This window comes from Vanellus vanellus (genome assembly GCF_965231255.1).
Source record: "Vanellus vanellus genome assembly, chromosome: 11".
Taxonomy (NCBI): Eukaryota; Metazoa; Chordata; class Aves; order Charadriiformes; family Charadriidae; genus Vanellus; species Vanellus vanellus.
In genome coordinates this window covers 15,244,720-15,316,808 of record NC_138916.1, presented here as the reverse complement: position 1 = coordinate 15,316,808, position 72,089 = coordinate 15,244,720, and the positions used below count along the sequence as shown (strand labels likewise).

At 39.4% G+C, this 72,089-nt stretch overlaps 2 protein-coding genes across 2 annotated transcripts; both read left to right on the top strand.

The window, feature by feature from the left end:
- Positions 1 to 3,155: 3,155 nt before the first annotated feature.
- CFAP161 (cilia and flagella associated protein 161) lies at positions 3,156 to 8,546 on the top strand (the record flags this gene model as incomplete). Its single annotated transcript, XM_082489004.1, has 7 exons — positions 3,156 to 3,218; positions 3,378 to 3,467; positions 3,652 to 3,893; positions 5,140 to 5,224; positions 6,025 to 6,183; positions 7,308 to 7,381; positions 8,360 to 8,546. 7 exons carry the CDS (start codon positions 3,156 to 3,158, stop codon positions 8,544 to 8,546), a joined length of 900 nt encoding a protein of 299 aa, XP_082345130.1.
- A 22,799-nt stretch (positions 8,547 to 31,345) lies between these two features.
- IL16 (interleukin 16) lies at positions 31,346 to 69,431 on the top strand (the record flags this gene model as incomplete). Its single annotated transcript, XM_082489036.1, has 21 exons — positions 31,346 to 31,395; positions 35,933 to 36,344; positions 45,855 to 45,991; positions 46,705 to 46,813; positions 49,476 to 49,569; positions 50,009 to 50,151; positions 52,484 to 52,594; positions 53,984 to 54,098; positions 54,306 to 54,379; positions 54,473 to 54,686; positions 55,780 to 55,897; positions 57,104 to 57,236; positions 58,107 to 58,194; positions 58,918 to 59,393; positions 61,866 to 61,998; positions 63,213 to 64,290; positions 64,802 to 64,985; positions 66,596 to 66,697; positions 67,410 to 67,662; positions 68,555 to 68,680; positions 68,938 to 69,431. The coding sequence occupies 21 exons, from the start codon at positions 31,346 to 31,348 to the stop codon at positions 69,129 to 69,131; spliced, it is 4,344 nt and encodes a 1,447-aa protein (XP_082345162.1). The 3' UTR covers positions 69,132 to 69,431.
- Positions 69,432 to 72,089: the final 2,658 nt, after the last annotated feature.

The window sequence follows — 72,089 nt, the reverse complement described above, 5'->3', positions numbered from 1 at the left end:
CTCAGCAACAAGCATCACAGGAAAACTCCACACTGAAATTCACAGCCAAAACGGGAGACATCAGTACAAGCGTGGGGCAAAACAACAGTCCTTAAATCTTATCGCATAAACTACTTAATTCTTTTTGTGCTGTGAACAGAGGAGTGTTTGGGGAATAGGTTAGAATAAGAAACTTAAGTTATATTATTAACAAGCAGATTAATCATTTTAATAGCCAGAAACCTAATAACAGCAAAGAAAAATGATAGCTATGCTCTGATTCATAGCATGTGTCAGAACAATCCTAGTGTGAAATAATAAAATGAAAGGAGACAAATCGTTCTGAAGAACATATATTTTACTCCTGTCCAGTATTATTTAGTCTTTACTGTTAATCAAATATGACACATTCATAATTTTCAACATGAAAAACAAAGAAAATCAGGAAAAAACCATAAATACTCTCCCAAGGCAGTGAAGGCATGTATATTCACATCCAACCTGCATGTGATTAAACATTGTTCTAGGTTTTTTTCTTCATTATGAACAGAATTTCATAAATTGCCAAACAGCAGATACAAGTAAAATTCATGTTTTCATGTTTTCCACCATGAAATAAGAAGGTATATGAGCGGAAGACCTCACAGGAAAAACTTAATGCTCTGCCACTCCCTCTAAATAAACATAGTGTGCCTCTTGGACTTAATTTATGTTCACGTCCATTCAGACCCATCCCTTTTTGATGGATTTGACTAAACAATATTTTGTACTACTGACACATACTAATACATTTACCTACTAAAGTATTCAAAACACACTCTTATCTCACACATTACTGACAGTCTTGAGGCAAGTAAAAGCCTGACCAGCCCAGCCTTTTATGTAAACTAATGGCTTAGATAGCTCTATATGGTATTTTGGGTCTTCTCAACCATCGAGTTCTCTTTCATTAAAAAAATAAAAAGAGAAAAGAGAAAGGGGAAAGAGCTCTGATTCTAGAACAGTAGGGGAAATATCTCTGAAAGTACACTGGCTATAGTTTTATTTAACAAAGACTTAAAAAAGGAAATACTAATGTTTCAAATAAATCACATATACCTGTAAGTCTGGTCAATTTGTATGCTGGCATAAGTTAACACACAAAACCAATTCTTTCACAAGTACAGCTTTTCTTCACACCATTTAATAATGCAAATAGCCGTTAGGAGTAAACTTAGATTTTATCTGCTCAAAAGGAAACTGAGCTGAGTTGAACAGGCCTGTAACCTTTCCTGCAGGAAAGATGTGCAATACACAAACACGTTTATAGAGAGCTCTTTTTGTTTGTTTTAATGGAATACTATGCAATCAGAAATGAAAGCCATCCAGGTGACACGGATAGCCACAGCATAATCCTACTAAGAAATGCATGGAGACATTTCCGTACACAATTATATTTTGACCTCTTTCTTTGTAATATTTGCATCAGAATCTATAAGTAACTAAGTACAGATGGTGCATCAGGCTACAAAAAGACGGAAGTTTTCTATGGATTCTATACATTACCTATACACACATCAAGACAGAGTGTATGAATTCTTAATAATATGGCTGACTGTAATGCATAGTTTTATAACAATGATTACTAAATACTGATTTTAAAGCAGCTTAATTCTGAAACAAAAATAATCAGAGAATCAAAACTTCTTAGACATTGCACATTGAGATAAGCAAAAGTAAATTGTTTAAGATCAAATATATTACGCAGTTTTGAATACAACTGTGATAAATCCACTTTATCATTTGCATACCAGTATGATTAACCAGTCACCCTAATCAAAACCTTAGCTCTATGAAAAGCATAAGTGTAATTTTAAGCGCCGAGTAGAAATTACTAGCAACACAGGAAATTAATCAAATCTCTTTTTTTTCTGAAAACACGTCGCATTTCAAATCACATCTGATACTTCCAGAATGTGTTTTGCTTTTGATATTCGGCCAAGATGAACAAAGTTTCTTCCCTATTTCAATTAAACAATTTCAGCACTGCTTCTAACACGGCTGGGTGTCTGAAAGCGTCACTTACCAAAACTGACCACAAAGTGGTGCTATTTGAACAAAAATGGATTGTATTTAGTCCTTAAAAAGTTTGGGATGTGCTGAATAACTCTTCGTGTAGTAACTTTTGATTTAAAAACAAAACAAAACAAAACAAAACAAAACAAACAAACAAACAAAAAACAAAACCAAACCAAACAAACAAAAAGCCAAAAAACCCACAAACGGCCAGGTTTCATGTGAATTGTTGTTCATATTGGCTGATAATAACATGTAGCCCAGCTGTCCATACAAAAAAAACCCAAACATTTTATTTTGAGCTTTTTAAGTTGTCCAGCATTGAAACCTTACAATAGTAAGCCTGCAAGCAAACCGTGACAGTTGTAAAGGGATTAAATGTCCTGTGCAAAGATCTACACAATCGTTGAGAATCATTGGCTTACGCTAGCTAGAAAGTAAACGCGTGGCACATTCACTTAGCCTATATTGCCATAGCAGATTTCAAAACTAAAATAAATAAAACCCCAAAACATTTGTAATCAAAACATTCGCCTAATGCATTCGCTCAGACTAGATATACAGAAGAAATCTTTTACAATGAGTTTGGTGAGACACTGGCCCAGGTTGCCGGGAGATGCCCCACCCCTGGAAACATCCAAGGTGAGGTTGGACGGGGGCTCTGAGCAACCTGATCTAGTGGAAGAAGTCCCTGCTCCCTGCTTGGCAGTTGGACTAGATGGCCTTTAAAGGTCCAACCCAACCTATTCTACGATTCACAATATTCACCAACACTGTAGCGTCAGTGTCATGAACTCGTTTGTTGCGTTAAGCTGATGCACCTCCTTGATCAATACAGAGCATACAGCACCACTTGATTGTAAATAAAGCCCCAAGCTAAGACTATAGCTTGGCTCAAACTCTTGAATTTCAGCATCTTCCACTTGTGCAACTATTCCATCACGACTGAACCAGGAACAGAAGTGCTTTGATGTACACACACACACACACACACACGACCGAGCCCCCTCTCTCACGCTCGCTGCCGCCGCTCATTGGCGGGCTCCGCCTCTCCAGCGCCCAATCGCTAGCTAGAGTGGTCGCCATGGCGACGGCGAACGCCGCGCGGCCCAGGCGGCAGCATGGCCGCCTACAGGCCCGGGGTGCTCATCGGCAACTGGGAGGAGGACGCGAGTCTGGAGGAGGTAGCGGGGGAGCCGGGCCCTCCCCCCTCTCTGGCTCCGGGGGGCCTCGCCCGCCGCTTCGCCTCGCGGTGTTTCCCCCTAATTCTTTCAATTCTGTTTAAACCCGGGATTGTGAGTGCTGGCTAACATGTCTGCCCCTTCTCTCTCCTTTGCGAGCAGGACCGCTTGAGGGATTTTATGCATAAAAGAGAACGAGGAGAACTTTTAATACAGAAAATAAACAAACTTCAAGATAATCTTTTCAAGAAGGTAATTTTTTAAGAAGGCCGTGTCGATCCTCTGTGACTCCGCATAGAACGGCATAGCTGTTATTAGCGTTCTTTTTTATTAGTGTTCGTTAAGAATGCGATGGATTTGCATTTGATAGGCTAAAATAATTCTGATATTAGGTCCAGATAATTCTGTAAAAAAAATTATGTGCATTTTAATTTAGATACGGCTGTCTGTGTCGAAGGATGGATTTGTTCATTACGGAGACACCGTGATGCTTCTGAACCCAGAGAACAAATCCTCATCCTCGGTGGAGAATTGCCCCAGGCTGTGCGGCAGACTGACTTTGGCAATTAACCTGGATGAACTATCCGTGCATTCGGCCGAATCACCGCAAGCCCCTCGTGGGGTTAGCGCAGTTGAGAGTGTGGACCCTGTGGGTCGAAATACTTTTTGTATTTTAAGGTTGGGTACTTCATTCTGAGGTTTTTTCAATTATTATGATGGCTTTCAATGCCTTGTTTTGAGACATAGGCAATGAAGTTTGCTAATACACAAATTAATTTGAGTAAGGTTAATTTATTTAAGAAGGACTCTTTAACTTGGGTCATGCATTAAGCTTGATTCTACTCTGCGTATTACTGTGAATAATTCCAAAAAAGCTTAAATCAGCTTAGAACTCATGTGAAAACAGAATCGAGTTCACTGTAACATGTCCAAATATCACTTAGTATTATCGTTCAGTCTCCTGCAAATAAGGTCTCTAAAGCAGAAATTTGTGTCAATGCTTTTGCTGAGCATGAAATGGACAGTGTTTCTGTTGCCCTACAAACCCCCCTAGCGAAACAGCATATTCACTCTCTCGAAGACCTATTTAATTCCAGCTGGTTGTGGGAGAGAAACAGAACAAGGTCCTGCTCAACAGTGGCGGGCTTTGCCTGAGTGCGTGTGTTTAACAATAATAACAGTGCATAAGAATAAAAATTAACCCATATAATCCTGATTGAGCAAAAAACTTTGGGTAAGACCTAAGAAAGATTTTTGATGCTAAGAACGTAATTTAGGCCTTCTAGAACTACAACCAAAATATTTTTGTTGAGCTGCTGGCTATCTTAGTGTCATTGGCACTGAATGCTATCAAGTCCCTCATTAACTAAGTTCATCAGCTACACAAGTTTTTTACTCTGAATACACTTCAAAAGTCTAGCACTTAATTTAGTGATTCTTTAATGTAAAATACAGAAATCATTCTGGAAATAGGGGTATACCAGCATGCATGTTGATGTAATGAACCACATTATTGAATATCAGTTACATATATGATTAGCAACATATGTTGTTACAGACAGAAACACACACTGTCCTGCTTTTAGTCTGTGATTTTTCAAATGCTTCTCTTAAGTATATTTTAAAGGGGGCCTCAGTGCTGAATTCTCGTTGATTTTTCATTGAATGTTATCTTTCCACCCTGCATGTTAATGAATACATCATAAAAAGTAATCAATACAGCCTGTTTCTATTCTGTTAAATATTTTAACCAGTGAGTCAAGTATGAAGTGTCTTTTGAGTTAAGGTATTTTACCTATTTTTAAAAGTAAACTTAATACAAAGTGTTGCCACAAGACCTAGCTAGAGACCAAACCAACCAAACAAAAAGAATAGTAAAGCTGATTATTTGAATGTCTCTTTCTTCTTTTTACAATTTTAACAGTGTTAATGGAGGTGCAGTAGGTGAACCCATTAGATTTGGGCAAACCTTTGGTCTTGGAACAACAGGAGGGTTTTCTGACCAAATGGTAAGGCAATAAAGTTGCAAATGGCAATGGTAGCATATACTAATAGCGCACATTTAATTACTCTCTCTATATATATGTAAAGTTCTACAGTGATTCAACATCTTAGCTTTACAGAGCAGATTCAGAATCAGACATAGTTCAAGATAAGCAATACATATTTAGAAAGTTTATGCGACTTGCCTGACATCAGGTGTGCAGGCCAAGGGGGCTGTCAGCCAGAATGACTGGATCAAGGAGATTTTAGAAAAGAAAAGAAAAAAGGAAATTAAAATTAGCTTGTGAATCATGAAAGAATTCATCATTAGAGGGAGGGTTTTTTTACTTTTTCTTTAAATAAATCCAAAATGATATTATTTCATTTCTTGTGAAGATAAATCTATAGTAGGTATAATAAGTGACATATTATTCTATCATTCTAAGGGAGCAGATTTCTATTAATTGTTAACATTGTCCACCTCTGCAAGTTAGAAGCAAATAAGACATTGTATGTTACATATCCACCCAAAATAAATCACCACAACTTTGAAAAATATTTCCCTCTCAATGACCCCTTTGGTGAGAGAATCTTCAGAATGTAAATTAAATTTTAAATTAGTATTCACCAGTCTATGTATAGAATAGGTCCTTAATGAGTTTACCAACAGTATAGAATCTATGTTATGGGCTTTGTACGTGTAGCTTTAGCTTGGCAGACTGATTTTTCAGGAGCCAAGAGAAATTTTTTTGTGTTGAAAAATATTGTTTTAAAATTACATATCTTGTTTCTTTTATATTAATACTGTCCTTGTTTTTATTTACAGTTATATCTAGCAAGTGACCATAAATCATTTATAAGATTTGCTAAAAAATCTTACCTTCAGCAAGTATTTTTGACAGATGAGCTTTCCTATTTGACTTGCTGGCAAGCTACTTTCTTGGATCCACAGCTGCGTCTTGAATATGAAGGATTTCCAGTTCCTGTAAGACATTAAAACTGTATAAAATGTTATGAAGATTTAATTGAAACAGTAGATGGATTACTTAGAAAAAAGATGTGTCCGTTTTATTTATCTATTTTCCTTATTTAAGTTCTGACCTGTAATTTTAGGAAGGGAGAGAGAGAAGGAATAATCTCTTTAACCAGGGAATCTGCATATACAACTATTAGGTTCTGGCGTTCATTTTCAGGTTGACTTGCTCAGTTTTTCTCAGCAGAACTTTTTAAAGGTTGGCATTATGATGTTGTGAGGATGCAGTACTTGGAATCTGCTTTTCAGGACTTCTGAGCACCAAATTGCATTTCCAATATTAGGAGCTGTGATTAATTCAGAACTCTTGTACATTAAATTATAAAAGCATTAAAAAAAAAAACCCAAGGCATCTGAATAAGTGGATATGCTTTTCCAAATGTGGTTTTTAACCTTTTGTAAATACATTAAGCAGACACAGTATTTTCCTGTTCCACATAAGCGCTAGGCTTCCTGAAGTGCTGGTGTATAGCAAAATATCACAAATGTGCCTGTATAGCCTTGATCTGTGACTAATTTACATGAATCAGCTTACTAGTAAACAGTCAAAATTATGTAATTGTCAGAGACAACATTGTTTATTCACAGTATTGGTAAATGGGGGTGACTAAAAATTAATTCTGTTATACATCAAAAATTGAAAATTGGTAAAATGTAAAGGTCCATATCTAGGCTGTGTCCCCAGACTATCTGGATCTCTCATATGGCAAATGTCAGTCCAAAAGGAATTACCCTGATGGCAAAGGCCACTGGAATGATTCTACTGCTTGCTTCACTTTATTTTATTTTATTTTATTTTTTAAGCATCCAGCACAAGGGAGTGGAATGGAATGTATTGGACAGGAGAATGTGTCTGACCTGAGGGCTAAGCATTTGACTGGTCTGAGCTGTTAAGACAGTCGAGTTGAGAACTGATAGGGTGTAAAATATCTCACTATCAATGTACAGCAGTCTCAGAGTGATACAGAGAATGCAGGCTTACACTAAGCGGTAAATAAAAGCATTTTATTTGAATAAGAATGGTTAAAATTAGTGTAAAAATGTCTCTCAAGTGTCTTCCCTTGTTTTTTTTCCAGGCAAACTCTAAAATGATTATTACTCATTGCCATACTAATCGGAGCTTAGCCGTTCCACGGAACTTTTGGACATGGTAAGAATAATTTAGAACTGGCAGGGATGTAAATAATGATGTGCCAACATCAAGAATTACTGTAAGAAGCAAGACAGTTGCTTTAGGAATGCACTGAGGAAATGGAAAAAAATGTAGAATGCACATTCTCCTTTCCCTTATTTTATTTCTGGGCTGTAACGTGTGCCCACTGTGATGCTGCAGACAATCAGCTCAGTCTTATTTGTGGTTTTTGTTTTTAATTATTTTTAATTCATATCATATCATTCTTCTAGCCTTCTTTAGTTTCTTGGTGGTTCTCCCTTTGAATATCTGGAGCAATTACAGTCGTTTGGGCGTTGGGTTTTTTTTTTGAAGAAAAAAATTATATACTAGGAAATGTAAGGAGTAAAAGAGCTAAATAAAAGCACACTGCATAAAACTGTATATTGCTTATGTCCATATGAATCACTCTCTCAACAAATTGAAGTTAATCCAACAATTCAAGTTAATACGCATGCATTAAGTTAATTTTGATTACGCATTGTTAAGTAGTATACCAATTGTTTCCCATTAAATTCTGAGCAAGATCTGACTGAGGATTTGTATCAGGTTTTTGAGGCTGAAACAAGGTCTGAAAGTTTGAGGCTGAAACAGTTATTAAGTAGCCAGAGTCTTCCTCAGCCAGAGAGAAATGGTGATGTGAATGGTGATGAGACCCTAACCAGCTTGTACATACTGAGTCGGTGTATCAGTGCCTTATACTGATGGGGCTGCTTTAGCTTTGAAGCTAGAAAGGTGGCATTTCCCTTTGATTTCAAATTCCTAAATTACTCATAGGAAACAAAGTGGGCGATTGTGTTTCTTGTAACGGTCTGATATTTGAAGGTGCATGATGATATTTCTGAATAAACCAAGAGAAACATGAGAAAACCTTGAACAATTTGCAAATAATGCAGATTTGATGAACTTGTGTATATATTAATTCTCCCGCCCATCCCCTCTTCTCTGACTTTGCAGGTCTTATTTTGGAAAAGAATATGAAGTAATTTGTCACACTTATCTGGACTCCCATAAAGCTGAAGAAGATAAGAATTACTGGGTAATAGTTACAGGAAATCCCAGCGATGAGGAAGGTACAATGATTGATAGACCCACCCCTCACCCAGGTGGGATCAGAAAGAATGAGTTTTCTGAAGAGACATAGAATATAAAAATCCCAGACTACAGCCGACAGAGGCTGATGAGATTCTGGTTCTTGGTTCTTCTGTTGAGATTTTAGTTTGAGAGATGTTTGTTTTAAAAATGGAAATGAAAGTCTACCATTAGTAATATTGCATAATCTCATTAACTCATTGAGCTTATACAGTGTGCAAAAACTAATAAAATTCAATGGACCATGGACAACACAAAAAATTCTTGAATCGGGAAGAGTTTGTTTTCCCAGTTTCTTGTTCACTGATTGCAAAAGATGTCAGAATCCAGGAAATCTAATATATTTTCGCTATCTTACTGGCCCTCAGAGCGTATTTAACCAATTCTTCCAAACCCAAACCAGTGTCACAATTTTAAAAAGGATGAGTGTACAGTTTCCAAAACACTGAAAACCAGGCTCATGCAAGCTGTCATGGGATACTTTGACATTTAAAGTTCATCTGAAATAAAGTTGGTTGTTGAGCTTGTTCCACACTCTGTCTAGCACAATGTTGCCAATTATTAAAAAAATCACAAGTGAGGTCTCTTTATCTCGAGATTGGCTTCAGAATTAAATAAAAAAAAAAGGTACAAATTGATTCTTTTACCTTTGTCCATGTATTCTAAACATTTAAATGCCGAGTAATCAAGAACTTGAGCACAGTGATACAGACTAGAGACTTCTGACAGCCTTATCCATGCGTCACCATGTTGCATTTGCCTCCCACCCTCCAAATTTTTCAATCCCTAATCATTTCTACCAAATTTGACAGCAAGGTAAAATTGCCAAAGAAAATTAAGCCCCCACAAGTTTCATGAAAATAAATGCCAGAGTAGAAAATGAGTAAGTAACACTGTGAGTTTATCCAGTAAGAAAAAGAGCACAAGTCTATATTCATACCTAATCAGACACCAGAGAATCCACAAGAAAAAAATGGTCCAAGAGCAGTGGAAAATTTCCACTGGAACTCACGTTTTCTTACATAACAAAATCAACAAAGCACGAGATGCAAAGGCATAGAAAACAGATGTCATTACTTCATAGAGTTACCTGTCTTTATACAGAAGCTGAAAGAGCACCACAGAGAATCTTCTCCATGTATGACATTCCACTATATCCATTTAGTAAAGCTACATGTATACATATTCTGTTTCTTACTGTACCACAAAAACAGGCTCTTTCCGCACAAAGTAGGTGAATTTTTGAGTAAAATACTACATAACTTCTCCAAAAGGATTCCAAAGATCTTGGATGTTTATAAAGGCCAAATCAAACTTTTTCGCTTTTACCAGAACAAAACCACTAAACTTTTACAGAAGAAGGGACTGATCCAAACACGTTCTGTCTTCAAGCTGTATCCCAGACAGACTATCTGTTTTAAACCCACTGCCAAGGCATTAAAAGTTCTCGCCTTTATTCAATGTAAATTAAACCAGCAGACTGCAGAATAGGCTAACTAGCACTTGGCATACAGGAGCAGGAGACCGACTACCATTCTGTGACATGCAGGTTTGCTTTGGGGGAGTGTATCGCAGAGGACAGTTTTTGAATCACACTCCTCATGTGCAAACCTTCACAGGGCTGTTACAGAAGGGGTGTTATAGAGCAAATTATCTTCAGGAACTTTTTCTTTCACCTTTTATGTAAAGATATGAAACCTGATGTATGGCAAAGGATGCATGTTTTTATAGAGGCACCGTTATTACTTCAATTTACAGAGATTAAAATTCTGCACATTTTCACCATGGATTGACATAATTCTGCTTTGATTTTGCAGGTATTAAACTAGAAAAACTTAGGCTGTGTGAGCGCACTGTAGTGTTTGCAATTTGACCATTGTGGACATTTATCGGTATTAGGGATAGCTATTTTGAATCTGGCAAGGTCTCTTTCCTCTTGGTTAAATGTAAGAAACAAGAAGAGGCCTTAAACCAAAACCATTGCTGAAACAAAGCTTCGTGTGAACTCATGCAGGAATGAGAACTGTGTGGGCAGAGGGCCTTGGCCGGCTGATGTTATGGATAGGAGTGTTTGTGTGAGTGTGTGAGCATTTGTGTGGGAGAGAAGCAATGCAGGCTGTACAAAACCAAGTTTTGTAAAGTCTTAGAGGAAACCCAAAGAGATAAACAGATGCAGAAATGAGTACAGAAGTAGGTAATGTTGGAATTGCGTGCTGATTAAAAGTGGCTTGGAAACTCTCGTGTGTGTTTTGATCAGTCTGTGCTCATGGGAAAGGACTTCCTGAGTTGTTGGAAAATAAACAGGATTGAATCAACAATTTCTGGTTCCATTACCAATTTTTCTTCTTTCCTAATACAGTTTTAAAACCACAGATTCGTTAGTAGTTTCTCATATCATATAATACGTATAATTTAGTCGATTTGTGATATCGATGCAGATATTTATCTGTTACCTAATTTTTCTTTTAAAAACCGTTTTTTACACTTCTCAATATTGTCCACATGATGGCACCACATTTTTCTAAACAGCACAATTGTTACGTATGTAAACCAACCTGAAATGTTTAAATCCAAATGAGTCTCTGATGCAACGCCACAGAAAATAATAAAGTTAAATCAGGCTTGAATTATGGGTTAGGAGATGTCATTAATGTTTTATCCTGTCTTTGGAAAATAAAGTTAAACAACAAAGGTAAATAGGAGAATGTAGAACATTGTGTATTTCATACAATCGACTTCTTAAAGCTAATTGGACTACTAATTAATTTGTAACCAAAACATACTTAGAGGAAATTGTCTTTAGGAGCATTTTCTTTCATTTTCTGTGTAAAGATATGAAACCTGATGCGTGACAACTGATGTATGTATTTATAGGGGTATTGTTTTGCTTACTCCAACTTACAGAGATTAAAATTCTGCACATTTTCACAACAGATTGACATAATTCTGCTTGGATTTTGTAGGTATTAAACTAGAAAAACTTGGGCTGCATAGAATGCCCTTCAGTGTTTCTAATTTGGCCATTGTGGACATTTATGGATAAACACAAGATTTAATATAAAGACTTATGCGATTGCATATTAGCGCAGAATCTGAACAATCCTGCAGCTGCCAGTTAGAAACTAACAGAAAGGGTGATGGTGATCTGAACCATGCTCCAGAGCTGGCCCATTGCGTAGCTAAGGGCAGGCACTGTATTTTGCTTGTCCTAGTACTGCATATCATGAAATATGGACAGTGATGCTTTGCCTCGTTTGCAAAGCACTTTGACATATCCCAATGAAAAGCAAAATCATGTATTAAGAAGGCTTTTAATGCTTCTTCCAAATTAGACCCAATATGGATAGCTCTACAAAGTACATTGTGGGAAGATAAAACTCACTTTGCCTCCATTCCAGGCAGTTCAAAAGCTGTTAGCGTGAAGCTGATCCTAAGCTATTCGTCCTTGCTGAGGGACAGGGTGCATTAGTTCAGATTTAGTGCTGTGCTAATATAGCTTTTCATAGGCCTAAGGCACAAAGAGAACTCACATCTGCACGTTTTGTTGTGCAGATGTGTTAAGAGCACAATATTGGAGTAAAGAAGAGGTACAGAGAATTCAAAGAATCAGCAAAGAAAAGTGTCTTCCTCCTAGTAAAGTCACACATCGGTAACACAGGAAAATGAAAACCCAGTTTTAAATCTGCCTTTTTACTTGCCCTCTCTTTTGCGCACTTCTCTAACTCATATTTCACATCGCTTCTCCTCTGCCGTGTCATCCAGCCCAAACTTACTGATTTGCCGTGGTTATAACGTGCTCTTCTAGCACTCAGCATAAGTCCCCGGCCCCTCTCCCGAATCACATCAGTATCTTCAGAGGCTGCTTTTCGTTTTGGTGATTGTCATGAAGTATTGTTTTAGCTCAGACAGCTGATCAGAGAAGGAGGCCATATGCAGGTTTAGTAACTGGATAAAACAACCGAGGGAAAAAAAAAAAAGTGGAAAAAAAAAAGCACAGAGAACATTACAATAAGAAATTCCACAGAGCAGTGGAAGAAAATATCCAAGCACTGGAAAATTTGGTGGAGTTGGCAGGTAAGAGGGTGATTTTGATAACATGTGTGCCCACTCACCCTAAATTAATATTACATGTCTGTTGTAATTGGGGGGGGGGGGGGGGGAGGGAGTTCTTTTAAAATCATAGTTGTTGCTTTAGAAACACTTAAGACTATTTAATGCTGTCAGCTACGCCTCCCTTCTAATTCTTTTCTGGTTTAATCTTTGTCCCAGGTCTTGCCTGCACTCTCTACCTGACCTGTCCTCTTTCCCTGACTGTATGGAGAGGGGCAAGCCACAGTTTGCTATCTCCCCTCTTCATGCTGGTTTGACTTCATCCTGGAAGCCATAAAAGGGAATGTAATCTTCAAAACTGCATTCCCCTGGGTAACAGAAGAAGTGGAAAGACCTGTCACCTTGCTGGATGTGTGCTATTTCAGCAGGAATAAGAATGTCAACTACATGATTTGCATGATCGGTTAGCATTACTTATAATGAGAGGGACAACTTGCCAAGTTGCAACCTGCCAAGGGAGACCCACCCATTTTGGTTTCTTTGTTTTTTTTTTTTTGTCAACGCTCTGTATGGAGGTTATATAATGAAACAATTGACACTTCATTTTTTTCACTGGTGGGCTTGTACAAGGCAATGTCTTTTATGCAAGAGAACAGAATCATCAGTACTGCACTAGAAAGCATCGCTACAACAGTCACTTAGCTTTCTCTCGAGAAGTCTATATTTTTTGGTAAGGAGGACTCAAAGGACAGTAGAATAGGCAGAAACATTAAAAAATGCCTGATGCCATTAATACCCACATTCGATGATGAAATTAGTTCATACTCTGCTGTAAGTTTATATGAGCAGCTCATAGAGCTAATTTCCCAACATCTGTTAAATGCTGTTTCATACTATACGTCAAAACAAAACTAAACAGACCATCCAGTTACAGGCCAGCTAGTATATATGTTTCTATAATGCTGGTCTTGTTTTAATTATAGGCTCCTTGGGGCAGGGACCATATCTTCATCTTTTTCCCAAATACGAAGAACTACAGCAGAGAAGTTCAGTAAGTCATAGCATAAAGCTGTTATTAAAAGTGATTGTAAGATGACAAGAAATTGAAGTAGAGCTGGTGCAAATAACCAGAGATACAGGCTTATGAAATCCGCACATAAAACTGCGCCAAACAGTAAACTCTTAGTGTGGGGTACGAAGATGCAGCTGCCCAAGTAATTCTGACGTTAATAGGAGTTGCTAGGAGAAGAGCCCACAAACCACAGTGCTGTCCCTGTGGGTCTGACAAACCCACAGAGGGGCATAAGAATTATACATGGCAGTATTTATTTATATATATATTTAGGTATTTAATTATATGACATAGTAGTTAAAAATACCTAACCAACTGTTAGCTTAAGTCCCATTTGCAAAAGTGACACCGGTCCTGAGAAGCTGAAAAGCTGTTTCTGCAGCTCGTTCACGTTAAAACTGTTAGGAATTAGGTTATACAAACCTTTTGGAGATCTCAATCTCACTAAGAAAATAACGTTCAAGAATGGCATTTAGCTGTTTCTGAAAATGTTACCTGTAGAATTTACAAAAACATTAAATCACTAAGCAAAATGAAAGCAACAAACTAATGAATAAGCAAAGCACTAAGTTAAAGTATGAGTTATATTTCCTTCACGGGCAAAACCTCTTAAAACCCCTACAATGATAATTAGCATGGATTATTGTTATAGGGTTTCTAAAAGATTAAACACAGCAGTTTGAGAAATCCACATCAGACAGCAATTTCTATCCTTCCTCCCTGGTTTCCTACCAGTCCTCTTGTTTAGGTTTACTGCCTCTTCTATATCCTGAAGAAACAACTGAGCAGTTGTTTGGGGAAAAGTTTAAGGTTCATCAGCTTTTCCGGTCTTTTTGCTGACAATTTTGGCAGCATCGGTTTACCCAGAACACCCAAGATGTATTACAGTTTTTCAAATAACCAGTGAATTTAACTGACCATGAAAAGAGGCATATTTTGCCATATAAATACACATATATAGAGAAATAAAAATGAATTTGCACTATATACACATACACACACTGGGTACTTTAATGCTGACGCAGAAATAACGTGTTTAGCATATGCAGGAGAACAATCTCTCCTCATCTAAAAATATTAATGGATTTCTTTTGAAACTACCTGAACTAATCAGTTCTTTCAGTGTAATTTTAGGTCGTCAAGGACATATTTGGGTCTGATTATAAATGGCTGCAAGGTAGCACACAGTAACGCAGAATAACACTCTAGCTACACTTACTGCTTCACCATGCCCCCTTTCTTCTCCTCCATCATTCCCCTTTCTGCTTGTTGCACAATTGCGTCCTCAAATCCAGCTGACCTAAGATTCTACTCAGTCTAATAGAGAAACTAAAACGTTGCCTAGAGATGGGCCAACTTATGAGCTGAACTCTTTTTTCCTCCCAAGCCAGTCAGTGTGCTAATTCTCTCTGGAACGGGTTGAGTAAAGGACCCAGATCACTTTACTGTGTGGTCAGCAATTCATAATTACAACAAAATCGACTTTTAACCTTGGTGGTATAAGTTCTGTGATAAGGTCCTAATTAGGACAAGAGGAAAATTTTTCACAATGAGAACAATCAGGCCTGAGAATAATCTCCCCAGGGAAGTGGTGGATTCCCCAAAATCGGACACTTTCAAGATTCATCTGGGCAGGGGGCGGGGCCGTCTCGTCTAGACCGTGCTTTTGCCAAGAAAGGTTGGACCAGATGATCCTTGAGGTCCCTTCCAACCTGGTATTCCAGCATTCTATTTTACTGTGTTTTCTGAATTTGCTGCCAAAAGGGCAGTTGAAATTTGCTCTTCAAAACTTTCTTATTGAAACACCAGCTTTGGATCAAACCAGGAATTCTGGCAGAAGTCACCACATATTTTACAGAAATATTTATTATATTAATAGAATTATTGTAATATATTGTACAGAAATATTTCTGACCAATAAAACATTTTTAGACCTTAAATTGAACAAATGTTAATAATTTGAGCAGGTTGCTGTGGTATTGGTAAAATGGTTTTTGGGAGTCCTGAGCAGGCGTAGTTGAATCCATCAGCATTCAAACTCTTTAACAGAGTGGGCATCTTGAAAGGTAACTAAAGAGGGCCTCCCACCTTCTTGCCTGGAGAGGGGTAACCAACCAGCATAAAAGGGAAGGTCTGAGCACAAAACTGCAAACCTTATAAACTTAGTGCAGTTAACTCTGGCCTGGCACGTTCTTGAAGAAAGTGGTCAGCTATGGCAATCGCTGAGACGAGCATCAGAGGAAGAGGCAGTCACCCAGTGATTAGGTGGTCACATAGCTGCCTGGCGTTACAAATTCACGCTTAACCCTATTGTGAAGTAAAACGTATACTAGATCATAATTACAAAAATGAGGGGTGGACTAATTTCTTATGTACGTGGTAAACTGATGCAGCTCAGGTGGGGGGCAATAGCTGACTTTGTCTTTTGGTTTTATAGGACTATTTTAAATCGGTGATCATAGTAGATAGAGGTAAAGAGCAAAGAGACTATCCAGCCCAAAAATTCGCTGTGTTTGAGCTTTGTATCTCCATTCACTGTTTCAAAGACAAACCTCCTTCCATTTCCCTGGCTAATACAGATAACGGTAACGATAATTCTGTACTTTGTCGCACATATACCATGTGTCTTTTCATTCCTTGTTTACCATATCTGTGCATCGGCATCCCTCTGTTAAATGGGCATAACTCTTTCTTAAAGGAAGATAGTAAGAAGTATTTTGTGGATATTTGTCAGATGTTTATAAGAACAACACAGAAATATTACAAAGAAAATGTTATCATTGTTCTTAAGTGTCTTGCCATTCTAAAATTTACCATAAAATTTGTCTGCATATACTTGATCTGAAATGGCACCACATTTCACAGGTTGAATTAATAAAGTTATCAATTTTGATTAAGTTATCAATTTATCCAGGCAAAAATTCTCTGGATCTATTCTCTTTTCTCCACATTCCTTTTTCAGACACAAATCACAATTTGTTTAAAAGGGATACATGTAGCTAGCTCAATAATTGCTATGTATGACCTTCGATACAACACAGCTTAGTGTTGTCACTGCTCACTGAAAATTTTGATGCTTCCAGAAGTACTTGTAATTCAAAATCTTCCTCTGCCCCATGCTAATTAATATCTAACTATATACCAACCGATTGTGCCACGTTAGGCGGTTATGGAATTTTGTCCTTAAGTGCTAACTGATTTTAAGCAGTATCCCACTTTGGGACTAGTGAATGGTTTCTACTGAACACTAGGCTTTATACAGCATTCAGAAACACCAACACAAATTCCTGCTTCCTATGAAATTAGCTTAACAAGGATTTGGGGAGTAACCATTTGCACTATATGGTTGATGTGTGCAACCTTTTCATCTAAGCAATTATTTCTGAGAACAGAACATTCATTCATCACAGAAAGAATTGAGGCAAAGTTGATTTATACCACATATTTGGCCTGTTACACGACACAAACATTGGCTGTTTGGGTTTAGAAGTTAAACTTCACATATAAGCCAACAAGCGGTGAGGGTTTTTTGCTCAGCCCACGTAACCTATAGCAATTTTAGGTTTTCTGCAATAATGCAAGGTTCACATTGTAAAGAAAGGTGTTGTCAGAATTGCTATAAACGCACAATAATGACTTTTCAAACATATTTGAAGCTATTCTATGGAAGAGAACTTATTAACGCGCTGGGGCAGGGCAGCAATTTTTCCAAATGAACAGTGCAATTAAGTGAGCACAATCCTCCTGTGTAACTGTCATAAAGAGCGTATTCATCACCTAGAGTTCTTGTGCCTGCAACATAACAGCACCGTCGGCTAAGACGGGCTTCCTGAGTGTGGGACAATGAAGTTGAAACTGAATCGATAGGCAATGAAAGGAGCTCTTAAAGACTTCAGAAAACACATCCATGAAAACAAAATTACAGAGAAAAAGAAGAACACTGAACTAAAGCTGCTCAAAACGGATTTAAAGTTGCAGAGCTATCTGTCCCTGGGGAGAATCCAATATGATATTAAGCTTCTTCAGGTGCACGTAGGTTCTTTTCCCTACAGAAATAAACAATGATCATATTTCCAGTTTAGTAATCAAATATAGCCATAGTTATAGTCTTCAATAACAGTCTATGAAGTTTTGTGTTCTTCTTTTCCTTGTTGATCAAAGTTAAAAAAATTCACTTGAAAAAGTGTTTTAGAGATCAAAAAAAAAAAAATAAAATCTTTGCCATAGTTAAAAACAGTTTGCCTCATATAGTTCCTGTTACTGCAAAAAGACCCTGGTACGGTAAAGCTTACATCTCAAAATTCATTAATCTATGTAACGTTTGCATGTTGAGTACATCAGGGCAACACCTAATAAGTTATAATAATAGCTTCACTTAGGTAAAGAAAACTGTTAATGAGGTGAATCTATTTTACCCGATTTTGCCAATTACTACATTACATTCTTCCAATCCAGAAGAACATTAATGCAAAACATGAACGGCTGGGTGGGCTTTTGAAAAAATAACTAAATAGAAACATAGCTCCCCAAATTGGTTATGAGACTATTAACTGTTGACATGAGATAACCCACTATGCCCAAAACAGTACATCACTGCTGTGGTAAATTGCATAGAGCAGAATAAACATTCCAGGAAGTTCTAATTACCTTAATGATGGACTTTCGTTTAGCCACAACATTAAAAAAAACAACCCTAAAGGAAGGTACTGGACAAGATGGCAGCTGAAATTTAGCGTAGGTAAGTGTGAGGTAATGCGTATTGAAAGGAACAATTGGAACTATTCATATACACTGATGGTTTGCAAAATCACTCAAGAAAAAGATCTGGGCGTTACTGTGCACAGCTTAATGGAAACTTCTATCCAGTGCACAGTAGTGGTCAAAAAAGCAAACAAGATGTCAGACTATATTGGATGGATTAGAGAATAATCCTGGAAATAATAACAATACCATCAAATACATCAATAAAGTATTCTTCGTTTTAAGATTAGCTTATTTTGGTTTCATTTTCTGAAAAGAAATAAGAATCACCTGGAAAAGGGAATTGAAAGGGATTTAGGGGCATAGATAAACTTCTATAAAGTGAAAGATTTTTAAAGGATGTCATAATCATGACATCCTTCAAATTAAGGTGTTTTTTTTTCTTTAAACAATTTCTCTGCTCCTCAGTTCATCTGTTTGTAAACAGGGATAGCGGGAACCACTGACCTTTGTCATATCTACGGAGAGGAATGAAAAGCGGCCCACAGACTGTGGGTAAGCTTCTTTCGAGCACAAGGCCTAGATGTCATTTCCCCCGCTGCTCCAGAGAAAACGGGAGAGGGCCAGTTCCTCACCAAACCTCCTCTCTGCTCTCCCCTGAGCCCAGTCTGCAGGGCTCAATCCAGCACCGCGTCTTACTCAGCTTAGGCTCAGCTGATACCTGTACCCAGCACCTTCTGTTCAGTCTTTACTCACTTCCTCTAATCCAGCCTAGCACCCCAACTTGAGACCTTTCCTCCTTTGATCCCTTCCTGCCCCTCACGTCCTGCACTTACATATCTGAATGACCCTCTACTGCTTCCACAGTCTCACACCAGTTACCCCACGGCTCCCCACATGGCATTAGCCCACTTTGCCCTCACGGCAGGCACAGCTCACCAGCTTAGTTCCTTCAGTGTCTGCTGTCAGGATTATCAGCGCTGTTGGGCATCCATTAATTTGCTTCCCTCGCAGTACCTGCTCAGCAGGCCACTTCCCTGTGTTCTGCAGACTGCTGATAGAAGCGCATGACGCTGTTGACGTTATCAATTACTGTTCACGATAAATGAGAAAACCTAAAATCGGAGGTTAATTTACAGCAGAGGAACACCCCCCACACGCACACCACCCAGCTTAGGGCTATAGTATGCCTCAGTGCATATATTGCTTGGCTGTTAATTAAGGCAGGAGGTTTCTCTCCTAATTACTTGACATGCCAGGTTGATAGCTGCCCTGTGGATTATGGACAACGATATACACCAACCTCTGTGGTTCCTAGGGTAGAGTGCTTGCTATAAATAGATGTCAGATCTGTAAATTTAACACTGTTTAGTCTGAGTATAAGTAAGGAAAATGGGAAACTCATTTGCCCAGCAGCAGGAGGGTGTGGAGTGTTGTTTTCTGGTGAGGATTTTTATTTTTATTACTAAACTCTTGAGAGCCTAGAGATGTCACAAGGTCCTTTTGCTGTTCCGGGCTGTGAAACCAGGAGGGGAAAATATGAACTGATGTAGTTTTATATAACTTACAAATGTGTTTAGCATTTTCGGTGACAGTGAAGGCAGTCAGAAAATTTAACTGTTTCCTTTGTGAACTTTATTTTGTTTGTCTGTAAGTTTGCTCTGTTCCAGCAGAACTGGCAGTAGTCTTGTCCAGAGCCAGGCCAGGACACTTTCCCGCACAAGCAAAATAAATTCTAATTACAATAAAATAGGAGGAAAAAAAGAAAAATTAAAGTTATGCTGTGAAATTGCATTATTACCTCTCTAACAGGAAGCATATGGAATAGTAGCATGCACATAGGTCTGAGAGCCAGGAATAAATCAGTGCTAGTCTAGACATGTTGATTCCAGCTGTGGTCCTGAAAGAAGCTGTTAGGGCTAGACTTTGATTAAGTCTAACACCCATCTGGAGAGGATGATGAACGAAGGCAGAATAACACTGTCCCATCAGAGGCGTGCTAGAGGTACTTGTATTACGGCTGTGACGCAGGCAGCAGAACAAGGGTCGCCCATTGTAATCCCCTCTTTGTGGCAGTGACTGGATCTGCAGCTGGTATCAGAAATCAGGGTGGTACATCCCATGGAACAGACTCATCCCGTAGCCCTGTTCTGACCCGTATAGAAAAAGGAGCAGAGGAAACGTCTTTACTCAGTCCTGTTTTCCACTTCTTAGTATGGCACTCACTTATGATTTCTCTTGTACTTTCTCCACTGTGGCTCTAACATTTAATTAACTAATAGTACTGAGAAGATGGAAAGCCTACATATTGTCTATTTAGGGTGAGTGATTACCTCACAAGGAGACATAAATAAACGTTGACCAATGATGTAATTTCAGAGTGCAAAACACTAGCAGAGTCTTACAAACCCTCACAAAAATACCTCCTCCCTCCTCCTGCCTCCGCTCACTTTCCCAAAACAAAGAATCCCTCACAAGTGCTGTGCTGTGAATAACATTTGCACCCCCATACTATTATCTTATTTTCACACAACAAAAGGATCCTGGTTTGTGTCTGCTTTAGCTTGATTTCTGCCATCCGCAGACAAAACTCTTCCCTCCACTACACAGACTTTATTCACCAAAGAAAAACCTCCCAAAGCCCTTCCAGACCTTATGAAAGGCGTTTTCACTCACTTGGGTTAAATGAGCACTGTGTGTTTTCTTTCTTCCTTTTCGTGGGGGGGTGGAGGGTGCGTGTGTGTGTGTGTGTAAAAAGTAATAAATGAATCATTTCAACTTCGGGCAAGAAGTTTAGGTGTTGTATTTGTACCACGCAACTACATAAACACAGAACGAGCCAGTTAACCAATGAATTGCAGGAATGAGAAGCAATGAGATGATCTGAAACATTTTAACACATTTTCCATATATTAGCCCTTGGACTAGTTGTGTTTTGCTTTCTTACAACAGACACAAGTCAGTAAAAGTCCAAAAGGAAAGTCTGAGGTTTTACATTTCTGTTTGTGGTACAGGAAAAGGGTTACGATCTCAGTGGTTGATTCAGTGAAATAACATCTCTTTTACACACATCTGCCTAGCAAGTAGGGCGGTAGTTGGAAATACCCAATCTAAAGCATTTAAGATTTGCTGGCAAATAGCAAGGCATTTTCTGCAGAGGAAAAGTTGTTATATTGAGTAGTCACTTTGAATGCTTAGGAGTTACAGTCAAATATCCAAACACTGTGGAGTTACACTGCATTTATTATTTTGTCAAGTATTTAACACAGTGGGAATTGACTCTGCTGGATATTTCATATCCAAGAAGGCATGATAATAGTGGACTTAAGTAAGAAGATATTTGGCAATGGTAAGTGATATTTTTATAGCAAATTATTTAGGCGTCATAAAGTCAGCTGGTTTTACATGTCAGTATGCGTAATTTTCAACTGTTTTAATTTAAGACTTTAAAAGAAAAGAGTAAACAGATAAGAGGTAAACCCAGAGGTATTTCATCAACTATGTTTTTGTCTGCCTATTCACTGTCATTGCTGTTTTGGTTTTAAATTATATGAGAAATCTGTTCAATTATTAGCATTATGACTTAAAACAGAGATGTTCTACATGGAGGTACCTTAATTTAGGACACTTATTGCTGTATAATATTTCTACTGTTTCTCCTGACACATGTAAAAGCCAGCAGAGTGGACCAGAGACTTTTTTGAGTTTATAGCTTACTTCAGTTTTGAAGGCCTCTCTAAACATGCAATATTATAAGAGGCAGAAAAGAAAAAAAAGAAATCATAAATCAAATTATTCATTACTCAAAAGCATTTTAAATCTATGAAAACTCTCTTGCTGGCAATCAATCTGCATAAATAAGATAAATGAATTAATTTCTAAACCAGATGAAGAAAGAGGATACAGGTTTGGGGTTTCTTTAGCTTTTGCTAAGTGCATTTTTTCCCAGAATTTTTTCTAACCTTTCTACTCATTTTAACTCTGCAGGCTATATTCTTTAAATATTTATTTTTTTAAAGAAGCAGTGCAAAAAAATGCATTTCTCCGTGAGAACTGCATAGGCATAGTATCTAATCCTCTGAAAACACATACACATGTCCAAGCCATTTTAAAATTAAGCATTAGTGTGATTATCTACTACAGTTTCAGAGCATAGTTCCAAGCAAGACATCCAAATGCACTGTTTACTTGAATCTCTGCATGCACTAGCCTATACAGGAAATCAGTAAATTGCTCCAGAGTCTCAGCCTCAAAGGGGATATGTATTTGTTTAGTCATATACTATAAATAACATCTGTAGTCTTGAAACCTTGCCAGCATTATTAACGCAGCGTTCACTTAATAGTACTCTTTATGATGAGCCTCATTAGTAACTGGTTCATACAGTATGAACCTACCGAAAAAACACGCAGGCTAGTATAGCATGCACATATTGATGATATATTAACCGTGCTGCCAGTGTAACCTCATTTGTTGTGGAGCTGTTACGGTCTGAGCTGAGTGCGTACCTCCTGGCAAGCGGTCCCCTGGGAGACGCAGTCAGCGCAGAGGCTTCCGGAGCACCCTGTGCTGCTCCTCTGCAGGGGGATTGCTGTCAGGGTGGAGGTGGGGACAAAACGCCCCCCCCTCTTGCCCCACTGTACCAGCCTGTGGCTGTCAGTGGAGGACATAAAGCTGCGGGGCTGTCAAATTACTTCAATTTATGCTGAAGGACTGACCCAACAGATGATGGCCTCTTCGTCACTTTTACAGGTCTTTGCTATTAGAGAGCGCCCTATGATGTGATCTGCTGGTTTTGTTTGCCAAGTGCTGTTATAATGTAATATTTATGCTGTCTGTATTACAGTATGACACATACTAAACACTGTAAAACAACTCGCATGATTTATTATATGGAATAAACTTTGCATATGACAGATTCTGCATAATAAGAGATGGGTTGGTGTAGGATATCTTTACTTGACACCAGAAAATTCTTATTGTTTTCTAAGAGTAATTGTTAATCATTTTGTTTATTGTCCCATTAAAAAAAATACCATTTAAGTATCTTACAGTGCTTTTCATCAGAGAAACCCCCACCCCACACATCCAAGAAAGAAAGTGCAGCCACAACCCATTTTCATTGATGAGGACAAAGGTTCAGAAGTGAGGCAAAATAAATCTATCTAAGGCCGAAACAGCAGGTCACTATCAGAGCTAGAAGGAGATCTCCAGACTCAATGCAGCATTCTGTCAAAAAATGAGCTGGGTCATGTTTTTACTGCTTTTTAGTGAGTGGCGTGTATTAGATGTGGTTGGTAAAGTTCAGTTATAGGTAGTTTACACCTTTGCCCAAATTAATGCTGAGCCTAAACTGATATTGTCAATATCTTAATATTTTTCCTCTACCCATTTTATACGTTTAAGGTCCTTTGTTTTAGCCATAAATAGGAAAAAAATCACCTTTAAAACTCCTGTTCTTGCACGCAACCTCCAAAGGTCTGGATATTCTTAACTCTTGAATGCTGTTTTGAGTCAAGTCTTCTAAGATTCACATCATGAACTAAAAGACAAAATTTATAATCAGTTTAAAAGATGTGGAAGAAAAAGGAAAGAACCAGAATGGAAATCCAGGGTTATGTTGTTGGTTATATGGTTGCCTTGGAACGTGATTTTGGACAATTGCTTGGGACTTAAATTCCAGAAGAGGCTGGTTCTTTTGGGAAATCCAAACTGAGATGAAGGATATAGTATTAATTTTTCTGGAGAGATGATTAGATATCGTCTGGATCAAAAGTGAGTATACATGAGGAAAGGACCCTGGAAAATTTGACCTTCCTGAGCACATCTCTGCTCCAGTGTCAGGGTCCAGTGTCTGCCCTTGGGACCAAGCCTACTGTAATACTTGGCATTGTGTGAGCCTCAACACGCCGTTTTACACATTCGCAGACATACCGTCTTTTTGTGCGTATCCAGACAGTCTATTCACAAGACAGCCGTGTAGTCAGGAGGCCGACAATCTGTCACGCAATCCAATCATACAGCTACTCTTGTCCCCTCCATCGGCTGCAAAAGAAATATAATACCTGTGATCTGAGTTATACCACGTTCTTAAGGTACCCCTTCCACTCCCTAATGCTTACTATGTGGTAGCCCTGCGCTACAGACAGTGTGGACCTAACAGTTATTTTCCCAGTGTTTAAACTGAGATCATCACAAACCCCCCAAAGCAATCAAATACTAGGTCATGCAATAAGGTTCCATGACACTTCCCACCCCATGGTCCCCTTACTGATCTTCACAAAAAATGCCGAGGAAGGGATCATGGACCTTTACTGCGCCATAACAGTAGTAGTCAAGCTCTTTTGGACAAATACAGAAATAAAAGCAAATGAGCATGAGGACACATCAATATTTGAAAGAAATGGTAACTAACCAGAGTAACAATCTATCTGAGGATATAGCAAGTTTTCAAGATTGGTGGAATAACGTCTGTACATTCAGATTTGGTGCTTGTTTTAAAAGGTATGTTTTACCTGGAGAAGAAGTTCTTGCCATCAATACAGGGATTACAGGTTAATTATTTCTCTTTGACAGGTCAATTAGACTAGCTAATTAGAACAACTTCTTGTGGGCTTAAAACCTGTGATTCTGCAGGAAAAACAAAATCCAAGATCAGGAATCCTCAGCTGAGATCTCCCAGTCACTACCTCCAAGCTATCTAACATTAGATACCGCTCTGAAGGTGTAGGCTGATTTCAAAATATGGAAGAAAAGTCATGTCCCAAAGACACTAGATCCTACAGTGCTCAGCATGCTACAGCTGACTCCAGCACCATCTGTCACACCTATGAGCAGGGTGTCATCAGATCTCATGAAGCACCAGAAGCATTGTGTTTTTATGTCTTACCAGGGAGCTATTTATGTGACAGATTATACTGTTTCACCCATGAGAAACCTGTAGAATAATCTAGTCTCCTCTTGGTGTCAACAATAATGCTAATGAGTAACATACGTGGTGTGCATTACAACTGAAGTTAGTGTTAGAAGCTAGTGTCACAGAAGTTAAGAGCAAGAGGGCTGCCACTGGAGCTTTATACTGTTATCTTCAACAACACAAACAAAACCCACCCGCTTACCTTCATTCTGATTGTCACAGCCTTAGAGATAAAGTAAAGAAGCAGCAATGTGACGTGTCCTCAAGACTTGTTTAATGCAGCGTTAAGAAGCAGCCTGTATTAAGTAGCTTTGCCTCTGCCAGGCACCAGGAACGACAAATCCTCAGAAGCAGCTACTGCTAAAGCCTTGCAGTTGAAATGACAACCTTGTAAATGTGTTAGCGTCACCTTACTCAGGCATAGATATCCAAGAGAAGAGATTGCATGATTCCTTATCAATCACTGACAATACTAATTAAAAACAAAACAAAAACCAAAAAACTCTACAAGACTTGCCCTCAAAAAAAATCCAAAACCCCAAACCAACAAACCCAGCAACCAAGACAGGACCATGCATGCTGTCTGTGAAATACTAAAGGATAACAAGCCCCCGACTTCAGTGAGACTGAGATCAGGCTGCTGTAGAAAGTGGTGCCTGTGCCAGAGTAAAATATGCCACTGGTACTCAGATGGACTAAATATTTTCACCTTTTCAGTACATCCATTCATTCATATCTGGCTGTTTATGGACTAAAGGAGAAGGCAGTAGCAATGAATATGACAGAATCCAACATGGACTCACAATAAAATATAAAACTAGACAGGTCCAAATACACCTTTCATACTGAACTCATGAAAAATACAGGGGAAAATTTTGATATGATTTTTTATTTTTTTGCATGTAGAGTAAGTTCATTTTTCTTTTGCCCTTTACTTTTTTTTCCTGATAAATCATAGCTTTGGCAATTGGTAATTCTCCTTTCATTCAACCTAAAGGGCCCCTTATGTCAGCCTACGGTTCAGGGGACTATAAATCAAAAGGAATGCAAAGTCAGATGAAAAAGGAACATTATATGACTGGAAATGTGGAAAGAAGAGGTAAAGTCATAACTTTTTAAAATATTTGTTTTAAATTAGAATGACACCATACAGGGGAGCTCACATAATGTTTTTATTACTCTGGTGCTGCAGTAACTTATAATCTGTGTATTGGTTAATGGCTTTAAAAAAATTGATGGACCTCTTCTTCAGTACCAGGTATTTAGCAACTTCATAGCTGACCCAAATATTCTGTAGTGTTTCTCTAAACCCAATATAATCGCTTACACATAGTCCATATAGCCAGTAAAAAAATATTAAAATAACAAACACAACCCACAACACTTTTTTCAAAGGGTACCATTCTTGCTGTGCCTCATATACCCTACCATGGCTACAGCCAATGCTCTTTACACTGATAGTGCTGGAATTTTTCAGTCACACGCTCTTAACACAATACTTACGTGGGTCACATGGGCTCCTTTGTCTGTAAACAAAGCGTTGTATGTATACAGCAACATATTCTTCATAGAGTTCCAGCATACACTCTCAAGATGAGGTAAAAATACTTTTTGATGGGTGCACACTTGGTATTAGACTCTCTTCCATGGAACTATACAAGCAATATTTTACAGCTTACTTGTTGCAGTGCCTTAGAGATAAGGACACCAGAATAAGGTTAGTAATCGTGCAGAGCGTGAGTGCACGTCACACAACACAAAGGTATTTGGGAAGACAAGGTCTAGGAACTTTTATTAACTCACAGGAAGGCAATTCACTGGAAATCAGTCCAGAAGGCTGCAGAGCTGGATACTATTATCAAAAAGAGTCAGGTAATAAAGTTCAAAAAAAGAAGTGGATTTTTACAAAAGGATCTGAAGAAAAAGCAGGAGATCCAAACATATGAAAGCAGCATGAAGCTGAGAGAAAGGAGGGGCAGAAGAAGAAAAGATAAAGGTATGGAGGAGATAGAGGATGACATCAGTACAGAGATCAATAGGAAAAGGATTCTACGGAGACATGGAGATCAGGATATTTTTCCTAGTACAAGAACTGAACATGTCTTAGAGGCAGTGAATTTAATACAACTACAAGGAAGTACATTTTTATGTAGCACATGAAATTCATTGCATCTGGATACTCTTGAAATCAAAAGCTTAATGGGAGCCAGAAATGGATAAATTACAGTTACATTACACAGGATTTATTTCATCTGTAGAAGAAAAAAAAAAAAAATCCTTCATGCTTCCTGGCAAAAGTTAGGTACTAAGTGACGAAAGGAATTAGAAGGAGATTTACCTAATTTGACATAATGCAATACTTATCCATTATGGGGCAGCCGTAGCTTCTGCTAAAACAAGACTATCCAATCATAACGTAAAAAGCTCCAACAATTTTGGAATACTTACAAAACCTCAGAGTGCCAGCCTACCCTTACCAATAAGGTACTCAAAAGAAACTGTTCCTGAAAGCAAGCTCTCTCTTGCTCTTTTTTCTTTTTTTTTTTTTTTTTTTAACAAGGTAATTCCTTTGAAGCAATTGCTGTAAGCCATTGCTGGAGAAGGATGCTGGATTAACTGTGCTTATAGGGTGACTCAATATGCCATGTTGCTATGTTTTGATGGACGGAAGGGCAGAGTGAAGGTTGCGAAACCCAAGACAGAGATGACTAATCCAGTCCTGGCTTAGCAGCAATAAGGGGATGGATTGTCTTGTGCGGCATAATTGTTGTCTGGAATATGGCAACATGTGAAAATTGTGACTGTGTTTAAGGCAAAAGTAATTCATCAGTTTGCTGAGCAATGTAAGGACAGGACAAAAACTAGAACACCCCAAACTATTGGCTTTCTTTCCTATTACCACAAGCAGTATTTGGAGTTGGGTGGAGATCAGGATTGAGGCTAAGTTCCATCATTACTTAGATTTGCTTTGCCCAGTACTAATGTTCTGTTTAAATTTATAAGCTCCTTTTTGGAAAAGGCTATTACCAGTAGCAACAGGCAAAATATTTAGTACTGAATACTCTGAATATTTGTTCTCTAGAATCCAAACCTTTGGATATGGAAAATAATTTGGGGAAAAGAAGGATCAGCTCCTGTATCTGCTGCGGTTCCAGACACAGCCTGATTTTAGTCAGACAAAAGAGAAGAGCTGTCATAAAAAATAAATTCAATGGCTCCTCTATTTCCTTTTCCCACCTCCAATAGACACTAACTCCAGATGATAGAAAAGTTCTTCCATTTTATGGTAACTAGGACCCTATCCCAGAGCAGAAGGATCCCTCTACCTGTGAATCCTACTGCTTGACTTTTATTCTGAAGCGAGAGTTTCTGCCCCTTCTGCACGCTATTCCCTTTAACTGCAGGTATTATTTTCAACTCTTGGGGTGAAATCTCTGTCCCACTGAAATCAAAGGCAAAACAGCTAACTTCAAAATGCTTATGATTTCTGCTATCTTCTTGTTCCACATATTAATTATGCTTTAAGTTTCAAGGATTTCCTTTTAGTTGTTTGAACTCTCTTTGTTTTACTGCATTCTTTTCCTGTCCCTCACATAAGAAGGCAGTGAAGAAACCCAGCTGATTTTCCTTATAGTACCTATTATCTCATAAGCCTTTATTAACGCAGCTGCTGTCTGCAAAGGAGAAGCCGCATAATTTCAGTCTTTTAATACAAAATTCCAGCCTCTGATCAGCGTTCATTGCCATTTTCCTGGTACAATACCTTTGAGCTAAGTAATGAAGATGGAGCACAGTATCCAATATCAAAGCATACCATTAGCGCAACACGGCAGGCACAGCAGAGGTTCTCTCTCTCTCTCTCCTTTTCCTTATGGATTCTAAAAATGTGCTTTTCTGTTCACCGCTGGGCACTGAACAATTACTGTACAGAGAAGATGGAAAAAACTGCAAAAGGTTAGAGTGAAACAACATGAAAAAAACAGCCCCTCCTTGTGATATTTATGTTTCTGCTGCTGCCCTGGCAGAAGTCCAGATTCTGAATGAACAGAACTCCCAGTGGCTTAGGGACTACAGCATTCAGCCCATAGTCAGGAAATGCAATAACATGTGACAATGGGAAGAAATAAAAAAATGCCTTCCAATGCTTTTGAGCTTCCAGTTCAATCAGTTTGGATCAAAACTCATGGGCTGTTGAGATTTTGTGTGAATGAGTTCTCTATTGCTAAACAAAAACGTGTGTGTTACAGTGTAAGACAGTTAAGTAGTAAACAGTATGTAACTGCATCCTCATTGATATTTCATTTTTACAGTACTAGCACTATAAAACCCCATTTTATGTACAAGGTCACTGTTCTTTCTATTCAAATACAGTGAGGAACTGTTTCCCAAAACACAAAATCAGCTCCCTATTTCTCCTTTCCAGGAATGCTAATTGATAACTGTTGTTCACTACTCAAATTATGTCAAATTATGGTTCTTCTACAAGACTAGAAGTTAAAAGAGTTGGGCATCATTCCATGTTTATTGTCATCCAGTGATCCAGGTTAAAACCATTTCCTTTACAACAGATTTCCTTTGGGGAAACTAATATCCTGAAAACTTAATTTGTTGAGAAAATAATGTCAAATTCTTTCCTTTTTGTAAACACTGAACATATAAATTAGCGACAATTGTATTATCACACAATTGTATTAAGAATGTTTCAGTGCTCCTGTAGACACCGTACAGAGCAGAGATTTCATTTTCACTTTTTCTCCCGTACATACATCATTCCCATGGGGCAGATGCTTGTCTTCGCAGCCCATGTTTTATCTAGAAGTCACAGGACCACTAAACATGACACCATATTAGTGCAACATTTTAAACATATTTTACAATTTCTCTCTCTCTTTTGTGAGTTTAGTGACAGGCCAATAAAGCCAGGACCTTTGAGCCACAGAACACAGAGAGCAGCAGGTGTCTAAGCACTCTTGTTGGCCATTTCCATGGCCAGACAGGGCCAGATGTAAAATTCAGGTTTCTGTTTACATTTTCCTGGAAAGTATAGGATTTATAGTTTGTGAGAACATTCCAAAGAGGCATCATTAGTTTAATAAACTAATGAAAACTGTTTCTGAGACAATTCTTTACATTATGAAACTTTTTTTTTTTTAATTTACAAACGCCCTATGTATCTTAGCAGAAAAACTCATCGAGAGAAAGTAGGTTTCTGCAGCAAGATTGTTATTTGTCAGTGTGAGCAGAATGGAGGATTGACAAGCAGGGACTGACACATTGATCTGTGTGATTGATGAAAACCAGCCAAGTGTGCCTAGGGATGTGGCAGAAAGGTGGCTGCCTGCTCCCACCACCGACGGTAGTCGCAACTCAAGCAGTGTTTTGTGGGGGGAGTTGCCACAATAGTAGAACAGACTATGAAGCATTTACTTTGCAGCACATTACAAGATGTGATTAAGGCAATGTGGAATCCATGGTATAGTTCTCATTTCTCAGAGAAATCTAAAAAGCAACAATTTTCTGAGTCCTTGATCAGGTTGGATCACAAGGTCGCAGCCTAGCCCATAAAGGCGAGAATATTTAAGAACTGATAGGGTAAAGGGATCGTGCTGCTTCCTGGTGCACGATACAAGGGCTTGGCATTCAAAAGTGGCTCCTATGATGTTTTGCTCCTGGAGCAGAAGTGGCCTATGAAATTCTTAGCTTAACGTCTAAAATATCTGCTAAAAATTATGAGAAACATGCTTGCCATCTCAGCTTCCAGCAGGAAATCCTGCACTTGATTAGCATGGATTCTGGCTGCCCCCCCCCCCCCACCTCCCCCCAACTAGGTTTAACATGCCTGCACCCCATCAATCCTAGGACCAGAGAGTGATGGGTAAAAACAAACTCCTTAAATGGTCTTGCTTTCTCTGGGTAGCTGGGAAGCCTGCTGGAAACAGTTTCCCCAATAGTGCATCCCATTGCTTTTGTTTATCTATCCTTGCTGACATTTTCTTCAATTAGGAAACAATAGCTCCGTTCCAATGTACTGAGCAGAATTACTGAAACTGAGTCACGTGACACCATGAGAGTGTGTTTTCAATTATTCACTCTGTCTTTTTTTGCCAGGCCTATGAAGAGGAACAGCCTTCTGCAGGAGTCAGGTTTGTCTGCCTCGCTGTTGTAAGTTCCTCCTTTTGAATTTTTATATTACAATTAGGGATTTTTAATTTTTTATTTTTTTAACAGCAAATTCAACTCTACAAGAGTTTCTTACTCTTTATTAGAAAACTTCAAAATCTCTAGCTCTTCCTACTGCCTGGAAATCTTAGACTTCTGCAGTAGTTCAGTGCTAATAGCAGTGCTCAGTAATGAATCTGACAAAGATCACAAGATCTAGATTAAAATGGGATGCAAGATATCATGCTGTTAGCACTTGGTAATGTAAAACTCATCTTGTTCTTGCTAGTAAAGAAAAGTTCTATCTTTCCTACTGTCTGGTTAACAGCAGAGCACTCGCATTCAATCTGGGAGCTACACCAAATTATTTGCATCTTGTAAACGCTCAGTTTAATATCCAACCAAAAATTTGAACCAAATGGGCACAGCTCAAATCATGTATTTTGTTTGCAGAAGACAGAGTTAGGGCTTTTTAAACTTAAAGCTGGAAAAATAAAGCTTGGGGGGAAAAAAAAAAAACAAAAAACAAAAAAAAAAACAGAGAAGGAACATTTGGTTTGCATTACAAACCACAGACAACTTCCATCAGGCATGCTGGAGGTATAAGAATGGCAAGAGAAAATGACAAGCAGTGAGTGCACTGGAGGGAGAGATGAATGGTTTGGAGAATTGACTTTGAAGTAATTGTCCGTACCCACAATACCTTGAATTAAATTTGGAGGAAGATGGCTATGAATCATAAAGCTTCTCTGGCACTTACGATATTGTTTTCTGTGTAAAATAACATTTCTGGATATTTTTATTGGAAAACTTATAGTCTATGTTTTTGGTACCTCCTATATTTCTGTCACTTATGCAACCCTGAATCAGCAGCTCTGGAAAGGATGTTGCCTTAGTTAAGACTTGGGCTGTGATTTAATACTTAGAGCAAAAGCAAGTATTTAACTGGAAGTCTTCAGGTCTGCTGGGTTTATTTTCACCTTGGCCACTGGCTTGCTTTAAGATACTAGGTAAGTCATTCAGGGTTAAACTTGGTCTTGGAGCTGATGGAGCTCTGGCGAGGGTGGGGGAGGAGGAAATAGCTAATGCAGCAGGGCAAAAGAGATGTTCTCTCTGCACAAAGTAAAATTCCTCAGGAGCATTGCAGGGGGATGGGATGGCAGAGTGCTCTTTAAACAGTTTTCCTCGCTGTTTCAACAGGTGCTTCTCTGCGTTCCCTGCATCCCAGATGCTTAGCATAGTCAGGGGCACCTCTTGGAGCATTTACTGCCGATGGCAGTGCTCCCTCTTAAGCTTAAGGCAGAGTGAGAAAGGGCTCCTGCATATCTCCATCCTTCATTCTAGCATGCCAGTCTCCAGAGAGCTGTATTTTGACCATTAAGCTATCAACCCATGTGCTTAATAGCTCTTTTTAAATTCTTTCTCTTTGGGGAAGGGAGAGCGCAGTAAATGTTTGTAAAACGTTGAAATCCTTGAATGAAAAGTGCTATTTCTTCTAATTTTCCCCCATAGGCAAGATTGTTTAGGTCTGAATGTGCAACTTGGGCTTGTTTCTGACATTCTTATTGCTAGTGTCTGATAGCGATTGCCAGAATCGCCGAAGGAGCACCAATCCCTGTTGCAGACTTTCAAGTGATGCGCTTCCACACACCTAGCCAGGTGCTGTGGGGAGGTACTTGCAGAAGTTCCCCTCATCCTAGCCACCCTATTGCTTTTTCAACTCCACACTCTGATCTAACGGGCCAGATTGCATTTTTACCTACCTGCAACATCAAGCTTGACAAGATTAATTTCCTAATACACTGGGAATGCTAACAGGGATTTCCCAACTCAAAAATTGCAATTAGGTACATCTGTATTAAGGTAAACTAAACTTTTAGACTTACAAAACCACTAAAAAGTGTCTTTTTTAAAACAAACAAATAAAATCTCCGAACCTTGATAGTCTTTACGTATTCATAGGGATAAGTGTCAGTCAGCTTTTAACTAATATCTACTTAATGAAAAAGCATACAAAAATTTGCAAATTTGTGATGCTGAATTATACCACCACTACTTATTTCAGTTCTCAAAATTATTTTTCTAAGATAATTCATAGCAGTTTTCATCTCTATACTTACAAATAAATCACCACATAGAGGTTTGAAAAAGTAGCTTCTCTCAGTGCAGGAAGGGAGACTGGTCCTAGAGAAATAAGACCCCATGTCAACCACAAAGACCATGTTTTAAAGCTGAGCTCCATCTATGTCATACCTTTCCCCATCCCCTCTGGCCTCTGTCTCCTTACACATAGGCTTAGATGTCCTTTCATTCAGCGTGTGCTCTGCGTCACAGGGAGGGAGCGTGGCTCTGCTGTTGGGCAGTCCTCCATCCACATCGTGGCCGCATTCAGCCATGGTTACAAACCTTGTTACTCATGAGAAGAGAGGCTACTCTGAAAAAAAGAAAAAGGCAGCACATTCTCTGTACTGAAGGGAAAGGAGAATATGGTAGTTCAGTTTGACCCTGAAAGTTTCCCTCATGCCAGCGTGGGGGAGGCTGGGAGCCCAGGGACTTTGGTTCCAGTGTTCCTATCCAGTGGGGTCAGACTCTCCCACAGGAGCAGAGAGGATCCCAAAGACACACAGGAGAGGGGCAGAAAACACGCCAGCTTTGTGGAACTTGACATGTTTGCTGGATACTTTCAAATTAAACTTTGCCCTGGAATAGCATGCTGCTAGGGAATTTAACAAGTTTCATTACTCAGGGCACAAGTTTCTGAAGTGTTAGGGATTTTGTTTTGGAAAAGGGACATCAGGGAGCAGAGCAGTATTAGGTTAGGACTGGTATGATGAAAAATAAGTTATGATGGAAGGCTGTAGAAGCATTACCTATCAAAAATACCAGAAAGGACTGCACAAATAAACATCCTTCTCCCTGGGAGATGAAGGGACCTCTTGCTGCTCCTGAAAATGCTATGTGCAATTTTTTTTTTTCTTTTACAAATCCAAACAAATTCAGATTCACACTGGATTGTGTATTTCTCCAGAAATGCCATAGAGGTCCTTTAGACAGGTACTAAATGGCATAGTGTTTATCATCTCTTTTTGGTTTTCCTTGTTATTTGTGTGAGAGAGGAAAAAAAAACAACTGAAAACAATCCTGCAGATTTGTTATAAGGCTAGCTCAGATTTATTATCTGAATCTGGCTTGGCCAGGACTTGCAGGTCCATGTTTATTGTTGTGGCTGTAAAGAGCCTTTAGAAAATTTGCCTTATATTTCTACGTCACCAGTGGCGTTTTAGGTACAAAGTGCACATACGCTTACCCTAATTCTGCACAGAAGCAGGGAAAAAAAACAAACCAAAACAAATGCAACAACCCAGTTTAGAGCACAATGTATAGACTTTTTCTCTCAATAGTATACTTGAGAAGTGCTTTTCAAATTACATTGATTTTCAATTTTGTGTTTAAAACTATAGCATCTTTGATTTATGCAAATCCTTTAGTTTCAATAGGTGTTTTCTCTAGAATAGCAGCATATAGTATCAATTAGGTACTGTGAAGAGAATAGAAAAATTTGTGTAATAAATATGAGAATAAAAATTAAGTGAGAAAGCCAAAGTAATTAATTTAGACTTCCTCTTGTTGAATTTTCAGCACTGACATATACCTACCAAAATATTTCTAGAAAACCTTTTCTGAGAGAAAAAGGAAACAGTTTAACAAAGCTCCCCTTTGTTATCGTATCATACTCATTACTTTACTCATTTTACAAAAACTACAACTTTTGCCACGTTTTGATTGTATAGCATTTCTTCCATTTTCTCTTATTTTTGTATGCTGAATCGTATGCTGAAACAAACCATTTCTGTAATGGGACATTTTTTGATTGATGTTTTGGAGCTGTATTCCTTTATAGAGTTCAATCCCTAATCAGATATTCACATCTTAAGTGCTTCACTGGATCTCTCTGTAGCTGTTAAATGCACAGTCTTAAGTGAGTTCTGGTCTGCAAAGGTAGGAGGAGTTTTATATCAGCCTGACATTCCTTACTCTCTCATGGCTAAGATCTACTTTTGCTAAACCACTTACAAATCAGATGTGCCAGGCAGAGAACTTAACCTCGACAATTTGATTAATCATCTTTGAATTATAGTGGTTTTATGAATCAAACTTCAGAAGGAGCTTCCTCTTTCCAAATAATATTAGGAGGATAGAATAATGCTTTTAAAGTAGCTTCCTTTTCAATTTGGGATTTCAACATGCAAATTCAGCAGAAGCCCAAAGGAAGCAGCACAATGGAAGCATCAAAAACATTTATTAAAAGCACTCCATTGTGCTTGAGGAGCATGGGAAGAGAATGAAAAGGTGAAGGAGAATTTAGTAGAGCCCTGCAAAGAAACAGAATTAGCAAGTCATGAGATATCACGTGGCTGTTAGCAGACTGAAAGGCTCTGTTGATTCGATTTATTCATTAGGGCTTTTCAGTAGTGAAGGTTATTAAGTGGGAGAAAGTGGGGTATATGACAACTTACTTTTTATATTTCCTTTCCTGGAGGATGTTTAGCACCAGAGAAACGGAGAAAGTTATTGAAAGTATCATGCCGCATAAATGGGAGAATGACAGGAAAAAGAGCAGCACCACCAGCTCTCTGAAGATGGATCGAAAGAGCAACGCTGGGAACAGGAAGTCGAGAAAGTTTCGCTCCATTTCAAGATCACTTATACTTTGCAATGCCAAAAACAGTGACGATGGGTCAAGTCCTGATGAGAAATGCCCTGATCCCTTTGAGATCTCTACCAGTTGGGTTCAAGAGGATTTTGACTGCTGTCCCAGAACACAACTGCCATGCACATCAGAGACAGAAGACAGCCCACCTGATCCTCCGCGTGTGATCACCAGCATGATCCAGTCCAAAGCTGCAGCAAATGAAAACTGCAACAACATGAGAAGAAAGTTACTCACCAAGGTAGGCGACTCAGTGCAGTATATTGTGATGTTTCCCCTTGCAGTAGTTCCTAAACAGATTAATTCGTATTTCGCAGGAACACAGGATTCTACTTGGCTTTTTCAGAGCCTGCAGTGTTCCTGCTCTGTATAACCAGCGTGAAAATGTATTAGCTTCCCTGATGCGCTCTTGCACTCTGCTGATTGACGTTCTGCTGAAATGAGGGACTGCTAGGCCACCCTCAGGGGATGCAGCTAGCACAGCTGGTGCTTTCTACCTGCAATATAGTCTTCAGCCCAAAATATAAAACTGTCACTATAGTGAAGTGCATTTGTAAAAGTGTGATACCATGACACTTCACAAGCTGAACAAGTATGAATTGTATTGATACTGTGAAAGACACAGAAGATTCAGCAGACAGATGTTTTTCTCTGATTCAGGAAGGAGGTAGTGATGGCTCTAAACCCACCAGAGATGTCACTTTTTCCTAGAGATGTAAAACTCTTAACAGCCTCATATTACAAAATTATTCTTTAATCAACAAGTAACTACGTTAACCCTAAAGAGCCAAACAATTCTTCAGTCCGAGCAATATATTTGAGATGCCTTTAGAAAGTTCCTTTCCAGTAACGTATCCTAATTTTTCCACTTTCTCTCTACCTATTGGTGAGATGTGTAAAAGGGACCTCACTGCAAATATGACGTCCGTTAATACAGTTTGTATCCTCCTGGAACCTCCCTTATTATATGCCTTTTTACCTGTGCAAAAAATAGCAGCTTATGTGAAAGAACTGATTCTTTCACCTGTAATATTTCTTTCTTACATATTCTATTTTATTTTACGTAGTTTCAGTAGAAATTGGCTAAAACTAGACCTCTACATCTAAAGACACAGTGGCACAGTGGTACTGAAAATCAGAATCTCTCATTACTCCTCGAGTTTCTTGCTAATGATCACAGCATGCAGCCCAATATTGCAAAGACTGCAGCAGGACAGAGATCTGGATGTGAGGTGTTTCAGCCCCTGGCAAAGCCCCAGCGTGAGGACAAAACCAAGCCAATTTTCTGTTACATTCTGAGAGAAAACATAAATAGGTGACACTAGCCCAAGTCCCAAAATACACTCAGTCACCTGCAAAACCGTAACACCAACTCCCTTTTGGAAACAGTCCATATGCACTCTGTTGATTTCCTTCTGTGAGTGAAGAAGGAGCTGGCCTCTCTGGACTCTCCCCCTCTTCTCTTTTAACAAAGCTGAAGCACTTTCTTAGGTGTGTGTCAGCTGCCACAGTCTACTTGATTGCATATCTCCAAAATATGCGGGACTCCAATAACTGGTGTGATCCATACCCATATGAAACTACTCAGTATCTTATTGCAGACTGTAAGTTTAGATCATTTGCTTTGATAGCTGGCAAGCAGCTCAAATAGGGATCTGGGGAACAGAGTCAGTCTCATAACTAATGCCGTTGCACAGATAAAATATAACTGCTTGGGGTATAAATCCACTCTTAGGCAGGAGCGTTAGTGTCACTGAACAGGACGGGTTAGGAGCCTGGATGGATGGTGACATAAATTAGTCAGCAACCCAATCCCTTACAGCAGTGTTTGGGTTGCTTAGTGCCATTGTAGGCAATGGGCACATTAAATTCTCTCTCCAGAGGTCTCATAGCACTATAAACCTCTTCAGATGCTACTTGCTAATCTCCCGTACCTTTCAGAGTCATGGATCAGTGAGCGATTCTAAAAAGTGCTATCTCAGCATGCTAAACAGGATGAACTTTGGTAACAGCTATACTGACCTTATCCTGTACTACTGTTGCTGAGGCTTTGCCCTATATTATGACAGCAGTGATCTCTATCTTCCATATGGCACAAGCCTGTCAGAACAATCTGCCTGTACCACGTGTCTCAGAGAGCTTAAATTTAAACCCTCTCTCTTTAAGAAAGGAGTCAACAAGCATTTTTCAAGTCCCAGCCTAACACTCACTCTCTCCATCTCCATGTGATGCTTCAGAAATTCATGATGTGTGACTCAGGGCTGAAGGATCCTTGTCTTTGTTCAAGAAAATTGATTCCATTCTTTCTGTGGTGTTGCTGAGGATATTCCACTATTATTCTGCTTTCCAGTGCCTGCAGCCCTAAGCATGACTCTGAAGGTGCTAATAACTCCCACAGAACTGAACTATTTAATTTTTGCTGCCGCGTTGGAAAGAGACAATAAAAGTGCTGCATAATTTAATGCTCCCTGTGCATCTCTTCTCCAGAGCTAAAGGGGAACCTGGAATGTCAGCATTCCAAATACTAGTTCCTCTTTTCTGTTCAAAAACTTAATCTCTCTGAGCCATACTCTGCTGATTGCATGCGATTCACTATTGCATAAACCATAAGCAAATCAAATAGTGTTTCGGGATTTCTGCATATGTATGAGAGTCACATTTTAGGATTACTTACAACAGGGAAATGGCAGGCAAGCGGAGGATTTTTGGAGAGGGCATCTAATGCGTCATGACATCAATTCCTTTCACTTCAGTCTTCAATAGAAAATGCTGCTGGAACCATTGAGGGAAGCACTGCAACATGAGCACAACCTACATTAAACTCCAGACAGTCCCCACAGAAACACTTTGGTTCTTGTTGCACTACCTGTAGAAAAAACTTTGAGCTGGAACTCGGATCTTATTATACACCAGAGAATTTCAGAAGGATAAAATTCTGATGATACCAGGTTTTCTTCATTCTTCTTTTCAACAAAATATGCACAGGTTTCGGCACCAATAGTACTATACTAATTGGGGTGGGACTGCAAATTGATGTCACTGCTCCTCTGTCATCCAACCCATACTGCATTACTAGCACGTGTGTGAGAAGGGACCACAACCTTGTATCTTGGGTAAATTTGGCTCTTGTGGGGAGTATTGCAAAGGTTGGCCCACAGGTGCAAAAACATGACTTGTACCTGTGCAGATATTTTTGTTTTTAACCAAAGCATCCATAGTCTGCATTTATGCCACTAGCGAACAAAAAGGCAGAGGATGGATGTTATTTAACTGTGATACTTCCTACCACTTTTACTGTGGTATGCGGGCAGTAACACATGATAGGGGTTTCAGTTCATAACTGCATCTTCTAGGCAACATCTTTCCAACAGTATGTGGCATGGTGGCACACTCAACACGTAAAGCTGCACGGATTGACTTTTCATCTGTACAGAAGTTATAACAGGTGGAAAGAAATACCATTGAGACAAGATTTAAATAGGAGCCCATCAACAACGATGCAGTGGTTTATTACATTCAGGGCAAAATCCTCAGTCAGTGCTACGTCCATATTAACTATGCTGTTATCTCAGACATTTGGATGGCTAGATGGTCATTCACATCCTGCCAAGACACGGCCACCACATCTCACATAGGGCCCTGTGTAACAGTCCTTAGTGGTTATGTCTTCCTTTGACCTCAGCGTACTCTTCTACCACAGATATCCCACTTCCCGGCTGGAGTCCTATTTTCAGTCCTTTTTTGTCACAGAAAAGCTGCTGCCATGACATACATAGAAGGGAAGAACACAGGAGATAATCTGTGAAAAGGGAAATGAAGAGGGAAAGTGTGGAATTGCAAAGACAGTAAACAAGGAAACAGTTGACCACGGAATACTTTAAAGCAAGTGAAGTGAGGGGAAGAGAAAGCAACAGTCAGAAACAGAGAAGGAATCATACCTGCCATGTGCACCTAACTAATGCCCACTTCCTATCAAATGCCACATTCTTCCTTCTTTTCTTCTCTGTGTCCTTGGCATGTTTTGTGCATTGCAACAGCAGCTTCATTCATCTACGTGTTGCTAAGCAGAAAGGCAAGTAGAAATGTTCCCACCAAGAACTATCACTTCATAAACTTCCCAGCCATCCCGCTCCTTCTGCCCGGCTGATCGTATGGGAAAGCAATAGAAACAAATAATATGTCACCATGCACACCCATGCAAAGAAAAGCTGTATCAAAATCTTATAGCACATAACAACTCATGCTTTGTGAGATAGTACCTGGGAAAGAATGTCTCCATCTGATCCATTAATAGCTACATCCGCTTCAAAGTATCTCCTTTCATTATATATTTTAAATAGCAAAGATAAATTTTTCCCCTTCTCTAATGTACTGTCAGCAGTGATGAGAGCATGTGAACAGTCTTTTAGTTCATTTGGTTTCTGTGTTCCAATATTCATTCATATTGAGTATTGCTTATTGCGTCTAGAGAACCCAGATTACCTGGGTGTCATCTGTTCAGCCAGCTCCCATACCACTTAGCTTCCAAGGTGAGGTGCGCTTAGTCTAGTATGGACCGAGCCGGAAAGCCAGCTTGTCAGTGTATAAACAAGCAGACCTCCTTTATAGTTTTCTTTGCACCAGATCAGCAAATTTTTGGTGGCCTGAAAAGAAAAGAAAACAAAGAAATTGTAAGCAGTGTCTGATACCTTGTGCACTGACACAGCAAACCCCGTGGACCATGGCCTTGCCTGCTCGTGTCATTACAGACTGAAACTATGCCAGCTGTAGGGATAACAGACAGGACCAGATAATATCAACTGCTATTCTTCAGAGAACAGCACTCTGCTGGGTTTGAGAGCTGCTTCAAGAAGCATTCCAGTACCTCTTCCCTGCACCACCAACACCCTGGGAAGCACCGCGAGCTACTAGCCAGAGGGGCTGGTAGCAGCATTGAAACAGCATCTGGAATAAACTACAACAGGGAGAGGCTGAATCTTTATGCAAACATTGGATCCAAGCTGATCTGACTGCATGGCTCCACTCAGTTCTAGAAACTTCTCTATCCTGGCTTCCTTTGGTCCCTGACCCTCTGCTTGAAGGAGGAAAAAAAACCAAAAGGTCATTTTTCTCCCTTGGTCATGACCAGAATAAAATTTTATTAACTCTACTTTATGCAAATACCAGTTAGTTGGCTCTTTGGTACCAGGACAAGTATTACGGCAACAGACTGTAATGTCTCAAACATGAGCCTACGGGCAGGATGGAAAAACAAAGCCAGGAGAGGAGATGGCATTTATTTAGACATTTATGTGTTCTCCTCCCTTTTCCTACTTGTTCTCTCTGTCTTCCTGGCCTTCTTGCTTTTGTGACATCAGGGCCAAGTTATCCCCAGAGCAAGTTGGGAAAGAGGCTGTTATATTAAGACAGCGTGTGCTGCAAAACGTGGGCCAGGGCAAAGGCTCCCAGAAAAACATACCAAAGGCCAGATGATGGGTGGAAAGGTCCGTCTGTAACATCTGATGTGCTGAATCGTCTATCTAGGGCAGGACCATAATGCCATTCCCTGCTTCTTGCATCATTCAAAGGCTTTCTAGCTTCTGCCATTTTATTAATTGCAAAGGGAATATGCTGCTGGGAAAATGAATTACATCTACTATAAATATTTTGAAAAGACCAAGGCATTGGCTAGGGTACATCGGAACCGGCGGAGTCACCTCAGTTTACGCCAGAGAGACTCTGGCCCTTACTCTGTTAGAACTGGTGCAGAAAAAAGTGCTGCTTGAAGAAAATCCCCAAAGACTGTATTCTCTGAATTGTCCGCTTGGAAATCCCGGCCATTTCACAGTCAGGAGGCCAGAAAAGCAAAATATTTAAATGCATTATTGTACTGTTGTTAGATATTTTTTTTTTGCTTTATTTATTTGCTTTTTTTTAAACAGCAGTCAATCAGCTCATTGTCATACGCTTGGTTAACTGAGTCAAAGACCTTACTTGAACTAGCCTTGTATAACGCTTTACTTCATTTCAGGGACAATCTAACTACTGTGTCTTACGTTGAGAGTGCACAGAAGTTTTTCAGTTTTCCACAGATGCCATGGTTACCCTTATTTCTAAACAACATCTGGAATTAGATGTTTTGAGATGGGACTCTGGGCTAGAAATGTCTAATGAGAGCATGAAGGAAAAAGAAAAATTTTAAATGGCAGATAGAAAAACATCCTCAGAAGCTTTGCATTTTGCATGACAAAAAAGAGGAGCAGGAGGAGAGAGCTGGCTTGGACGTACAAATTACTTTTCCAGAGCTAAACACATGAAAAATTAATCTACTCTCACCTGTGACAAAAATGCATTGAAGAAGGCTCTTGAACTCCACATTTGATTTTTATCTTTCAGCCAAATAGATTCAGTTTAAAGACAAATTTTGCTTATAATGCACTCCCACAGACTTTCTTCATGTTGTTTCTGCAGCGATGAGTGGATATTATAATGCAGATACAAGTTTCCCTAGAGTCTTGAAGCACTTGGTGGCAAAGCCCCTTATAGGCAAAGAGATTTTATTCACTGGCAGCAAGTATGCATTTAAACATATGTTCTAATAATAAATAGGCAAAGTTGACCTAAAATCCACCTGCCCGCACACTAAACCCGCCAACCTTATTTTAGTAAATTTTCAGCATTCACTACGTTCAGCGCTATAAATCACCTTTCAAAATGAGCAGGACACTTTAAAAAGGAGGAGGATGCAAAATAAGTACTGTCTTTACTCTTGGAACCATCAGTAGTGTTTCTATGCATAAAATAATAAGTGAGACAGGAAATAAAAGATATTAAAGAACAAAACCCAAAGCAAATTGACTGCTGGCACATGAATTGGTCGAATGTTTATTTTTCTACAGAACAGCTTTTATTAATTTTCTGTCATGTTGCAATAACTTGGATGCGAATATAGTGATCTATATCCAGGACCCAAAAAAGTGCAGATGCTGACAACATACAGATATTTGCCACATGTCCCTACAGCCCAATAAAACCTTATTTTTTTCAAGTAATTCACATAAATGAATTGCAGAAACAATTGACACACAGAGAATTGTTCCCAAGTTTTTACTGTAGTGTACAATAGATTTAACCTCTACTTTCCTCCTGAATAAGTGCATGCAACTTATTGCTCTTCAAAAGAATATTCATATCAGTTTTTATTTAGTGTCATTTCACATATATGTCCCAATGCAACTCAGAATTTCCAGCCTAGCACGTGTCCCATTGTACAAAATACAATGTCTTCCCCAAAGGACTTGCATGGTGCTGCAATAAAAAGCCTCAGAGCCAAAGCCACTGCACTCTGTGATGTCCTGTGAAACCGATGAGAGCCAAATCACTTGACAATTAATTATGAAGATTTTTATAAGCATCATGAACATAGCAGCTGTACACTGTGAACAAGTTATAGGAAGGGCATTAGAGTAACTGTGCTCTTAACAGAGATGAGTTGGTGACAGCCTGAAAAGGCCCACTACTAAGTTAAAATCAAGAACAAAATGAAACTATGCAAAGTTCGGTGTGTGTCTGACTGGTACCTATGCGAGGATATATAGATATTTCAAGGGAGCAGTACACAAGAGCAAGGACTCCTAAGAAAAGGAGTTGGCAAGTCCAAACCTGAATTCTGACTACAGAAAAAAGAAGGCAACAACTTTTTTCAAAAACTTACTTCATAATACACTTATTCTTTCACAACAGCCCCGATGCATGATCAGGTGATGTCTCAAAATACTTAGCCAACCAGCAGAATAATTTCCTACCTTTAATATCTGTCTTACATTCTCACATTTTAGAACAAGCATAGTACCCTGTTGAAAACCCTGTGGGTTTAATGGATGCTTCATGTCTGCAGAATCTGACCTGTAATTTCTTACTGATACCTAAAACAAAGAACCAATGCAAACAAGCAGAAAAGGTAGCTCACATTTTCACTACACAAGATCTGAAATTTTAAGACATCAGAACTCTAATCTTTATTTTGTTACCTTGCTGAAGACTTCAAAGCACCGCCATAAGATAAAAAAGAACATAACATAGTCCAGATTTCAAGTATGTATTTCCCAAGATATTTACCTTGTGCGAAAAGTAAATATAGAAGGTCCAAAACTAATATTAGAGTTCAAACAAACTGGTTTAAAATAGAATTCTATCCATGCTTATGCACTTATCTGTTAGTCACTAGAAGCACTCTCCGTGAACAAAGAGGCTTGGTGAAATTCAGACACTCCTCATTAACGGCAGACAATCTGGAATGCAAGCAAACCCACAGAGTTAACAAGTCAGTCAATACAAGTATAGCCCTTACCCATTACCTACTGAATTCAGCCTGCAGTTAGCCTAGGGCTCAAAGTTAAACACTTCATTCATTCACAGCCTTAGATTTACTCTGGCAGGTCTCAGAATGGGAGCCTTCAACGGTCAGCTTGGAAGATAATGACCTTTATTAACATTGCTGTAAATTTGAAGTTTGTGTTTGCTGTCAGTCAGGTATGATGTGATCCCTATTGATTTGTGGTGAAACGGCATAATGATTCTAACCCTCAGGGCTGGATGAACTCTGCTTAGGGCGGAAATGAGGCCCGACTGATGGTGAAGAAGGTGGTTATACAGCTTTCCTTGTGCTGTCAGAGGACTACAGATTACTAGAAATAATTCATGCCACTCTGACCAGGGTACCTGGGAGCAATACAGACAGTTGACCACCGCTATATTTCGTGGCCTGTCCTAACATATGAAATTTGCCTCCCCTTCAGAAATCTATACCTCAGTCACACAAATCTCTCGGGAACAAGCCTGGATCCAGGATACACTGAGAGCCCTCTTCACTATGTGGAGTATGGAGAGGCTGGCGAGGGCAGAGGAGGTGGGTTCAGCTGGGAGCAGAATGAATGAATACTTAAATGAGGAGATTTATTAAACAAATAGGCAAGAAATTGCGTGCTAACTTTCCAGCTTTCCTTGTCTCTTTAGAATTTTTAAATGTCCATGCATTTGTCCTGCAGGAGTGTATTTCCTAGGCAAATGTGTTGTCCTTCATGTGCTTAGTCAATCCATTCTTTGCTTTACTTACTCATATGACTTAAGACACCATACTCTTTCTGTATGGCCATATGTTAATGATTCATAACGGGACTAAAAATGTGCTTACAATTAGTCCTCCAGATGCAACACGCAGACTACAGCAACCTCAACCAGTCTGGAGTGGACAAAGAATCTTCCACTGCTGCAGTCCTCCCTGCTCCGCTGCCCCCACTTAACAAGTCAGCAGCAGGGGTGGAGCTTCTAGTGTTTTGTATACACTTATTTTCCATTCAGACCTCTTCTGTTTTCCAGAGTATTTCCTCTTCTGGCATAAGTTTATTTTCCTCCCTATCTTTCCTTATAACAGTTAGCATAGTCAAAATGTATCCAGTTACTATGAAAAGTCTATTATCTCCTCTCTTCCCCTCTATGTAAAGGGGCACTCTATTCTAATACTTCCCTCTTGTAGCCAGAAGCCACTGAAGTCCTAAGGAAAATAACTTCTTTTAAACACTGACTCTATAATACAATTATTCTTTTACAACTGCACAGTGTTGAAGGCCTGTTCCTGTTCCACTTGGAGGCAATCTGGTTCTAAGCACAAGGACATTTTCTGCATTTCTTAAAAAGGCTCAAGACAACTGTAAGTAACTTTTAACATCCTTGGTACATTTTTGTTCATGCAACCTTTCGTCTTCTGAATCAGGACAGCTGCATCTGCAGGCTGTGTACAACAACAGGGAACAGAGGCTCAGGAATCAAGCTCCCTAGGAGTCCGAACTGTGTGTCTCTCTGGAAAGGGTTCACAGGCAGCCAGGTGCCTGCTGGAGGCGCAGCAAACAGGTACAGTACACATGGAGTCAGCAAGCTTATTAGGGAGCCTTTTGTCTGCACAGATTTTGCATGACCAGCTTTCTGTGACAAGCTACGCCTTGAAGCTTCAGAGAAAGTCAGTGATGTTTAGGAATAATTTCTTACAATTTCTTCCAGTTGGAGAGACAGGTCAAAATTCTAGAAAGATAAACCTGTGACAATTTAGGGATCTAATGTTTCTCAATTACACTAAGAAATAAAACATGGAAGAATGAAAGACTGTACATAACATCAAGTTTTCAAATGGTGTTTTCCTAGTTGCCCTATTAAAGGGCAATGTCGGATGTCACCAGTCTAGCAAGGCCACCAGAAAGCAATGATGTGAGCCAAAGCTCCTGAAAGGGAGTAAAGCGTATAGTCTCTGATGAACTTGCAAATGCAAGACAGTGGGAGAGTGATATTTTGCCTGGCTTGCACTATTCTGTGCTGTCACCTTAGCCTGGATGTAAGCTATATGCGGAAAGGCAGCCACTGATCACCAAGACTGAGCAGAAGAAAGCAGTAACAGGAAAAAATCCTAGCAGGGGATGGGGTGCATCACACATCAAGACATCTGACAGCTCTGTTCAAAGCAAAGGGAGGACTACAGCTGACTCCTCAGTTAGCGAGACACGTAGCACAATAGTGCCGTATTGTTCTTTGTAAAATGATGTGCAAGCATGTTCCTATTTTCTGTTTTTAAGGGATGGTCGTCTGAGCCCAAGGGATGAACTGTTAACACTAAATGGACAATCACTTAAAGATCTGTCCAGCAAAGAGGCTGAACCTCTCATTCACCCAACAACACAGCTGCTCAACATCATGATGGCTAGCAAAGTAAGCATGAAAGTTGTGGTCCCCTCCCACAACGGTGGGGTGATTTGAGAACGTTTACTTGAGAGAGAAGGGGGAATTCATGCATCAGACATTTGAAGAACATGGTTTTGCGCTTCCTGACAAAACCCCAAACCTCTTGTGGTCAGACGCTGGTGACTTTCAGCATAGCTTTTTCCCAGATAAACAGAGGCTATGGCGAGGCCAAGGCCCTGGGAAATTCTAGCAAGGGCTGTACAACCCCTCTTTTTAGAAACACACAACCTGGCAATGTTAATTTTCCATCTAGAAGTTGAGCAAAGACAGAGGTGGATTTAAGGGAAGATCCCTTACATCCCCAAATTTGTCGATGACATCAAGCAATGTGATGCAGTTGACACACTGGAAGGGAGGGATGCCATCCAAGGGGGCCTGGACAGGCTTGAGAAGTGGGCCCATGTGAACCTCATGAAGTTCACCAAGGCCAAGTGCAGGGTCCTGCACCTGGGTTGGGGCACTCCCAAGCACAAACACAGGCTGGCTGGAGAATGAAGAGCAGTCCTGAGGAGAAGGACTTGGGGGTCTTGGTTGATAAGAAGCTAAACATGAGCCGGCCGTGTGCTCTCACAGGCCAGAAAGCCAACCACATCCTGGGCTGCATCAAAAGAAGCATGGACAGCAGGTTGAGGGAGCAGATTCTGCCCCTCTACTCTGCTCTCATGAGACCACACCTGGAGTACTGTGTCCAGCTCTGGAGCCCCCAACATAAGAATGACAACGACCTGTTAGAGCGAGTCCAGAGAAAGACCATAAAGATGATCCGAGGGTTGGAGGCTCCTCTCCTAGGAAGACAAGCTGAGAGAGTTGGGGCTGTTCAGACTGGAGAAGAGAAGGCTCAGGCTTCTTATCCTCTCATCCCCACCCCAAACTCTATGGCACCAAAGGCCATTTGCAAACTCTGGAGGAAACTCAAGGATGGTGACTAGATAGAGTTAGTCCCCTACCACACATTTGCCACTTTCAAAACAATAGATCTCAGCCAGAGATTTGTTGCAGGCTTCAGATCTTCATATTCAAGGAAAAAAGGCAGTTTCTACTTGTTATCTGCAATAGGGTCACACAGAAAGCTCTGATACAATCCTAGACTGAGAAAACACCCCTGACTGGAGCTGCTGTCAGGTCCGAGTACAGTGTGCCTCTTTCTAGGATGGCAGTGAACTGTCTCACCCAGATGTCTGCTAGATTCTGCCAAGGTTTTTGTTTCTTTTCTCTCCTTTAAATGCCTAAGTGGCCAGAGATGACCTATATTAAATATTTGTAGCATAGTACCACCCAAGAGGCAGCCAGGTCAACCGTGCATTTAAAGACAAGCCTGCACCAAATTAATTGAGAGCTAATAGCAAAAGCTTTTCAAGCTGGCTAGCTTGGTTAGAGAAACACTGCAGAATCATTTTCAAAATGCCTCTTTAAGGATCTTGTCTGCATTTCTTATTCTGACGAGTTCCCTCGGAGAATGGGACTGGAAAGCCCTAGCAGGATTTTACTACTTGGCAATGCCTCCACCTGCTGTCGAAGAGGAAAATTATCATTCATTGGTTCTTAAGGTACCTCCTAACAGCACTACTAAAATCAGGCTTCTAGAAGAAAGTGTTTGTCTTGGTTGGTTCCAGACATATTAGAACATATAGAACCTGCTTTGATGCTGCTCTTTTAGTCTTCTTAGCCCCTGCAGAATATCACTGAGCAAAACCATTTTATATTTGTAATTTTACTGTATTTCAATCAGTTTCCATATGCTGTCTGTATTTAATAATATTCTCCCTTTAACTATGACTCCCTCAGGATCAATGGTATTCCTTGTGTCACAACAGAAGCAGGACTTTCAGGAACGATACACATCCAGAAATTATTCGCAACATCAGCTCTTACTCAAATGTGATCATTTATTTATTTACAAACTGTTCTAAAGACCTGCACGTAGAAACCTGAATGTTTTATCTACAGGTCTTTAAATGCTAGAATTAGTGGCCATATTTTCAAAAGCAACTAAAAGTTTACAAGGAGAAGAGGCTGAATTTTTGGAAAACACTAAATCCTAGTCCTCAAAGGTTTTTAAACACCCGGATTGTATTTCTACTAGAAACCATGCCTCTGAAATTAGCAGAAGTTAGACACCTATCCACCATTGCAAAGCTATGCCTAAGAATTTTCCTTTTGAAAATAACACCCATCTAATGTGGTGGAAACTGAATACCCAAAAGCATCTGTTATCTCCAGAAATTAGACAAGCATTGCTACAGTCCACCCATACATCAAAACAAATTGAAACTAATTGAGACCAACTGGGGGTGTCCAATTAATTTTCTGTCCATTTTGACTAAAGACCAAAACTTATTTCTATCTTATTATTTTGGCAAGTTATAATCACACTTATAACAAAAATTTGAGCTTTTTATTCTGCTTTGTCATCCTATTTATTTTAAATAATTAATTTTGCTCCATGTTTTTTTGATTCAGGCTGAAATTTGTGCAAGCCAAATTAGGAGAAATTTTATTTTTAAGTTTAGATCACTTTCAAGAATTTCTTGCATAGCGCTAATTTGTTTTGTTTTACCATTCGGTTCTGTTTTTGTTTTTGTTTTTTTTTTTGTTTTTTTTTTAGGAGATGTCAATCTGTAAGGAAAGGCCTTTGGAAATACAAAATGGTTTTCTGCACAGTAAAGCTGCATGTCAAAGGACCCGCAGTAACTCCACCAGTAAGTTGCAAAGAAGTAATCTTTCCTCTTGTAATATTCAGGGAGTGCACAGCACATCACTTCATCGTGTGATGATACTGCAGTGTTGAAAGAAACTGCAGCTATCGGGAAAATTTAGTCCAGGATCCTCAGCTAAGGATTGCTTATGCATCAGCTTTTATATTTACATTACCTTACAGTTTTGTGCATAAGCATTCCATTTTATGTTTTTTAAGGTATATTCTAAATTAGCCAATACTCTTTTGGTAGGGAATGTTTGCTTTTCAGTATATTTGATGTTAACCGTTACCGCCACAGTGAGGATTGAGAAGATCACTCCTTTCACAGAGAGATTTACAAGAGAAAAAAACAATTCTAAGTAACATTTACCTGATACAATGAATGTGCAGACACGTCCGATTCTTGAGAAATAACCCATCCTCTCTCCCCTGTCTGGCAGGTGTAAACCCATACTGGGCAGGGGAGATGGATGCCGTGGTGCCCCAGAAAACTGTGCCCTTCAGAGACCGGCAGCCCCACGCTCTCCACACCAGCCGCAAATCTCTTTCCCAACAGCTGGACTGCTCTGGAGGGAGAACCCCAGTAAGTGCTACAGGAAATCACCTGAAAAAAAAAAAACCACCAAAAAACGGACAAAACCATTTCCATTAAGAATCCCTCAATGACCTTGGCAGTCACTTTCCCGCCAAAACCTACCTTCCTGGCAGGCCCTGTCAGGGAAGATGGCGCACGCCTGCTTCCTCCACTCTTTAACCCCATCCCTACTCTACGAGGAGTAGGAGAGCGGGAAAGGCTCTGTGCCAGCAAAACCCCATTTTTTCAATAGCTTCTCCCTCCCATTGCCCCAGCAGGTTTTAGAGTGTGTGTAAATCCCCCCTGTGTGGTTCACACCATTCTCGGTAACCACCCGGAGCCTCCTCAGAGCTCACCGCTGAAGAGGCCCTTCCTGGGTGTCTCCCTGCCACTGGCCGTGGAGATGCTCTGTGCACATGGCTGATACAACCCCAGCCTGAGCTTTGGGCCCCGCCGCCGCAAGCCTCCCGAGTCACCTCCGTTGGCCCAGCCATGGCCACAAGCAGGTATGCCCTTGCCCCATGGCTGGCAGTCGCTGCCCTCAGCTGTGCTGGCTGTGCGAGGCAGCCCCCTTTCTGCCCCACAGTGACTCAGACATATTTAAACAACCCCGTTAACGTAGGCTAGAGACCGACAGTCTCTTGATCTCCAGATGGATTCCAAGTGGTTCACCACAGGCGGGGAGAGTGGAGGTTGGGCAGGGTAGAGAGGGTGTGGGTATTTATAGCCAAAGGTCCCCAGGCTCAAGCCTGCAGTGTGGAGATGGAGGTGAAGCTCCTCACACTCAGCTGCCACCTCCCACCCTGCCCAAGGGCGGGCTGGGGGACTTGCCGCGGCTCCCCTGCCTTTTCCTGGCCAGTCCCTCACCCTGGGGGCACCACAGCCTGACCTAGGGCTCTAACGGAGGCGAGGAGGTGGCAAACTGGAGCACAAACCCCAACCAAACAGCACCCGTGCAGACAGACAGACTCTCAGGGATTTGCTGGGCTCCCGCCTCCTCGAAGGTCCTGTGTGGGCAGATGCTGCGCATTGGCAGAGCCTCCTCGGTGGCATCCTGGTTTTGGGTATCACTACCCACCACACACAGAAATACAAAGTACACCTCCTCACACAGAAGCAAAAGAAATTTGAAAACTTCCAATTTCAGATTCAGAAGACACAGAGTGGAATAAGCTATCACCCTGATCTGGCAGAGGTATACTTTTTGGAGACTATGATTTTGGTATTGAATAGACATTCCTCTCTTAATTGTGTTCCTAACCCCATGTTGAAAAAATAATCCTGTTTTCATGTCAAAATTGAGACTTATTTTCTCACATATGCAGAAGCCGAAATTTTGGCTGATGTTCCACACACTTCAACAGCTGTTAGTTTCACTTTGCGGCATTAAAAAAAAAGTGTTGAACTCTCTTGGACTGGTAATAAGTGCTATTAACTCTGGCCCTGCTGAACTTCTTGTATAGTTAGCTTTAGGTAATGAATTTTGTCAGTGCTTAAATTAGTTTGTAACACCCAATTCCATGTTCAAATAGGAGGTTTTTCATTAAATATTTCATTAAAATGCGTCAAATCTCAGAGGCTGGAGTTAAGAAATCCACTATCCGCGGACTGGAGGGAGGAAAAGCACTGAGGAATTGCTTGCCTTGGTTATCAAACGCGCCTCACCTTTCTCAGCTGTAGAAAGAACGCTGTGTGGTGGCTTAGTGAAGGCAGTGCAAGGTAGCTCACAGTCTGAAGAACTTTTGTGAGCACCAATTCATATTTTTGAGGAAATGCTGAAAACAGGTTCTATATGTCCTAGTATGAAATTATTTAGTGGCAATTTGAGGGGAGGAGTTAGAATTTCCTGTTTCTTAGTTCAGTTCTTAGAGGCAAATATGAAAATACTTGTTTAGGACCCCTAATAAGCACAAATGGGATTTTGGCATAGAGAATCAAGTGAGAGCACAAATGTATCTTTCTATGCCATTGCTACTTCAAGAGCCAACATTCTCGTTTCAGTCTAATTTAGTCACTGCAGGACAATTTCAGTGAGCAGGACTTCAGAGTTGGAGTCTTGAACATTTAAAGAAAGCCAAAAAAACCCCAAGGTATCTTCAGGCCATTAACTCCTGATTATATAATGGAAAAAGTTTGTTTTAGCATAAAAAGCCCAGACTACTCACTGTGGTCATCATTTCTGTGCAAATTGATCGAGAGAATTGATTATTATTTTTTTTAAACCTTTAGCACCATCAGTTATTAGGAGGAAAATTTGAAATAAACAAGTTGTCCTAATGTATGTCCAAGATTTTCTGGTTCTCCATTAAAATTATCTTTTTTTTTTTTTTTATGTTTACAGGCAATTTCAAGGCCATCTAGATCACTAAGTACAGCACAGCTAGTGCACACATCCTGTGGCTCACAGGCTTCAGTAATCTCAAACATCGTATTGATGAAAGGACAAGGGAAGGTGAGAAAGGCTCTGTTGATTTACCACAAATAGAATTTTACTTCATTTCACATATGTAATCCACAAAGTGCAGAGAAACGAATACAGGTACTAAGGTTGCTACCTCTGGGTTGCCAATCCATATCCAGGCTTTGCTAGGAGTGATTAGTCATCATCACTTGCTTCTTAATAACCTTCTGAAGAATCTCTTTGCTGAAGCACAGTCTTCAGGTTCTAATAACACATCCACATCAAGCCAGCAGCATCAACACTGACATTCACTGCTACCCGTTTTGGCAGCCAGGGGTAGGCTTGAAATCATAGACTCTGCGATGTAAGTTGCACTAGCACAGGAACCTCAGAACTTCCTTTAAGTCAGAGTTGAGCCATAAAGACAGTTCTGTTGAGAAGGAGAATAAGAGCTACCAGGATCACACAGGACCTCAATAAAAAACAATAAACATGTGCGAAAACCACAATAAAGTCTAGGGAAGGATGGAAGATAGTTGTATGTACTAAAGTAATGTCACTGAAGATGCTTAAAAAGAGACTACAGAAGCTATGAAGTTAAACACATAGCTTTTGAACTTGTTGAATAAGGTTCTAAATTTGTTCATTAATAACCTTTTAAGTTAAAATATTTAATATTTTATTTATAACTGTTTAAGCTGTGAGATCACTCTCAGAAGACATTACATGAAGTATCATCGTCATCATTTACCAAATAATCACTTGTAGTCTGTATTCTGGAAGCCTATGAGGATGCTGCCAGCACAGTACTTTCACTTTTCATTTGAGTGATGTTAAAGGGCTTCAGAGGTGTGAATTAGTCTTGTAACATCCTTCTAGGGGTGGCAGGTAGCGTTTATATAAGGACTTTATATAAGGGGAAGAAGGGCAAAGAATAAGTAGATGAGAAATATCTCCTTACAGAGGTCTATTGGTGTTGTTTAAACTTACAACGCGCATTAACTCTGTTTAGTAGAGGGTAAGAGATATCGCCATGAGATCTCCATCTATGTGTCTGAAATAGTAGTAATATCAAGGTCTTATATGGAGTTTTTTATAAATGTCATTTATGGGAGATGAAATTAAGGATAAGAGCAGATAAATTAATCTCTGAAGGCTGCATATTGGTTCAAGGGGAAAAAAAAGGAATTTAGACACCTTTCAGTGGGTTTATAGTAGTGAATTAATTGATTTAAACAAACAAAAATCAAATCATGAGGGTATTCTGCTGAAATTTTCAGTTGCTTTTACTACTGGTATATGGTTAACGATTTTTTCATGGATTATACTACTTTGTTGACTAGTACTGCCCATGTATGTAATGCAGAAGAAACTGCAAATGAACTAATATGAGAACTGAACATGGGCTCTCACACGTACTGTTTTTCTTCCATAAATTAGGGTTTGGGTTTCAGTATTGTTGGAGGGAAAGACAGCATTTATGGACCAATAGGCATCTATGTCAAAACCATCTTTCCTGGTGGAGCTGCTGCTGCTGATGGAAGGCTACAAGAAGGTGGGAAATCCCTCTTCTCTCCCTTTTCCCACTCTGTGTTCCCAAAGAATGAAACCTGAAGGCAGATTAAAGTGAAGCTGAAATGACTTTTACACCTGCATCCATTATTGTGTTTGCAAGACTCCTCTTGTGTACGTGTACGTATCCTGTAACTTACAACACAATACAGCAATAGTAACATAGTACAATTTTTCTCTTTAAAAACAGGTGATGAAATCCTGGAACTGAATGGAGAATCCATGCACGGATTAACACATTATGATGCTTTACAAAAATTCAAGGTTACGTACTCTCCTTCCAGAACAATTTCTGTCTTTACGCACAATGTGCATGTGAACTCAACCTATTCATTTGTTATCTTTTCTTTCTAACAGGCCAAAAAGGGTCTTCTGACACTTACAGTTAGGACAAGCTTCAGCACGCCTCATTCTGCTTCCAGCTGTCTGTCACCCCACTTGTGTCAGTCACTGAGCTCTAGTACATGCATAACCAAAGAAAACAGCTCTTTCGGTTCAGATAGTGCAGCGTTCTCATTAAATGCTACAAAGCCCAATGACAGGGTCATAATGGAAGTTACCCTAAAGAAAGGTAAGTACTAAAATTAACTGAGCACTGGCAAACAAGGCACTGATTGACAAAACACTGTTCATTTTCTCTCTGAATGTCTTTCCTCACTAACCTGATTGTTTTCCTGAGCTAATTTTTTTTTAATATATTAAATTAGATCTTGGTGCCTGCCGGTGCTAACAGCTATCTATCAACAGCACGATTTTGAACACCAGCTGTCCTCAAGAGCCAATCATTCATTCTTTTTTCACTCAAGCATTAGAGTCACGTTCATATCCTTCATGTGAAAAAGTGAACCTCTTAGCAACATCTACCAATTACTAAGTAGATTATATAACTCTTTACCCATAATTATGCAAGCAGTTCATTTCATTCTTGAAAAGGCTTAAAACGAAATTAAAATAAGTATCTATATCTTCTTGTAGTTCTTTCACCTCCTCTCCAACTGTCTTCACCTTTTATTTATAACCAACCATTGGCAGAATGAAATAAACTTTTAAATATGGGAACATCAAAGCAATGAACAAAACAAAGTCTCTGTGTTTAACAACAGTATGACTTACCAAACACACGGTATGGGATCTGACATCAGAGTGATCGTCCAGAGCAAAGAGGGTAAATTCACAAAAATGTTAAACTGTATTATATAAAACAGAAAGGGGATTGAGATCGTATAGCAAACTATAGCCACCCATCCTTAATTTCTGTTTGGGGTTTTTTCCCTCCTTGGGTTTTTTTTTTTTTCTCCCCTATTCTGTCTCCTTGTAAAATAATTTGAATTCTTCTGTAATGACAGATATTTTGCAAACTAAACCTGCATTGCATTCTGTCTGTGACACACCAATAACAAATTGCAACCAGATTTTGGAACCCCACAGGCAACATTGGTGTGCACTAACTTTAATCACGAGGGGGAAAAAAAAAAGAGGGGAACAAAAAAAGTGATAGGAGCAGCAGCTAATATTAAGTGTGAAACATTCATGAACTCAAAACGTTGGTTCTGGTTTGTGTGGAAAAAATATTTAAACTGAAGACATTTTTTTAAAAGGTCTCTCTCCAACGGTTTGTTTTGACTGCTTCTTATGTCTTTTTTAATTATTATTAATTCTTTCAGAGCCAGGCGTTGGCCTTGGAATTGGGTTATGTAGCATCCCTTACTTCCAGTGTATTTCAGGGATTTTTATTCACACCCTCTCTCCAGGCTCAGTGGCGCATATGGATGGGAGACTCAGGTAGGACGGGGAAGAGTGTCTGTCTTATGCCACAAGTTTTTCATTGCTCTGTTTTATGGGTTTGTTTTTGACCTGTTTGGGTAGGAAGTCTACTGCTTTCTGGGAGTTTTGGATTTAAAGCATATGTGCTATTCTGAGGGTTTGAGCGTGCGTATTTAGGATATGCGGGATTTCCAGATAAATAGCAACCCAGTGAAATTATTGCCTCTTGTCCAGGCTGAGTTACCTTTGGGGGTCTTAGACAAGCACATAGCATTCTTCCTGGAGAAGATTTCCAAATGAGAAAATATCTGGAGAACCCCAAACATATGGCATATTCTGGCCTGTCTGAGCACTGGTTTTCCCTGACACAAGCTCCTCAAATTCTATCCCATCTTGCCCAACAGAAATACGGATTTGCTGAAATAAGCTTCAGTGGGAGTGTAGAAATACACTTTGTAAGATTTATGACAAATTAGTAGTGTTGAACATATTTAGAACTGAACAGAACACAGCGTTTTCAGTGAAGGCTTTTTTATTTATCTTTAGGTGTTCTGTAACCCTCCTCTCTACATGCCTAAGACTTTAGCTGAGAGAACTGCGGTCTTACACTACTTGAAAGTTTGCATAATACGAATCAGTGCCTTTGGCCAGCCTCTTAATGTGTGGGGGTATTTGCAGTGGAGCAGGGAAGGGCAGTCTCAGTTTCCACGTGGGCCAAGTTTGGATTTCATCTAGAAAGATTCAGTCTAGGAGTCAGCAGGATTACAATAGTTTGTCACTAGAATTTTTCTACTAACAAGTTATTCATATGTTGCCGAAAGACAACATCCTTTCTGACCTTAACTAACACTAGCAGACCATAAAGGCATGAAAACTGAAGTGCTAACTTGAAAGGAAGGAAGATGTAGGTGGAAGCAGTGCCTGAGCTGCATACAGCAGAAGGATCACAGACATAAAGCATGCATAGCTGAACTTGAAGAAAGCTCAAAGGTTGCGTGCAACAAGGCAGTTAGAGCAAAAAAACCCTTGACGTCCAACTTATTCCCATTCCATTTTCTGTAACAGGAACAGAGAGACATAATGGTTAAATCTGTAATCAAATTAGAGGTAAACCACATGAATTTGCTTTTCTGTATACTTTCACATGGGTGAAACAAGGTTGGGAGAAAAAGAAAATCTGTTTTGTTTACATTGTCTTTTTTTTTTTTTTAAACATCTCTGCAGGTGTGGAGATGAAATTATTGAAATTAATGAAGCTTCAGTACAAAATATGACTCTTAATGAAGTTTATGCTGTGCTAAGCCATTGCGATCCTGGTGCAGTGCAGATTATTATCAGTAGACACCCTGAACCACAGGTAGAACACTATTCTTTCTGACTTTCAATAAACCACATATTGAGAACTAAGACTAAGTGAGGGAGCAAGTGCTAATCTAAAACAGATGCAAAAATGTTGATAACAAAGGTGCTGATCTCTTTATAAGCATCACTGCACACAAACTAACCTGAGACATGCACTGTCTTAAACATAATCACGTAAGATTTGAAGATCACCAGAGACAGTCTTGCACGAGTTTCTGTGCTATGAATAAGGAAACTACAGAAATAACACTTAAGGAATAAACCAAAATATATGGTTTTATTCAAGAAAGAATTCCCAATAATAAGAAAATCATTTGAAAGGGGGAACATACCCCCCAAAATGAAATAAGTGTTTACATACTCATCTTTCAGTAATTAAAATTTAGGTCTTGCCTACAAAATATTTATAAGTAATTTAATATTAAAGTAAAATATTTTATTCTTGCAAGATTTTACTACAAAATGCTTCGTAACACCAACTCCTGCATACATGATTATCAAGTTTAATTTTTGCATAAATTATTATAAAAATGCAGTATTAAATTATTTTATACTTGTAAATCCAGAACTCCACTTCTGGTGAAATATGCAAAAAACCATTTATCTTTGAAAGATCCCATTTTACCTAAACAACCAATATAAGCAGCACATCCATAGATACACTTCACCTATACTGGAACATATAAAAATATAATAGTTTGCACTTACTTAACTTTAAAATTAACTGATTTGTGATATAACTAGGTCTGTTCATTTCCATTAGAGGATTTGCAGGCCTTGGAAGTCTTTGTGAAAGGAATAAATGTTTTGATGTTACTCACCACACTGCAATCTTATGATAGTATAATGGCATGATATTCCCTAGGTGTCCGAGCAACAGCTAAAAGAAGCTGTTGCACAAGCTGTGGAAAACAACAGATTTGGAAAGGACAGACACCAATGGAGTACTGAAGGTAAGGGAATAAGTGCATTCGTTAAGAGGTGATAATTTGGACTTGAAAGATATTTAGGATGACTACATGCTATGTGAGAATCCTTAGTAACAGTGAAGTAACCCAGAGGAGGAAGGAAGAGGCGGAAAGCTCACAGGACAGCGCTCCTAACATGCCTCCTAAGATACACTTCCAGAGCGATGAGAAAAGGTCATATCTGTCTGATCTCCAGCAAAAATTTTCGTGCAAACTTCCTCTCGCTGCTCTTGCTCATCCTTTCCAGTCCATAACCACTGCTTAAACCTTTTCAAACAACTGTCAGTAGGTGACAGGACTTATGATAGCAAGGAACTGCACAATGCAGGTGATGTCCTGGGGGCAAACAGCCTGATAATCCCCTTGTGAGGAAAGGCATGTGCAGTCGTTTCCACAGTTCAGCTATGACATCCTCCCACAGTTACATATTGCAGCGATACTCCTTTTAGTGTCCTCATTTCTTCTAAAGGACCAAAGGTAACAGAATCATCACCAGTAAACTCTATTTCTGAGATATATATACAGACAGAAAATGTCATTTTGCTCTCCAAGAATGTAACTGTTGACTCTTCTATCTACAAGCCTTTAATGCATAAATCATACCTTTGCATCAACCGATGATTTAGTCACAAATTTCATCAGCTGAATCTTTGAAGCGAGCACTCTGCATGTATCTGAGTAGACATTTTTAATGTGTTCCTGATACAGGTGTTAAAAAACTAGAAACGAGCTGGCATGGAAGACACCCATGTGAAAAACATATTGAAAGGAATGCTGCTCATTGCCACCACAGGACACAGAAGCTAATGACCCGCTCCAGCAGTGACAGCAGCTACAACCCTAGGTCCTCGCTTAGTAATGGTGCTGCATACCAACTGACTGACCTGAAAGCAAGAGTACATAGCGTTGATGTGCCCGTTACCAGACAACCTGGCCTGCTGCACTCATTGTCTGGGAACAACTCCGAGAGAAATTCCCCTCCTGCTTGTACTGAGGGAGGGCGACCCTTGCAAAACACGAAGAAATCATCAGAGATCCTCGTTAGAAAACCTAAATCGTCAAAGCCAAAACCTCCACCGAGAAAATATTTTAAGCAGGACTGCACATGTAACGACCGGTGTAACACAGAAAGAAAAGAAAAGCTTGTATCGGAAGTGGCTGTGTCACCTGCTGCAAGTGTTCAGGTAAGGCAAATTTTTTCTTCTATTTGCATATTTGTGAGGCAGGGGAAGAAGGGTGGCTAAGCAACTTTGTATGAGGGCAGGAGGAAAGGCAGGCAAGAAAGAGAAAGTGTGCATAAATATGTGAGGACCGGGAGAAAGGGATGAAGCTCTTCTGTTTGGAAAACAATGTATGTATCTTAGTGAAGCCAGTTTAAGGCAAAATGTGATATTCAAACTAAGGTCAGAAGGGAGAGATATGTCTGAAGAAAATTTTCTTCCATATCAAGGAAAACGAATTAAAGTCTCAGTGAGAGCAGCAGCAAGAATGAATTTGAGTCCCTTACTGTCATTCCTCGTGAACGGGCACCACTGGTGGTATCGGACACATTCTAGTTCCAGTGCAACAGGAACAGCGATGTGCTCTGGGCTGGGACCGAATTCTGCACAGCCTTTGGTATCAGCTTGGTATGGTTGATGCTAACCTCAACACTTAGAGTCAAATTACTTATGAAGTAGAGAAGTTGTGAAACGATTTCTGTTTCAGTAGTGGATTTCTATTGGAAGAAAGAGCAAACATTATGTACAGCAAGTAGTCTCGGGCTCATATACATTTCTTGAGACCAGGAGGTACTAAATAAACTCCTTTAAATTGCGAGGCACTTACATATTTGTTGATGAGCTACAGTATTTGAAAACCGAGTTTGAATGTTACTAAATTTCAGTTCCCTCTCTTATCTAAGATAAAACAGAAAGACAGTGTTTCACATTTGCGTGAGAGTGAGGGATTGTGAGATCTGCATGTTGAAACAGTCGTGGTTTGTTTAAAAATGAAACCTCTTTCCCCGGGTTTAGTAATACACCAGCAGAAATGAGCAGATCTCAGTGCAATGCAAACACCCCCACCCCCCACCCCCCCACCCCCCCATTCCCAACATGCAGAGATCAAAATAAAATGATACAGCTCAGACTGAAGTCCGTGCATAATGTTACTATCCAAAAAAAATTTCAGTTAAGCACCTCATCTAAGGTCACTCTTTTACCATCCCCTAAGACAGCAGTAGAAACATATTCATCAACAGCTACTAGAAAATCACCTTTCAGAAGTAAAATTAATAGAAATAAGTATTTACTGAACTTATCACTGCATGCAACTCGCTATTCTTCAGTACACAGTTATTTTAAGTGACAAGGAGAAAAAAACCTGAATGTTAAGATCAGCAAAGTCTATGAAAAGTCAAGCTGTGTTAATGAAGATAACTTCCTCTAGTGATACAGTCTGTACATCTCAGGACAATAACTCCTTTAAGTCCCCAGGAGAGAAGGTTTCTTGCCAGAATGTATTTCAGATCATTAAAAGAAGGTTTTATTACTGCTTTTTAGTATTTTTTTTTAACCTTTATTTCCCAAACATTTTGTATTAGTCAGTTTGAGACTTGCATACCACATTTTTTACGGGGGTTCTGCAGGCTGTAGGATTGCTTTTTCATAAGCAAGAATGCTTAATTGATATTTTCAACTATGCTTTACACTGCATCTGTAAGAAGGCAGGTACAATTACCATGAGTAAAGCATAAGATCAAACTGCATGTTCATAGTGCATCCCAATTGGCTGCCTCACTTACTGGATCTCTGAAGTTCGTGTCTAACAGCAACAGAACACAAGTGCAACTTTCAAGAAGGACCCTGATAAGCAGGGGATGGAGAAAAGTTTTCCTAGAATACAAAAGTTGCATAACAAACACCATCCCATTCCAGAAAAGCTAAGAAATTGTTCTATTACTGATTTTTTCAAGACAACGTCATTTGTTTCTAGACCTTCACTCTGTTCCTGTTTGGTTTTGCTTCCTATTAGTAATCCTGAAGCTCAACTACATAGCAGAGAGCACCTCCAGCATCACAGCAGAGCAGATGGTAACCTGCTGTTATTGGTTACAAAGGAATCAAGTGATTCCAGAGCATATGTTAATGATGTTGAGAGTGGCACTTACTGCAACCTCAAACTAATCCTCTCATCCTACTTTTCCAGCCAAAAAAAAGAAAGGGAGAGATCTGAAACTGCAGTAATGCTTTAGCGCGTCTACCTTGTGCTTCAGGACAAAAGGCTTCAACAGAAAAGAGAGTTTAATATGAAGCTAGAGGAAATTTGCTTGACTGGTTTGCAAAAGTCTACTGAATTGCTAATTATTACAAAAAGTGAAAATTATAGTAGGCAGTCTTCTAGTTTATTATTAAATTTTTGGGATGCTAATTGCATTTTTTCACAGTTTGTTTACAAGTGTAACCACAAAATACCACGCCAACACTCTTGAAATATAGAATAAGATAAGTCCTATGAGGATTATATCCCAAGCAGAAGTAAAAGCTTGATTTCTATTCAGTATTTCTATTCAGATTAAAAACAAATGAAAATATGTGGGTTTTTTTCAGATTCATATATAGTGTGCTTTATATAATTACATTCTGACACACTTCTGTTTCCTGTTTGTTCACCAGGAAGTGGGAGAATCAATGCTCGAGAGACAAACTGATGTAACCCACAGCGTCTTTACCACTTCTCCTACAGCGTACGATACTGAACACATAACTGCTGTTCCAGCAGGCAGAGAACAAGAAGGGAAAGATAAAGGTATGTTTAATTCCGTGAACTCTCTTTTTGCAGCTGAACCTAGCATTTAGTTTGGATTCCGAAATGGGTATCAAGCTCTTTTCTCTTTAAATGTAGACTTCAAACCATATCTGTATAGTTTGGGGCGAGCAGATGAAATTTCAAACTGCCGATTAATCTTTGAAATAAAGGGGAAACTATATCAAAAGCAGCATAATGGATGATTTATTGTAAAAAAGTGTTAATGGACAGTTAGACTACTATAAATACTACTACTATATACTATTTCTTCAGATGAAATTGCTTATTTATTTTAAAAATTTGGTATTAAAGGTTAGTTTTAGCATTTTTAAAAGACATTTTTACACATAGTTTCAAAGCTGAAGTGTTGCAATGGTACGAACCACTGATAATAAGTTAAGTATCTTGTTGCGCTAGATAGAATTAAGGAGACTTACCGTTAAGGCAACTAGGCAATCTCAAGAGGTCTCTTACAACCTAAACTGTTACATAATTCTGTAACTTCATGCTCAGATCATTAAAGAAAATAATGGTGCCTTAAGAAAATACATTTTTATTTACACTGAAACAGATACTGCGCAACTGCACAAAATAAAGTTTGCTGCCATTCAGCTCTACCACGTCTATCACTAAAATGCCTGATCAGTCTGTGATGTAAAAATATTCTTACATTAGAATTAAGTTTTTACGTACCAGAAAAACACAATTGGAAATACCTGCACAAATTTATGGAAGCATAAATATTAATCATATATCTTCATGGGAGAGTCTTTTTAGAGCAGGATATACTTATAAAGGTAGGAAAGATAAATAATTTTTTGAAAAGAATTTACTGTAACACCATTTTTTTCACTAGGCTGCAAACAACATTGCAATTTTAGCCTTCTATTTTAACTGTTATAGCCTATATCATGAGTTCAGCACCCCAGAATTTCAGATTACTTTTAGAAGTTGTAGGCCCTTTAGAAAAGGGATCTTGTGTATAAGTACAGAAGATCCTTGGTTTTCAGTTAATTTGGGTGTCAAGAATCAGAACTTGTAGATCAAGAGTTCTGAATTTTAAAAAAGTTTAACCTTTTTAGAAACTTAAAAAGATACCTGTTGGAGGCTTGAATGAAATTCAAATTTAAGGAATTAATAGCAATACATAGATAGGGGATGGAGAAGGGGAAGTCAAAGGATGCTTGTTTCTAATCAATGTCTCTCTAATACAGGGAATCCACTTTCTTCAATACAAAGACCTATACTTAAAAGACAAGCACGGGTAGATTATAGCCTTGATACAACGACAGAAGACCCTTGGGTTAAAATTTCCGACTGCATAAAAAGCTTATTTAATCCTACCATGACTGAAGACAACGTCCACTTAGATTTGCAACCTGGCATCAACACAAACAAAGAGAATCAAAATCGAAGCAGCTCAGAGACAGTTCTGAAGAAATCAGAATCGGAAATAGTTGGTTCAAAAGCGCTAAAATCAGATGAAAATGACAGTGTGAAAAAGGGTCCTCCTGTTGCACCTAAGCCAGCCTGGTTTCGCCAAAGTCTGAAAGGACTGAAGAAAGCAAATTCAGATCTAAAAACACAGGCAGATCAAAGTCCTTCTGACCTTGAACTGCAATCCAGCTTAACCCGTGTCTCTCCTAGGGGATCATCAATAAAACAAAGAATAAGCTCATTTGAATCCTTGAGTGCTCCACAGTCACCTGAAAAAATACACCGAAGGTTCAGCCTGAAACCATCAGTCCAGAAAGAACACTCTCCCACTGCAACAGGGTCAGAAGTGGCTCCAGTCTATTTAAACGAAGCCTTTCTCCAATGTTGTGAAACTAGCCAACAACAGTCAAAGTCACCTGTGATCATGGGTACAAAGAGCCTAGATAGATCTTCCACTCCCAGGGAGGTCCTTGCGTCTAGCTCAGAGAAAAGCAACAATGCCAACACTGAAAATTCCTCGGGTCTCTTAACTACAGAAGCTGTTGCAACTTCCCATCTTGTATCGGTAGCAAAAGCACACAGCCTAAGATCACGAAGCTTCCCACTTAGTGCTACCCAGACTTGTGAGATGATGAAGCCGTATGATGAAAAGTGTAGCAAAATCTATTCCATCAGTAGCCAGGTGTCATCCGCTTTAATGAAATCTTTGCTTTGCCTTCCTCAGTCTCCAGTCTCTTCTGGAAACAGTGCATGGGAAACTTTGGACACGTTGTCCCAGTCTTCTGTGGAGGAGGACAGGACTTCTCTCTCACCTGCAAGTGAGAATCATCACCTGGACACTGGGTTTTCGCTGAAGTAAGACACCATATTTAAAAATCAGATTTTCAGATCAGCATTGGTGAGCATGTATGCTGATCCACTGACAGATTAACATTCTATGGTAGTAGTACACAATAGTAAAGCACAGACTAAGTTAAGAACTTTTTTAGAGCACAAAGGTTAAATAACTTGCATAACTTACACTTGTTTTAAATTTGTAATATATAAGCGCATGTGTATTTCAAGCTCCCTCCTACTTAAGGAGGAAAGCTTCTAGCATCTCTGTGATAAAGGAGATTTAAGTCTGTTTTTGCCTGGGGCCAAGAGATTATTCCTATTCTTTTATGCAACGGGTCTTACTTCTGTTAGGCTAACAGGTTTAATTTACTTTCTATGTATTTATAATACTTATTATAGGAGCTATCACCTCAATTAAATGCTGACAAGATCAAAAGATGGCTGCTCCAAAATCATCTGTACTATGCTTTTATGGGTATGTTCTTTCATAACTCAACGTTTCTTTTTTATTCCTGCCACAATGGGACAGCCTCTCCGAATTGAGAGAATATACTGTGAGCCTAGCAGACAATGAGAAAGAGGAAGAGAAACAAGAACATGGCTCACCTCAAGCATCCGGTGTGTCAGGGCAGTCTGTCATCTCTCTGCTTTCCCCTGAAGAGTTAGCAAAGCTCATAGAGGAAGTCAAATCGCTAGATGAAGCAACCTTAAAGGTAAATCTGCTTTTTCTTTTTGTGCATGATTTTCAGAAAGCTGTGCAGTGGATGCACCTGGTTAATCTTTGCAACTTGATATTATAACAAATAAAACAGTCATCTCAACATGTACCAGTAGTAACGCTTAGCTCTTTTGATCAAAAATCTGGAAAGTCTTCAAAGATAACTAAGCAAGAGTAATACCCAATTAACTAATGGGTAAGGTCATTGTATGCAGAAGTAGGCATTGATATTTTGGAGGCCTGCCTTTTTATTTGGGTTGCCCATCTGAGATGCACAATGCCTCATTTTTGGGATACTGAGCAACCTTTAGTTGTACTGGATTCATCTAGAATTACGATAAACCCCAGAGTAAGTCAGCATCAAAGTTAAATATGCGCATTCCAGAACTGTAAAGACTTTTAAAGACTGCTCACACTCCAAGAAAATCCTGATAACATCCAGAGCTCTGCATTGAAAACAGTTCAGCTTCTGCTGGCAGATACGTGCTTGCTGTTAAGACACTCCAAGCTGTGCAAAAGCAGCATAATTGCATTAATGCACCAATAAACCTAAGCTAATATAGTTTTTTCCTCTTAGCTAACTGCAGTGGCATGTATCCCAGATTAGTCCTGGTTTGTGTCTGTACTGCATGAAACTTGGGCAGTGAATTCACGTCTGCCTATCAGAATTCTAGGTAGACATATTCTCATGTCAGAAACAAATTCTTACTGACTACAGCAAACTTAGTAAAGTTTGTTGTAAACAAAAAACAGTTTGACAAGCAGAATTTATGAAAGCCAAGTTTTGTATCAACTTGTGTTTCTTGTCAACTTCCCACGCTGATATTTTCGGTCTGATTAGCAGCAAAAGCTATGTTGCAATGTTGCCCTCAGTAGGACATTAGCTTCTCATAGCAAGTCAACTGTTTTCACAGAACTTTCAGGACAATCTCTGAGCAGCATGTACCCTCTGCCTGGTTGCAGCTGGCCAGTGGATTCGATGGTGGAAGGAAACAAGACACCATATCAAAAGATGCAACTACGATTGCTCACATACTGAACGTAATTGTGAAATTGTGGTCAAGAAAGCCATGTTTGCTTAGGAAACTAGGTTAAACAGGGGTTGTTACCCTACACAAACTCATCTTTGGGATAACGCAGTCAGAGACAGCTTAGTCTATCCGTTATTAGAACATTTTTAAAAAATAAAAATAAGACTGAGAAGCAATTTTTAAGCTGTGACATTTATATCTGGGTGAGCTGTATGCCAAATTCTTTTTCCACTTTTTCAATCAAAAGGTCCTCTAACATGATTCAGCAATATTTTCTGTTTCTACAGTACATTATATCTATACTCTTTAATATAATTTACTTTATGGTCCAGATCCAACTGATAACATGTTTACCAAACCAGAACAATTTTAGAAACAGAAGAGCATTTTTAAAATAGGTAACCGATAGGTAAACTTGATCAAAAACAAATAACTAAACATGTCTCAGTATTATGCTTTTGCCACTAAGTCTTATTATAAAATGCACAACGGACGAAAAGAAAACATGCTGGTTTTCCAATCATCTTGACATACCTGCTGGGAAGTTCTTGATATTATTTCTTTCTCCACCTAGGAATTTGATGATATTCATGTCACAATTTTGCATAAAGAAGAAGATACTGGGCTTGGGTTCAGCCTGGCAGGGGGCATTGATCTAGAAAACAAAGTGATAACAGTAAGTAGCACTTTCTTAAAAAAATACTCCAAACCCAACTACTCTATCTAAAAATATATATGGTTTCCTACTACAGAGGTTGGCTTTTAGCATAATCAAATTAGGCAGCTGTACCGATAGGGTCAGAAGAATCATGGTCTTAATGGGTGAAATTTGGATCTTTCTGCACAGAGCTGCCCTCTCCAGGTGACTGGCAGTGGTGTCCTGTTTCCTTGGGCATCATACTCCCCAAGAGCTCTGAGAGCCAAGGCAGAACAACACACAGCCCTCGGCAGGAAGCAACCAACACCTTAATCACATGCTTGTAGAAGACCATGCAGGCTGGTCAGGAGGAATGAAGTGAGCGCATAGGCACGTAAGGGGTCTGGAAGTTAAAGACTAGCTTCATACCTTCTTCCTCCCACCAGCAGAGCAGCAAGAGAGTAAGGAAGTAGCATAGGCAAGGTACATACCATGGGCGGCAGCAAGGCCTCGGCCATCTGATACCAGGGCTAGACAGATTTCCTACCTGCTTGAGGGTGGCTGTGCCCAGGAGAAATTCTCTGTGTGAATTTATTCAGCCTTCAGTCCTGAAATGTAGTAGAAGCAACTTGTTCCTGGCAAAGAATGGAAAATGCACATAGTAAAAAGTATTAACTGAGTGACCTAGTGATTTGTCCTTTTTTTTCCCTCTTTCCTTGTGTGCGCATGTGGTGACTGGGTTCTTCAATAGGTTCACAAAGTGTTTCCCAACGGACTAGCATCGCAGGAAGGAACTATTCAGAAAGGAGATGAAGTATTATCCATTAACGGAAAGTCTCTTAAAGGTGCAACTCACAACGATGCCTCAGCAATCATGAGACAGGCTCGACAACCCAGACAAGCTGTTGTTGTCACCAGAAAAGCTAAAGATGGAGACAAAAATCTCAATGTTTCAATCAATTCTAGTACATCTTCAGTAGCAAGCGATGCCTCACAAGAATCTGGTAAGTTCAGTGGCATTACCTTGTAGCCTCACCTGCTAAGTGTTTACTCATCACCTGAAATCCTGGGTGTTCATAAAGCAGCTCAGCATTGGCTGTGTAAATCTGAGAACCATGATTAAAGACAGCACGGTTAACAACACATTCCTAGAGCAGACATTTGGAATAACTTTGTTGGAAAGGGAAAGAATTTTTTATTTTCTAAAATAAAGGAACCCTCTGGGGGAAAAAAAAAAAAAAGTGTGATCCTCTGTATGAGTTTCTGTAGGCATAAAAAGATTATTATTGTAGTAACACATCTAATTGAAGGTATAATGACAACTCGGTGAACAGTGATTCTTTATTCTAATATTATTAGATTCTACTTTACAAGACTTTGTGAAAGAGAATTTCGGTTTGAACAATGTGCTATTGTTTGACAGAGCAGGTGGCTAAATCTGAAACATAGCAAGGTTGGTGTTTGCAGAACCTTTCACAGTCCTAAAATATTTGTGGAGGTTTATTTTTTTCTAAAGCATAATCTGGAGATCTGTAGCTTTATTTACATACTGCAAAAAAAACATTAGCAGCTTTGTAGTTGATAATGATTTCATAACATTGTCAAATATGTTTACCTTAAATTTTCTTCATTGAATGGATTCTTCTAATTCTAGTAAATGTTGCCAGCTTTCATTTTTTTATTTCCACTCTGCCGTAAATTCAAACACAACTTTCTCTCCCTGGCTTCCCAGAGGGCCTTACAATGACAAAAAGAGGAATTAAAAGTTAGTTTTCTCTTTCATTTGGCAGTTTATGGTGCCTTTGCAACCAAAACAGAAGTTCATTTTTTGCAACAGATGTTTTTAGCTTTTCAGACTATGTGGTGCCCATCTGCTAACTCTCCATTTGTTCCCAGCAACCGAAGATACAATCTGCACTGTAACTCTAGAAAAAACACCTGCTGGTTTAGGATTCAGTCTGGAAGGAGGGAAGGGCTCTATTCATGGAGATAAACCCATCATCATCAACAGGATATTTAAAGGTAAACACACTTAAATGCATACATGGTGGGTTCTTAGCCGATACAAACTTGTGCAGTTCATAACTGACTACCGATTTATGCCCATAAAAATGGTATTTTTTTGTAAACACAGCATTATCCTGTGCAGTGTCGGTAATTTGTTCTCTGCCGAGACCAGGTGGTTTATACCAAACATGCTGGTGATCCTTAATAAGTGAAAGATCCATTGAAGACTCCTCCTCACGAAGAATTAAAGGAAATTCATTTTCTTTCCCCAGGGACTGCATTAGAACAAAGCAGCCCTGTTCAGCCTGGTGACGAGCTATTACAAGTGCACACAACTGCCATGCAAGGACTCACTCGTTTTGAAGCATGGAACATCATCAAGGCATTACCTGATGGGCCCATCACAGCTATCATCAAGAGGAAGAATCCAAGCTCTGTTACCATCAAGTCATCTGAAACTTTGTAAGAAGAGGAATTAGACTACTGCCAATGTTACAAACAAAAAAGGATTTTATTCCTTGCGGCCATTTGGCTAGCACAGCCAGACACTCAGAAAGCGCGTATGAAAAGTACACAGTTACAGAGCAAGCTGCCTGGGATAAAATAAAAAAATGCACAAAATGTGCACGATTCTTATTTCAACATTCAAAACCAGATGTTCCAAAGTGTAGAATTATAAAATAATAACTAAATAATAGACTGGTTGTAATAAAATGTGACAGCTATAGTACTCTCCCATTTTAAGCCATTAACTTAACAAATATCAGAAGTACATTCTGTGCAAAGTTTTCAGTCCTACTCTACAATCCTTGCTCCCTGCCTTACCATCCCAGGAGGAAAGAAATGTGTCTACAAGCCTAAACACTACAGCACAGGAAAAGCCTTAGAGAATGTGTAAAGGGCAGAGGAATGGGATGCAACTTTGTGTGTCAAAACGACCACATGCCCTGGGAAAACCCAGATTTTCTATTCAAACCACAGAACAGCCAGAACCTGTCCAGGGTAACAATCTACTAGCAATTGACAGAGCCATCTCAACTCAGCAGGCAAACGCGGGGCGGGGGGAAAAGGAGCGTCTCGTGGTATTGCAAGTGCAAGGCAGGAAGCGGAGGGTACTACAGCCGAGCTTTTGCTAACCTTCCCCTGGCCAGAGGTCTCACAGGACTACAGCAGGAGAGTAACAAGGCCATTTAGAACCAACTCCTACCTCTAACCACGCACATTCCTTGAAATGTCTTTGTGTTAGTTTTGTGAGGGAAAGTACCCGTGAGAGTATTTGGGAATTAAAAGTTCTGAATCCAAATGTTTATTCTGGAAATGCTAAATAACTTGGAGATAAATCTGTGCTTCAAATGCTGCTAATCAGCATTTTGGCAGTGCTCTCTAAGCACTGTATGGAATTCTACCAGCAGCAGGACATCTAACTACGGCAAGATGGTCTTGTGCACCTATTTGGTCTTCCCTGACCTATTTCGCTAAAGGGAGAGATGCAACATGAGGATGGAAGTAGTGACTCGCCAGTTGAAAGCCAGGTTATTGTCCTTGGCTGCCCACCTTGCCGTAGTGGGGAATTTGCTGCACCCTTCTTTGGATACTTAGTTTCACTAAACCATAAACTGCAGGAGTTCAGAAGCTATTTTCCATGCACTTAACACAGTATCACAGAAACAGCAATTGAAAGGGAAGTAGGATTGACAGCAGAAGGTATTAACTGAATCCAGCCGTAGGACTTGCTTCGGCTTTTCCTCACAAGTCAACTGCTAAACCTGGAAAGAACATTCTTGATGAGCCATCTGCCCCCCTCCACTTCCAACCCCCTTCCAATGGAGTTGTCTTTTCCAAAAACCAACCAACCTTCAAAACAAAATTTCTACAAATTGGGTAGCAACCAAAATAGGTGAAAAATGGGAGGGAATCTTTTTTGTACATTTTTAAACTGGTACCTACCTGAAACTCTGAGTATTTCTTTATTTTTTGTAGAATTTCTTGTATTTAACTTAATCTGCATTATTGGCTTAGGCTTAACAAAGTCTAAGGAAAGGCCTGGTGCATATAAGAGATTCTAAGATTTTTCAACCACTTGTCCATACCACACCACCAATATGGGAAAACCATGAATGATTTCCGTACAGAAAAGCAGGCTTGAACTCTTTAGCACAGTTAAAGCTCTTTCCTGTAAAAGACAGATCACGCTTTTCGGTCAGCTTCCTAACTTTATCAACAGAGCAGACTAGCTACAGCCACGGAACACAATGCTTTAATCACTTCAGTGCCATCTGCTGAAGGTGTCCTCACCTGAAACAGCTATTTAATTTTATCAATTTAGGAACTGACATAGAACCACTGAGACAGGTTTGATTTCGTTTTTTTCCAGAGGTGGTATTCTCACTTTGCTTCCAAAGTTTTTCAGTTTTTGCATGCCTCTGCATTTCCTGGCATCTGCCAGGATCAAAAGAAGTCAAAACACGCTGCGTGACAGGCAGCGTGTCTCACTGGGGAGTCCTCCAATATCTTACAAGATGATCTTTGCCAAGACATTTCCATCTCCAATTTTGCTGGGCAGAAGGCTGAATGTTAAGGGCTCTTAATTCCTTCTGGGTAGAACTTGTTGAGCACTCAGAAAAGGGATCCTTAAGTTATTCCAAGTAAGAGCCTCACCTACCATCTTTATTGCTTAGAGCAATAAAAAAAAAATTAAATGTATAATAAAGAGCTAATAAAAAGCCCCATTGTCTGCAAAAGGCTTACTTGCAGGAATAACTAGTAGTGACCTCAGCTCTGCTCCTTGAACCTTTTGCTAATTAAATTAATCGTAACTCTGCAAAGACTTGCCGAGATACTGAACTTCATGCCTAACAACTTCAGTAAATTTAGATAAATACATATGAGACTCTAAGATCAGGGCCCGAATTTCTTCTCAGTGAATTTGTTACTCTTTGTAAGTACAGGAAGCAGCAATCTAAATTGGGAATAAGGACCAACCAAGCACAAAGATGTTGGAAGAATGAGAGCGCTCATCAAAACACCTGCCTTGTTGCCTTGAATTCAGTGCGATGCTGGACGTCCGAATGGCTCTTGTGTTTCCTTGATGGCAAAGCAGGAGCACGAGGGACCATTTTAAAGCACGATTCAGGAAAAACAGCAAGATGTAGCAGAAAAATATTTATTTAATCACACTCATACAAGTTTTTACATCTTTTTACACAAAGGAGACAAGATTAAAAACATTTCTTTGAAAAATCTATTCCATAGTGTGAGATTTACAGTAGGAGACTTTGTGTGCAAGTCCACAGCCTATACTAAATGTAAAACAAATACAGGGACAGAAAGCAGAGCATATTAACCTTGTTAAATAATCAGGTTACAGCACTAAAATCACAACCTGCATTTCAATTCCTAATTCAGCAATTAGTTTCCTTTTGTA